We start from the raw sequence: 72,089 nt of genomic DNA on the forward strand, positions 1-72,089 counted from the left end.
GGTGATCTGAATGCAGTTGCCGGCTACGTCATACCTATGAGTAGATAACTTTGCATGCTCCTCAGAAGGAGCTGTAGTCCCTATAAGTGTAGCAAGGGCAGTTTTGGGAATGTCTCGTACGCTGATTTTCGTGAGTGGCCTGAGCAAAAGTAGGGAGCGGGGTCTACTCACCCTGTCCAGTCTTGTGATGGCCGTCTTGCGGGTTGGGTGACGCCGTTGCCACGGGGTCCAGGGGCCAGCGGCTTGGTCAACTTCATCTCCTTCCATGTCTTGCGCGTCCAGTTCAGCATCTTGATTGGGTTGGCCAGCTTGCGTATCGTGCGGAGTGTGAGCGACTGCTGTGTGGGCACTCTCGGCGAGCAATTCAAAGACGTTCCTGAGCTTTAGGGAGCCCGGTTGAACTCCGAGGGCATGCTGAGGCAGCCGACGCGCTCCAGTCGCTCGTGCCGCGTTCCCCGGCGGCGACCACGCCGCTGGAACCCGGCTCGGTGAGCGTTAGGCCTAACGGGGCGTGCCACGAAAAGCGTCTGTGAATATCCTCCTAGGGGGGTAAATCAGGTATCAGAAGGTACGCACAAGGTCCGACGATATTCACAAAGAACGTGGTCACCTCAAAAGTCCAATACACCCGGTAGAAACGGCGATAAGCACTTTAAAAGACGGAGTGCATGTGGCAGCCATCCAGACAAGCGCCTAGTAGCGCCCTGTTCTAGCTCCGCACAAGGGAGTAGCGAGCCCGTTGTTATTATTCGTGTTTGAACCTCCCGCGCAAATGTGACGCAGTTTGGATTAGCGGAGAATAGAACGGTGTCTGTGGAACGGGTCAGGGGGAGGGGGCTTCTTGGTGGCGACGCATGAGACGTGTGAGGGAAAGGCTGTGAGAGAGATGACGCCGTAGACGCACGTGTCGTATTCCACATCACCCTCCTCTAGACGCTCTCCTGTTTTCTTTATTTCGTCGCTGCTGCGTTCCCTCACTCGGTTATGCGGAAATAAATAGACGCCGCTCCCGCGAAGCTCAGGTAACGGCTGCCAAAGGGCGGCCCCCTAAAACTACCGAAACCCGCCGTCGCCGTTTGCGCCGAAATTCGACTTCGCCCAGTAGCTGCAAATCCCTCCCGGGTGAAGAGAAACTTGCCCAGTTGGAACGGCGGCATGATTGATTGATTGATTGAATAAACTTTTATTAACCTGCAGAACTAACGCTGACGTCGAGACGCTAGCGCTCGTCGATCGGGCCTAGATCATCCTCGAGGGGACGGCTGGGCCGTCCCTTTACGGTCCCCCATCGGGGTCCTCCGGCGCCTGCCCAATCATTGCCTCTCGGACCTGCTGGACGGCCCAGAGTTGGTCTTCTTGGTTGTATGATGCCAGCGCCGCTTCTAGACCCCGTTTACCGGTTTATGCGTGCACGCACAGGAAGGTTTCATGCCGCTGCCGATGAAATGCCGGTTGTGCGAGTGGGAGATTTAGATGTCGAAATTACATGGCTCAAAACGCTTAGTTGGCTGTCCTGCTTAATCGAGTGGTTCGGGTGTGTGTTGATGTATTGCGCAGACATCTTACACAGACAGTGAGATGCGTACGAGAGGGAAGGGAAACGGACAGCCACACGTTTGTACGCTAGAATAGAGCTCAAGGGCTTCCAGGTTTTAGAATCCGTCCCGGATATACACCAACTTGCTCGCTTGGAACGTCGGCGTGAGCCAATACCACCTTTTCAGAGGGCTTTAAGGGGACTTTTTCGACCGCGTGTGTAGCTTCTGAGCCCGCGCACATGACGGGTTGCCGGTTTATCCATGTGCAGGTTTGTAGTGAAGAATAGTGGGAGGGAGTAGAGGGGGGGGGGGGGCGTGGCCGTAATTATGGATGGCACGTCCGTTGTGCTGGTGCGAGGTTTAAACGCGGACGTTTAACGGCCCGATGGGACCGGTCCAGACTTCTAGTGGTAGAGCAGACTGGGTTTGTGTGTTACACAAACACTAAGATGCTTACGAAGCGGCAGGGACACAGGCAGCTTCATGTTTGTCTGCAAGAACAAAGCTTGGATCCTTCAGAGGTTCATTCAGCTAATTGGCTAGGAAATATGCTCCATCACAAATTACAAAAAACGTGTTTTGTTTCGGGCACTCAATGGATTGTCTCCAGCTCTGCAGGTCATCCTTCACAGGGTGGAAGGGCACTAATTTTATGTATGGTTTTACATCTATATAAGGGCTTACATTTATATAAGGTAGAGAACGGAGGTAGCCTGAAAGCAGTGAAGAGGCGTCTTGGCGTGGGGAAAAATCAGATGTATGCACTTAAAGACAAGCAAGGCAATGTCATCACCAATAGGGAAAAAATAGTCACAGTAGCCGAGGTGTTCTATAAGGAGATGTACAGTAGCCGGGATATCCAGGATAATGCCTAACGAAAAAGTAGTTCAGAGGGGATAGACATCCCAGCAGTAACGACCGAAGAAGTAAGGAAGGCCTTGAAAGAAATGAAAGCGGGCAAAGCACCTGGTGAGGATCAGATAACAGCAGACCTCTTGAAGGATGGCGGAGAAATTGTACTTGAAAAACTGGCAAACCTGTATACGCAATGCCTAATGACCGCAATAGTACCGGAATCTTGGAAGAACGAGAACATCATCCTAATCCATAAGAAATGCGACATGAAGGACTTGAAAAATTATAGGCCGATCAGCTTACTGTCAGCCGTCTACAAGGTACTTACCAAGCTAATCGCTAACAGAATTTCTGCAACCTTAGATTTCAGTCAACCTAAAGAACAAGCAGGGTTCCGTAAAGGCTATTCAACAATGGACCATATTCACACGATCAATCAGGTGATAGAGAAGTGCGCTGAGTATACTGAACCCCTATATATAGCCTTCATAGATTATGAGAAAGCATTTGACTCGGTCGAAATCTCAGCATTCATTCAGGCATTACGGAACCAGGGTGTAGATCAGCAGTATGTAAAAATACTAGAGGATATCTACAATGGGTCCACAGCTACCATCATCCTGCATAAGCAGAGCAGTAAGATACCTATAAGGAAGGGCTTCAGACAAGGAGACACCATTTCCCCGATGTTATTCGCAGCATGTTTAGAAAAAGTATTCAGAACATTGGATTGGGAACAGGTGGGTTAATGGAGAATACCTGAGTAACCTCAGATTTTCTGATGACGTTGCCTTGTTAAGTAACTCGGGGGAGGAATTGCAAAGCATGCTCTACCGCACTAGACAAAGTAGAACTGTGGGCCTGAAAATTAATATGCAGAAAACTAAAGTAATGATCAATAACCTCGGGACAGCACAGCGGTTTGAGATAGGTGGCGAGGCCGCGGAAGTAGTAAGCGAATATATCTGCTGAGGCCAAGTTGTGACCCCGGATCCCAACCATGAGGCAGAGATAATTCGAAGGATAAGAATGGGGTGGAGAGCATTCAGCAGGCATTCTGAGATAATGAATGGCAGCCTACCATTGTCCCTTAAGAAGAAAGTGTATGACAGCTGCATCTTACCGGTACTCACCTACGGGCAGAAACTTGGAGGCTCACTAAGAGTAGTAGTAGTAGAAAACTAAGTCAGATTATTTAGCTTTCAGAGGGTGGTGCCCTTAGTCCAGGGCCCTATTGGCTGCTGCGATCCGTCTTGCCCGGTCGACCAGTCCGCGCTGGTCGTCCAAGGCTGAGATGGAAAGAGCGGCTTCCCATCCGGAGTGGGAAGGGCGGGGTATAGGCAATTGGGTCGGGGGTTTGGGGCATTCCCATGTGGAGTGATACAGGTTCGGGTGTCCTCCGCAGGATGAGCATCTATCTGGGTACATGGTAGGGTAGAATGTGTGCCGGGGAGAGAGGCTAGGAAACGTGTTAGTTTGTAGCTGGCGCCGTGCAGCGGCTTCCTCACGGGTGAGTTGCGCGTGTGGCGGAGGAAGTGTCCTTGGGGAGAGTCTGTAGTGTTGTAGGATATGTGTGTATGTGAGTGGGATTTTTTCTGTCTTGTCTGGTTTTGGTTGGTCTTCCGCTGGCGCCCGGAGGGTGAGGCCTCGGGCTACCGCGTGAACGCGTTCATTGCCAGGGAAACACGCATGCCCAGGTGTCCAGATTAGACGGACTGGTGGAATGTGTCGGTTTCGCGGCAGCATTGGTCATTAAGTGTAACAGAGTGGATCCCTAGAGAAGGCAAGCGTTGCAGGGGGCGGCAAAAAGTTAGATGGGCAGGTGAGATCAAGAAGTTTGCGGGGATAAATTGGTCGCGTTAGCACAGGACCGGGGTAATTGGAGAATAATGGGAGAGGCCTTTGCCCTGCAGTGGGCGTAGATAGGCTAGTGGTGATGATGATGGGTTTCCGTATTAATTAATTAAAACATTCAGTAGGAAGTCAGCGCGACGTCTTCGCGCTGGATTGTTGTCGTGTGTATTTTGCCCGTTGTAATGACGACATACGCCCTTGTATTTGAGATTCAAGTGAGCGTTGAAGGTGCCCAGCTGGTTTGCAGTTTTTCTCATCACACTGCTACGGTGCTCCTATAGCGCAGCCATAGTTATCACACGTGAAATCAGATTTTTCAATTCGAAGGCAGAAGCTTTAGTTTTAATAAAAGCACGCGCGTTGTCAGGAAAATATCATCGGTGGTACAACAAAATTGGCGAATCCTACGTCTGTGTGGGAATCAACGCAAAACGAAGCTTTCAATGATCATTGTTTTGAACTGAGCAACGGAATTCATGTAGCACAGTTCGAAATGATTCCCAGGGCGTCGTGGCATGACTGGGTTGAGACCTTTTTGGTACACTTGTCGCTTCTGGTCGCTTCGTTCTCGCGACGTTCGTCTTCTTTCATTGCCGCCATGCACTGTTTCCTCGACTCACGCCTTTCAGCCAGCTTAACCAGGATAAATTTGTCTGCGCCATGTTTCACTGTTAGCAAAGACGTTCCTGTTTTGCGTGACCCTTCTTTTGTGTCTGGAGTTCCAGGAAGCTTTGGAACTTCTCTGAGCAGTTTTTCTGGCGCGTATTTCCGGGTTCTTTTTGCGCACTTTGCCAGCGTACTTTGCAGACGGCATCTAAAAGCACACGGTGGCTCCTACAGTGAGCTACCGCGCTGCCGTATCGCGGTGGCGGTGGCAGTCGGTATTCGCGGAGACAAGCGAGCCATCTGGCGTTTTGTTTAAAAACCTAGGATGCGGCTCCTCGGCAACGGAGTGGCCGGAGAGGGCGAGCCGACGCCCACCACGATAAGCATTCGGGCACGGAACAGCAGCATCCATTCAGAAAGCCGCGAGAGGCAAAGAAAAGACCGCGTTTTTCCCCCTGAAATTTTACCGCGCTGAAATTTCGGAGCTGGCGTAATAGATAAGGCAACCGTGCGTATCAGTATAATATGAATCCTGATAATTATTTTTGTGCCGCAAACTACACAGATGTATTTGGTGGTTTGCATGTCTGATTTCACCACGGCGCTCAGCCGTTTTACAATGTTTGAATGGAATGACAGACAGACGTAACGACAGACGGATGGACGGTCAGAGGGACATACCGACAGACGTACAGGAGGGCGGGCAGGCAGGCAGGGGAAAATTTTCATCTTACGGTTACTCGAAAGGGACAATGGTGTTTTTAAAAAAAGCTTCGTGTTGCCATTAACACATCGTGCAATGCCTCATTTTTGTGTTTACGTTTTTTTTTAGTTAGAAGCCCGTCTAGAAAACAGCTGAAAAGACACTTCTATGGTCTATTCAGCAGTCCATTGCAAACTGCTGAATCTGCTCCTTTTGCTCATGTGCTTCCACATTCGTAAGTCCCAAGCAAAGCCAAGGCATATTTGAGGTACAAAAGACTTGCAAAAGCGAGTGCACCAGAGTTCATTCAATTATTACACGTTGAGTGGGTTTTACGACAGCAAATAAAAAAACAGCGCGTTCAAAAGTGTCGAAGACATTCAATATAAAAGCAAACACTAAAACAAAACTGCCGGCTCAAGCTTCTCCAAGAATAACAAAAATAAAACGGTCCTTACAAAAGGTTCGCCGAAACCGAGAATGCAGAAAACTTGCATTGAATTGAGCAAACACCCAGTGTATTCATCACCGGTGGAACGAGAAGGGACGGGAAGGATGAAACAGGAAGAGGATAGGGCGTTGCAGGCAGAAGCGGCAAAAGACTATCGTCTTTCAACGGCATTTGCAGCGTATCTGCGGATACGCTGCCCATTTTTCTGATTTCAAGTTTAGTTTATTTATACAGTTGACTCTCGATAAACGGAACTTCGAGGGACCGAAAAAATTAGTTCCGTTTAACAGGGGTTCCGTTTACTGAGATAGATGTGCAAAGGTGCAAATTTATGTGCGTGCACACTCGTAAGGGCATTTCATGGAACTCTAAGCACTTGAAGGTGAATGTAGCAGGTAGTTTTTCAGAAAGCAAGAAAACTACAAGAGTCTTAGGCGGAGCATTCACAAAGTTGATTTAACAACAATGAGTCGCTGTGCACTACAAAATGCATCAATTATTTTTGTTTCAGTCCTTACAACTGCATTTTCATGGAGGCTAGAGGCCTGAACTTCGCCAGTGCTTACGAGCCACCGAATTTAGAAGACGGCAACGTCGTCATGAAGCGCGAATAGAACCACGATGGCATGAACGAGGCGGCAGGAGCTGAGCCCTGTAACCTCGGCGTCTTGAATCGAGACCGAACGGCTGGAACAAGAACTGCGGTGTTGCATTCGTTGCGCTAACACGGCTAACCACTTACGAGACGAGGCTTACGAGGCCAACGAGACTAAAAAAAAAACACGGAGGAAGAAAAAACAAAAACGAAACAGCCGGAACCGTAAAAAGCTGATTCTCATGCCGAGGGGTACCACAAGAAGTTCCGATTCTAGTTCCGTTTACACGGTGATGCAGAAATTTTAGTTCCGATTACCGGAATTTTTTTTACGTTATCTGAATACAAAACCAACCAACTTACTGGCTACTGTTCCGTTTAAGAGGAAATTCCGTTTAAGCGATTTCCGTTTATCGAAATTCCACTGTAGTTGAAGCTTTTCGTTTCTTTTGTTCTCTTATGGTCATTTTTTTTTCTATTTATGCGTTTCTTCTCCATTTCTGCCATCCCCCTCTTCCTCTGGGACATGAAATCCTACAGGCACCCTGGCCCATTCGTCAGCCCCGTATGAAGCTAGGTTAGCTTCGTTCGATTTCTGTTTCTTTTGTCCACTAAAAACATTTACTGAGCCCAGATGACCCCCTGTAGATCACTTGCCCCAGCTCGAAAGACCGGCAAATTTGGCTCACTGGTAACCCTGTGGCGCGGCAGATCACGGGGAGTGGGTTATCTGTCAGAATAAAAAAAGAATCAGATATGCCCTTAATACCCCTTGCGTGTTTTAAAGCGAAAGCATGTGCGGGGTGGATGATCGACGTCGCAGCGAATGGTTTCATTGATTGATTGAGATTTAACGCGCCGACGCTGCACAGGCGATGAGGTTCGCCGTAGTGGAGGGCTCCGGATTAATTTTTACCTTCTGGGGATCTTTACCGCGCGCCGAATACTCGAACACACGAGGCCTCCATCAGAAAAGCGGCCGCGCGGCCGGGAATCGCACCAGCGTCCTTGAGCTCAGCAGCACAACGTCTTAGCCTGAGCCACCGCGTCGGGTCGCAGCGAATGGTGATTTGTAAATCGGGAGTGAGGCTTTCGCGGCAGTCACCAACCCTTTAGTGAGAAAGTGAGCATGGATGTAGTTAGGCCTGTTTCACATTAAGCTTAAGTGGCATTAGCGTTGAGCGTAACGATGTGCCAAGCAACGTCAAACATATTGCACGTTAAGCATCTGGAACCAGTTGACCACGTGAGGTGCCAAATAGCAACGTTAGGACTAACGTCCGGTCGTCGTATACCAAATACATCAGGCCGTCACATACTTGCGTTCATGGCGACATGGTCATTTCACAGCCCATGGGGGCATTAGGCCAGCGCATACCCTCGTTTGCAGCCGATGCATTTTTTTTCTATAGATTTATGGAATGATATCGCACACCGCTAACCCATTTTTGCAGAACGGTACATATAGTGCTTTGAGAATAAAAAAAACGACCATGCGTACGAGACACGGCTGTGGGTTGGACGCTTGCAGATTGTCTAGATTATTTTTTATCCTTAACTTCCGCGCACCTCACTGATTAGGCGCAAGTTTTGTGGTTAAAATGGTAATTCAACCTTTCTACCAGCGATAAAAAATCCCGCCAAGATAAATGAGAGACTATTCGCTTTTAAATGGCGCACCTAGGGAAGAAAAAGTGAAGACGATCAGCTAAACCGTATAATACTCCTCAGCAGTTGAAGCAGAACCTAAGCTTGTAATAAGACTAGTAATGAATTTAGTGGGTGAAGACAGCGATAGAGAAAGTAAGCTAGTGAACCTGCAGTTGAAACCAAGCCATACGCTTAAAGACGCACAATATGCTATGCGATTTACTACAGCGAATGGCCATTCCGTGAATGCCTCCGATTTCGCATTAACACAATTTTATTTGTATTAAGTATCCCGTGATATCTTGATTTTAACGCGCCGACGCAACGCAGGCGATGAGGCGCGCCGTAGTGGAGGGCTCCGGATTAGCTTTGACCACCTGGGGATCTTTAACGTGCGCCGAAATCTCGTACACACGGGCGTTTTTACTTTTCGCCTCCATCAGAAAAGCGGCCGCCGCGGCCGGGAATCGAACCCGCGACCTCGTGCTCAGCAGCGCAACGCCTTAGCCACTGAGCCACCGCGGCGGGTCGTGATATCTTATATCACGTTATGCTGAACTGCCCTGTCACTGTGTAAGCCGTTTTAAATACCCCTTCTGTTATGCATTTGCGAAGTATTATCTTCCATTCGACGACCCTAGCACCTTAGGTCTTCTCCTTTTACCCATGTGAAATATACACACAGGGCCGACGTCCGAGGCAAGTGGTGGCATTACGACGGACGCTCGTGTCTCCTCTGGAATTTCACGTCTGGGTTCTGCCCGTCTCATGAGAGCGACGTGTTTCCGTCCCGTAGCCGCTGCGTGACGCAGTGCGCCAGCAGACCTCGCAAGCATCTGTGCCGAGCAGCCGTGCCGGACGTGTGCCACAGCGACCGCCTCCGGTTCCCGTACTTCGTGGTGGCTCAACCTGTGGTGCGTTGCCTCAAGGTTTCGTCGGCTAACTACCTGGGCCACCGCTGCCTCACCGGCCCCAACCGGTTCGATTCGCCGCAGGCCTGCGAGAAAGCCTGCATCACGGGCAAAGTGGAGGAGATTTAGCGGACACTTAAAGCGCATTCTTTCTCTGGTATCCAAAGTGGTGTGTCGCACACATTTCTTTGGAAACGAAATACAAGGACCTGGATGTGTCTGTGTTATGTTGGAGCTGCGGGGTCGCTCCAGATTTGTGCTCACGTTTGCCAATAAATAACGCGTCAAACTTGCCAGTTGTCGCCCCTGAAATGAGGTGGAAGCTGTTAAAATCAAAGACTGCGTGATCGGTGCCGTCCAATCCGGGGCTTAGTTGCTTAGGGATCAAAGCCGTTAAGCTTCCGCCCGAAGCCGTTAAGCTTCGGGCGGAAATTCCGACAAGCCTCGCTCACCAGCTCGTGGGCCCACTCACTACCGAGGGGTCATTCGTGCACGGGTATTAGGCGAACGGTCCCAGTAGTGCCAGTGCGCAGTCGCAGCGTTGCACAGGAACGTTTAATGTTATAAGACACCGAGTTCCGTCATGGTGGTCGAATGATATCCCGTAAAGCCTCTGCGCTGTCCGTAAATATACTGACGCTTCCGTACTTCACAGGATCAGCTGCCAGTAGGCGTACAGCTAGCTGGACTGCCTCTTCGATAGCGTGAAGCTCCAGTTCTGTGGCAATAGGTGGTGTCGTCACCTTGAAGGCGCGGGTTGTGTCTACGCCCGGTACATGTGAAACGGCCGCAAAGGACGCCGTCTTTAAATGGCGCCTCCCCAAAGCGTCCACGAAGACAGAAAGTGTTGTTGAGTCTTCTGTGTGCCAGGGAGTTGCGGTGACAGAAGGAGCATGACTCTGCGACGGGTAGATTCTTTGGGGACGTGAAGTGGGTGCTGGCCGTTGCTCAGTAATGACCTTATCCTCCCAGGGTGGAATGTGCGTATTTATGGCTGGCGTAGACGTGTCGAAATCGTCCCCGCCATGTCCAAGTAAGCGGTGGCCCAGGTTAGTGAGGTTGCGACGGTCTTTTGTGGCTTGTGCCCTCGATTGGATGGTGCTTTCGAGAGTGGAAAGACCCGCTTACTTGTAGAGCTCCTCTATCCGCGTATGTAGTGGACGCCCAGTTATAGCTTCCCGGTAAAGGAGTTCCAGCTGGATAGTCTGGTGTTTGGTGAGGGGGTAGCACATGCCGCCATATGTTGCTTTGGACACGAGTACAGCTTGCACTAATCGCCTCGCTATGTCCTGGGATGCCTCGACCTGGATGGCCACCTGGAGGTACACCTCGACTAGAACAATCAGGGGTGGCAATTGCACTGCAGCAGCTTCCGAAGACCTTTCACCTGCGGCGGCATCATCGTCCGACCCTTCGTACGTCTGCTACGTATGTGGACAGTCGCTGAAGCCAACCATCCGTCGCCTTGTATTGGGCTGCATAGGTCTGGTAGGGCCACGCGAGACGCATCAGCCTGCCTGGGTCCTTGATTACGAGGACTGGATATTTCAGAAGGGCCACATCAAACAGACTTTATCCGCACTGGGGTGCCTCGTTCTTCACTCCTCCATGTTGGGACACTCTTGAGGCCTCCTTCTCGCCTTCCTCCCTTCCCTATGCGGCCTTGAGCCATATCCCTCTCAATAAATGTTCGTTTGTTGCTGTTGTGGCTTAGCTTCCCTCTGTGCCGTCATTGGACAGAAGACGCTATAATCACACGTAGAACGCCTTGCTGCTAAAATATTGCATAAGCTGTAATAAGCACTAGAAAAAAGTTGCAGATGACATCTACGATTAGGTCTCACGAAGTGCGACGCGGCGTCGATGAGCTGCTTTGGAGCGGACTGCTACCTTTACCATGTATGCTTTCAAAGGATTGATGTTCAGTCAAGAAAGCCAGACTAGCGGCAACGGTTGTTATTCACCATGGCACAGGAAGAACAAATGCCATCTGTGCTTGTGTAGCTGAAAATGCCGGGTGATAGGTTGCGGCTCGTGGTGTTGCTCAAGAAGGCGACAGGGCCAGTGTTTTACAAAGTCTTATTCTCTAGTCTCGTGGCCGGTCTCATCTTTTTTATTTTTTCTAAGAGGCAGGGAGACAGGAGACATTTATTGTGTAAGATATAGTGCGGGTTGGGGAAAGGGGGTAAACAGATAGAAGGGAGCTCAAGGGTAGAACACGGAGTGCAGTGCCCCAAATGCTGCGGCTATTTTCCTTGCTCTCAGTAAGCTCAAGCTGATCTGGTAAGGAAGTGGTCAGGGCTGCCTCACATGTTTCGACAGAAGTTCAATATGTAATGTTTTAGAACTTTGTTATTCTAAGAGAATATCTTTAAATATGGGCAGGTTGCGTGACTACAGTTGGAGATTTCTCTGTATTATGGTATTATTGGGCGTTACTTATAAATCATCCTCGTCCATCTAGGTTTGTCGATATATGAGTTTGTATTCTTTACAGAGGTTCTGATTATTAGGCGCTGAGATCTCCATTTGGCACGGGGAAGGATGGCGTTCGTAGGCGTTGGATTAGAAGATGTCTTCTATTTTTTGGGAAGCGAAGTGGATCACTCGATGTTGCATCACAGTTGAGTTCGCGTGCTTTTTGGTTTGCAGCGGCACAACCTTCCAGACCGCCATGTGGGGCGGTCTGAAAGGTTGGTTCACATAACCGCCTTGTGGGGCGGTGTTGTGAGCTGTCATCATTGTAGATAAAAAAAATCCTTCTCTAGTGTGTAAGTATTCTGCCTGCAGGCAAGATTGTAATGGCTGTTTCAGAGTGAGTTCTCATGTTTAAGCTGATATTTGAACCTTCCAGTAGGCGGATCGCGGACCCTATGGCCATCATGACAAATCGGAGGTTGAGGGCTGCCTTATATGCTGCCCTGGTGATGGTGTTTATTTTAACATATTCCGCGTGGGTAAATTACTGGAACGGCAGCCTGTGCAATGCCCGTCTCGTGATGTGTGCCTGCACAAGTCTTGTCGTATTCTTTTCCTCTTTCGAGGTCTTCCTTGGTTACGTGTATTACAATGTGGGCCAAATCGGCAAAGATTTTCTATTCTGTGCTGATTGTGAAATCGCCTCTGCCGCTTCTCTGTAGGCCAATGACGATTCTGAACCGTTTTTAGGGTGATTTTTATATTGCCTGCGGGGCGCCATCCAACAGTTTTCGCCAGAGCTTGCCGCGGTGACAGGGCTGCATAAAGTGTGAAAAGTAATTAAAATGCTGTTACCGGTGTTTTTTTCTTATTAGCAGACGTTTTAGTTAGCTTCCGGTCTTATTCTAAGCTTTACTTGGTTTTTGAGAGCCTGACGGTAATCTTTTGCCCCCGTTTTTAGTACAGTGACACCAGATTGGCGCCGGCATCGGTTCCGGTGGCAGGGACGGTTTGAGGGCACGACGCAAGTTGCAGGAGCGGCTGGGCACCGCATACAAGGTAAATGTCACTGGTAGCGAATCTTCCATAGAAGTCCATACGTTCAGGAAATGGCGGATCTTAAGCTGCTCACGGGGCTTAGCGCCATCTTTGTGAGGAGGGAACAAGTCCGGTGGAACGAAAAATAAACCAGATGTGACGGAAGCTTCCGTCAAAAAGTGACGTCATCTTGGTGGCACTATCGCGAAAAGGTGATTTCAAAATAGCTTTACAGGCCTATGATCGCTAAGGGCTCATGTCATTGCCATCCGACGCAAGTTGCTGAGCCCTTGGCGAGTGTGCTTCAAGTCAACGCCAGCTTATCTAGTAAGTACAGACTCGTGACTAGAGAAACGTACTCAAGCATACTGTCGTATGATTCGCCTCGGTGTTGCTGAAAGCATCTTGCATTTCCTCTGAAACTTTATTCTGTATTCATGTAATCCACTGCTGTATTAAAGCAAGCAGTTGGGTGTTTACCCTTATTGCAGTGGGTGGCAAACCGGGACCAGGCACGTACCCCCCCGCACCAAATTTTCTTCTGCAATGGGACACAGAGCACAAAATGACGATCGGCCACACTCGTCTGCTGCCCGCCCCCTTCTTCATATAAAAAAAATGGGCACAGAGCAGTAATTTTTTGCTGAGGTACTTTGTGGCCTATTCTATATGTGTTAGTTGACTACGTTCTGAAAGCATTTAGGATTTAGAAACATCCCCCTCGTGAGGGGCACGATCAAATTCAGAGCATTTCCGGGGGCGCACGACGTTAAGTAGTTTGCGTTACGTTAATGTTGTTGCACTTGTTGCTGTTGGTTGTCGTATTGTAAATGAGGAGACGTAATTACGTGGTCACGTGACATCATTTATTACAGGTGGGTATGATTATTATTCTTCTCTTCTCTTCTCTCTCTTTTCTCCTCTGGCTGTTGTTGCGTCGTCGACGTCTAGATGCCTCTGGTTGAGTTAGTCCCCCCATTCGAGGGAGTCGATGGGAGACGTCATTGTTGAAGTTGTTCTTGTTCTTGCTGCTGCTGTATCAGCAGCTTCTTGACGTAGTTTGAATGAGTCAAGGATATAAGGCGCGTTCGTAGCCTTCCATTCTGTGTCGGCTTTGTGGCGCAGTGGGTAGAGCACCATGTACCTTGCGTTCCGCCCGCAGGGTCGTGGGATCGAAACCAGGCGCCGGTAAGTATTATTTTTTTATATAGTGTAGGGGGAGGGGTGAGTCAAGGATATAAGGCGCGTTCATAGCCCTCCATCCTGTGTCGGTTTTGTGGCGCAGTGGGTAGAGCACCATGTACCTTGCGTTCCGCCCGCAGGGTCGTGGGATCGAAACCAGGCGCCGGTAAGTATTATTTTTTTTATATAGTGTAGGGGGAGGGGTGCGGACTACGATGGACAACTAGAACGGGTGACATCGTGAGTTAAAGAAATGCTCTGCATTTAAAACGTGCCCCCGTCTTCCCGATACACATTTCTGCCTAGGCCACTGTTTATTTGATTGCGTCTCACATGCTTAGGTTGGGTGCGTGCGTGCCTTAAGTATAGATCAAGGTTATATAATAGTACTTGCGCAGTTTTTGTGCTTCAGTTCTAAGAGAAGATATAACGCATAGTCATGCCATTATCATGACATTTCAATTTCATTCCAAAATAAACGTGAATCAACTTTATTACACTGTGCAAAAATGAGCACGTATGGAAATAAGTACAAAATATTTGTTGGCCCTACATGATTATGATTTTCTTTACGCGCATAAATTGACTTTACCCGTAGCACACAGCATTATGAGAAATGAAATTATTAACAACAGAACTACTTGCAAACAAGAGAAAAGAGAAAACCCGGCCACACAAATGCCGATTCACGAGTGTGCGGGGAGCACACCACTCTGAACCGAAGCTGTCCCGGCGTCTTATCAAGTACACATGGGTTTATACAGTACTTTACGCAGGATTCAGGCCTGCAATTCCATGGTTGCATCGTTTAAGCCAGTGTCGCAACAGATAAATAAAAATGGGAAAAAAAGGCCGCGTATCTGCTCCTTTCGTCGCAAATGTCGACAAAGGTAATAAAAAGAGAAAAAAAAAATGGCCGCGTATATGCTCATTCTGTTGAAAATGTTGACAAAGACGATATGTCGACATTTTCCAAGTGAATGGCTCTCTTTCCGCTCACCTCTCCCTTTTCCGTCGCGCTCCTCCCAAGGTAAACACGCTAAAGATTAATTCAAGCCAATTTAAATCTACCGCGTTCCACTGCTCCAGGCCGGGTGCTTCGATGGCAGCGCTACCGTAAGGCGGAGACGCGCGTCAATTGAGGCGCCCTTCTTGAACGTTTATAGAACCACGTTGCCCTACTCCACGTGTGTTCCAAGCTGAACGTGGAACCTATCTAGTGGAACCTTCTGTAAATGTTGCCGCTTTATTTCTTAAATTCCGCCAGAAGCTATAGTGGCGCGGGCGAGAGTAGGAGACAGAGTGAATTTTTTTCTGCAGCGGATGTAGTATTTCATTTCGCAAAAATCAAGCATCTATTATTTTTTTAATCAAGAAAACCTTATTGCGCAGGTTTTGTTTCACTTTGGCCGGGTGGCTGAACCGAGTCATAGACAGAAATACAGACAGACAGACCAAAATTTGTGGGTTCGAGTAAGTCAAGCAAGACGTCTTTAAAAATGGATCAATGCAAAAGAAACCGACGTAAGTAAGTAAAAACACATAGCAGCAAAGATGTGGCAGCAGCGCAGCACAGAGCAGCAGAACACAGTACTGCGATGGAAAGATTGCTTGCGCCTGGAAGCGCGGGGAGAAACGATCACTACAAGCGTTGTAATGCAATAGAGAAGGCACGGAGATAGACAATAAAGGTGAATCGTTCGAATCCGAGTGGCACACAATACTTGCACGATTGGAGTACGCTGAGAAGATTTAGAGTATTTGACACCACTTGCCCCCAGCCAAAACTGAGGTGAAATCAAGCGATAACTTTTTTCAAAGCACCACGATGTCCCCTTACACAATTCCCCGTGCACGTATTACCAGTACTATAGTTTTGCCTTACCTTCTGGAAATGACAGGAAAACTGTGCAGTGAAACGCAAGGCGTACGGGAGTTGCTGTTGCAACCTTGTACAGAACATCGTTTCCGTGGGTACCGAGGAAAGCGCTCCGCGCCAACCGCTGGCAGCATAGCCCAGTAGGACAGCGTGCCCCGTCAGGCACGGCACTGGACGGGTTCACCCGCGATACAGCGCACCTCAGAAATCCACGCACAGCAAAAATTAAGTTCACACCAAGTCAATAAGGAAAATGAATGCAAATGCGCAACGCCAAAGCACGTCAGGAGCTTTTCGCAGCAGACGACCTATACGCGCGCCTTTCCGAACACTAGAAGACTGCATTTTAAGTGCAATGCACTTCTTAAGCGACGCTGAACCTGCGTCCACCGGCGATGTCCGCGCACGTGGACATGGGCGCGCGCAGCCTGGCCGCTGACATGGCACATACCCACGTGGGGGATTGGTCAGGAATCTTCTCGTCTACCTTGGCAACGGGGGGAGATGGGCGCGCGTTGCCTGGCCGCTGACATGGCACATACCCACGTGGGGGATTGGCCAAGAATCGGGCGTGAGAAGGGCTAATGCACCTGCTTAAAGGAGTACTGACACGAAATTTCAAAGCTGAGATCCGCTCTAGCAATCAAGTACAACGAAACACAAATAGGTGTCTGTGAATAAATGCATCTTTCTTTCTTTGTAGTTGTGTGTGTGTGTGTGATCTCTCTTTCGCGAACATTACCGAACCGCGCAAATTCAACTCGTGCACTCGCACTTTCACATTCTTCCCCTCGGGGAAATGCGGGGAATTTTCATTCCTTTAAATCCGGCACGAAAGCTCGTTCCTCGTTCCTTTCCCATTTTGAAACGAGTTCCTATCAGAAGTTCCTTTATTGCGAAAGGAACGCGTTCCAATTCCACTTAGAACATTTGAACGTGTCTTTAAATTGAGGTTACATTTCAGTTTTTAAATTAAAGTATCGTGTCGGATAATCCTAAGGCGAAATAAACTGAGAAGTTTAAATTTAAAACACGGCCCGGGGGTTTTAAATTTAAATTTAAAACCCCCGCGCCATGACTCGAGTGTCTACGACATGTCTACTACACTCTCGACATGTCGTAGACACTCGAGTCGCGGCCCGGGGGTTAAAAAGAAGGTCCCCTTCACCCCGAGTAGTCCGAGTGGCGCTGACTACCACCCCCTAGTGCAGGAAACAAAAATACCTAAACATAAATACCCGAGAAAGTGGTGGTGAAACAGCCCCGCCGGTAGCGTAGTGGTTATCGCACCAGACCGGTATTTCGGAGGTAGTGTGTTCGGATCCCACCCGGCGGGCATTTTTTCACCACTTTCTTTCTGACTCCAAAAATTCTTTACCTGTTTCTATGACGAACCACAACCTCCCTTTTGGTTTCCGAGGTTTTCTTGACTGCCAGCCCTTATATATACACACACACACACACACACACACACACACACACACACACACACATATATATATATATATATATATATATATATATATATATATATATACAGAAAGATAGGGCAGCAGTCTACAACGCCAAAGGAGGCATAGGGGTGTGGTTAGGCTCTTTTTTCTTTTTCACTACGGTTAATGAAGTAAACATTTTTTTTAATATACAGAAGAAATAAAGAAAGAAAAACACGCGCCCAGAGTGGGGACCGAACCCACGCCTTTCGATTACATGTCGAATGCCTTACCAATTCGGCTATCTGGGCAACTGTGTTCTCCTTCACTTTCTGGGCTATTTATATTTACTAGAAGTGTATCTGACGCTTGAGGGTGGTAGCCAGCGCCACTCTGACTACACGGGGAGAAGGGGACCTTCTTTTCAACCCCCGGGGCGTGACTCGAACGTCTACAGCCTGTCATGAGCGGGTAACTGGCGGGAAGCCCTCTTATGCTACCTAGGCATCAAGGCTGCCAGAACCGAGACCCTCGCTAGGCTTTCGCAGAATAATATAGTAAGGAAATGAGGGGCTCGTTGAGGAAAATACAGAAAGATAGGGCAGCAGTCTACAACGCCAAAGGAGGCATAGGGGTGTGGTTAGGCTCTTTTTTCTTTTTCACTACGGTTAATGAAGTAAACATTTTTTTTAATATACAGAAGAAATAAAGAAAGAAAAACACGCGCCCAGAGTGGGGACCGAACCCACGCCTTTCGATTACATGTCGAATGCCTTACCAATTCGGCTATCTGGGCAACTGTGTTCTCCTTCACTTTCTGGGCTATTTATATTTACTAGAAGTGTACCTGACGCTTGAGGGTGGTAGCCAGCGCCACTCTGACTACACGGGGAGAAGGGGACCTTCTTTTCAACCCCCGGGGCGTGACTCGAACGTCTACAGCCTGTCATGAGCGGGTAACTGGCGGGAAGCCCTCTTATGCTACCTAGGCATCAAGGCTGCCAGAACCGAGACCCTCGCTAGGCTTTCGCAGAATAATATAGTAAGGAAATGAGGGGCTCGTTGAGGAAAATACAGAAAGATAGGGCAGCAGTCTACAACGCCAAAGGAGGCATAGGGGTGTGGTTAGGCTCTTTTTTCTTTTTCACTACGGTTAATGAAGTAAACATTTTTTTTAATATACAGAAGAAATAAAGAAAGAAAAACACGCGCCCAGAGTGGGGACCGAACCCACGCCTTTCGATTACATGTCGAATGCCTTACCAATTCGGCTATCTGGGCAACTGTGTTCTCCTTCACTTTCTGGGCTATTTATATTTACTAGAAGTGTATCTGACGCTTGAGGGTGGTAGCCAGCGCCACTCTGACTAAGTGGCGCTGGCTACCACCCTCAAGCGTCAGATACACTTCTAGTAAATATAAATAGCCCAGAAAGTGAAGGAGAACACAGTTGCCCAGATAGCCGAATTGGTAAGGCATTCGACATGTAATCGAAAGGCGTGGGTTCGGTCCCCACTCTGGGCGCGTGTGTTTCTTTCTTTATTTCTTCTGTATATTAAAAAAAATGTTTACTTCATTAACCGTAGTGAAAAAGAAAAAAGAGCCTAACCACACCCCTATGCCTCCTTTGGCGTTGTAGACTGCTGCCCTATCTTTCTGTATTTTCCTCAACGAGCCCCTCATTTCCTTACTATATTATTCTGCGAAAGCCTAGCGAGGGTCTCGGTTCTGGCAGCCTTGATGCCTAGGTAGCATAAGAGGGCTTCCCGCCAGTTACCCGCTCATGACAGGCTGTAGACGTTCGAGTCACGCCCCGGGGGTTGAAAAGAAGGTCCCCTTCTCCCCGTGTAGTCAGAGTGGCGCTGGCTACCACCCTCAAGCGTCAGATACACTTCTAGTAAATATAAATAGCCCAGAAAGTGAAGGAGAACACAGTTGCCCAGATAGCCGAATTGGTAAGGCATTCGACATGTAATCGAAAGGCGTGGGTTCGGTCCCCACTCTGGGCGCGTGTTTTTCTTTCTTTATTTCTTCTGTATATTAAAAAAAATGTTTACTTCATTAACCGTAGTGAAAAAGAAAAAAGAGCCTAACCACACCCCTATGCCTCCTTTGGCGTTGTAGACTGCTGCCCTATCTTTCTGTATTTTCCTCAACGAGCCCCTCATTTCCTTACTATATTATTCTGCGAAAGCCTAGCGAGGGTCTCGGTTCTGGCAGCCTTGATGCCTAGGTAGCATAAGAGGGCTTCCCGCCAGTTACCCGCTCATGACAGGCTGTAGACGTTCGAGTCACGCCCCGGGGGTTGAAAAGAAGGTCCCCTTCTCCCCGTGTAGTCAGAGTGGCGCTGGCTACCACCCTCAAGCGTCAGATACACTTCTAGTAAATATAAATAGCCCAGAAAGTGAAGGAGAACACAGTTGCCCAGATAGCCGAATTGGTAAGGCATTCGACATGTAATCGAAAGGCGTGGGTTCGGTCCCCACTCTGGGCGCGTGTTTTTCTTTCTTTATTTCTTCTGTATATTAAAAAAAATGTTTACTTCATTAACCGTAGTGAAAAAGAAAAAAGAGCCTAACCACACCCCTATGCCTCCTTTGGCGTTGTAGACTGCTGCCCTATCTTTCTGTATTTTCCTCAACGAGCCCCTCATTTCCTTACTATATTATTCTGCGAAAGCCTAGCGAGGGTCTCGGTTCTGGCAGCCTTGATGCCTAGGTAGCATAAGAGGGCTTCCCGCCAGTTACCCGCTCATGACAGGCTGTAGACGTTCGAGTCACGCCCCGGGGGTTGAAAAGAAGGTCCCCTTCTCCCCGTGTAGTCAGAGTGGCGCTGGCTACCACCCTCAAGCGTCAGATACACTTCTAGTAAATATAAATAGCCCAGAAAGTGAAGGAGAACACAGTTGCCCAGATAGCCGAATTGGTAAGGCATTCGACATGTAATCGAAAGGCGTGGGTTCGGTCCCCACTCTGGGCGCGTGTTTTTCTTTCTTTATTTCTTCTGTATATTAAAAAAAATGTTTACTTCATTAACCGTAGTGAAAAAGAAAAAAGAGCCTAACCACACCCCTATGCCTCCTTTGGCGTTGTAGACTGCTGCCCTATCTTTCTGTATTTTCCTCAACGAGCCCCTCATTTCCTTACTATATATATATATATATATATATATATATAGTCCGAGTGGCGCTGGCTACCACCCCCTAGTGCAGGACACAAAAAAATACCTTAACATAACTACCCGAGAAAGGGCTGGGGAAACAGCCCCGCCGGTAACGTAGTGGTTATCCTACCAGATCGGTATTCTGGAGGTCGTGGGTTCGGATTCCACCCGGCGGGCATTTTTCACCACTTTCATTCTGACTCAAAAAATTCTTCATCTGTTTCTATGACCCACCACAACCTCCCCTTTGCTTTCCGAGGTTTTTTTGACTGCCAAACCTTATTTTCTGTCTTATTTCACCGAGCCCCTCATTTCTCCCTATATATATATATCTATATATATATAATCCAGGGAGTAGTAGAACTTTGAAGATGGTAGAGAACACAAGAGAAGAAAAACTTCGAACAAGGTAAAAGCACGATTGTAGCCTACGTTTCAGCAAAGAGAACTTGCTTTCCTCAGGGCCCTGAGGAAAGCAAGTTCTCTTTGCTGAAACGTAGGCCACAATCGTGCTTTTACCTTGTTGGAAGTTTTTCTTCTCTTATATATATATATATATATATATATATATATATATACATGAATGAAGTACGATGGGGCCGGTAAAAATGTACAGTGAAAGAGAAGACTAAAGGGTAACGCTTGCCCCAAGCCGAAACGTTAATAAATTTTCGTTCGTTACCCTTTAGTCTTCTCTTTCAATGTATATATATATATATATATATATATATATATATATATATATATATATATATATATATATATATATATATATATATATATATATATATATATATATATATATTATAGCATGAGAAGTATTTTGCGAGGGCAGCAATTCATGCGGCACGTCGTGCAGTTGTTGCTAAAAACAAAGAAACGAAAATATAGCGGGAGGCGTTAAAGAAAGAAAGCGTCATCATTTCTTGTCTGTCTAAACCGAAGGTGAGGCTTGGCTAGATGCACACGCTTTGTCGCTAACACAGCGCTTCTCGCAGACCCTTCGCTCGATCGCCATGACAACCGTGCTTCGCGTTCTAACCGTCTGATTGTTGCCACGTTTGCTTGCTTAAGTGGCGGAATTGGGTGCCCGTCGCTGCCTTTGCTGTTCACCAGTATGGTCTTTCACCGTTATTCATATAAAATAAACGTTTATTCCTCCTCCTCCTCCAGCCACTTACTTGCCCCTCCACGCGCGGAACTTTGCGCTGGGTCGCCGAGAGACAGGCGCGCCAGGCTTCGAAGAGACGCCTCTTGATGCCCACCAGGTTTTGTCACGAAAATACGATGCGTATTTCTTATACCCATAAAATTATAACTCTGCTCACTGGAGGCAGCAGCACTTGGAGACAGTTAAGCATTGGAACAGGATAACCTGCTTCGGCGATTCAGGCGCCCTGTACGGCAATGCAGTATCTGCAGGTAAGTACGTAGCTTTCATACAGACACAAGCACAGCCAATTGAAATAGTTGTGTAGAATTTATTACAAAGTATTTTTATTATGCCCGAGATGTTTTCAAGAGGAAGGTATGACATGTATCGTCCCGTTAGAACCTTTGTACGGAGAATAGGGTTACATGAATGCACGCTCACGGCAGCAGATGCCCAGGCATGCGGCAGGGCAAGTCACGGCGCGCGAAACCCGTACGGAATACGAGGCCCGCGTAATATGTCACCTGAGAAAAAAAATTACACCATCTTCCCGCGGGGAACCCTGATGAGGATGCAAAGCATCGTGGCGGTTCCGTGTGGTTCCATTGTGTTGCCGTTATGTTGAGTGATCTGGTTTTTACTAGCGCCAGAGGGAATTCCGCGTCCGGGTCCACAACGGTGGCAAAGGCACGCAAGTGCTGTTGTGTTCCGGTGAGTAGGCGGTGGTTCTCGAGGCGCCGAAACTCGTCCATCATGTTCTTGTCGATGTTGTCTCTGTGGTAGAATCGGTAGTCTCCGTCAGCTTTGGTGAGGTAAAGGTTGTTGACATTGGTGCACCGGCTGAGAGCAATGTACACGACTTCCTCTTCGCATCTTTGTTGTTGTTGTTGTTGTTGTTCCTTCACAAAATGGCGCATACCCAATCAGGGGATCGGCCAAACATCAGTTGCTAATTCGAATGAGATTGCTGCCTAGGTGGATGATTCAAGGAAAGTTAGAAAATTTTGGAAGCTTTTTTCTTCTTGTTGTTGAGGAATCGAGATGGGAAATTAGTCAAAATTGAAACAAAATAAATAGAGAAAGAAAGAAAGAAAGACGAAGAAGAAGAAGAAGAAGAAGAAGAAGAAGAAGAAGGAGGAGGAGGAGGAGGAGGAGGAGGAGGAGGAGGAGGAGGAGGAGGAGGAGAAGGAGAATAATAATTATTATAAAAAAAACGGCAATGGAAACGTTTGGAGGGCTCTTTGTCTTGTCGTTCTTCTTCTTCTTCGGCGGTTCCCCTACGGGAAGATGACGACGGTGGTTGAACGCGAACCTATCTCGTGATGGATTCTTTGGTTGGCCAATCCCTAGGGGCATCCTGCCACAATCAGCATCAGAGGCGCTGCGGACGGGGCCGGTTGAGCTGCAAGGCGCGTGGCGCTTCCCGCCACAGCTTTCCCACGGGAAATTCAGCATACCCCTCTAAAGTTTTCAGTTCGTCGTTTCCGTTGACGTTCAGCTTCGCGTGCCTTCGTTGTATCAGTAGCTTCTTGACGTAGTTTGAATGAGTCAAGGACATAAGGCGCGTTCGTAGCACTTGCTCCTGCCCCGAATTTGTAGCGTAGTGGGAAGAGCACCGCGTACCTCCCGTTGCGGCCAGAGAGTCGTGGGATCGAAACCGGGCGCCGCTAACTATTTCTTTTTTTTTTATAGTGTAGTATCGCGGAGCTGTGGGTGTAAGAGGAGAGTTGCGTATGCGCAGCGCAGTGAGCGTGTGGACGGCGCCGCCATCAACGACGCAGGACCAGGCGAGCCTAAGAAATGCTCCGCATTTAAAAAAATCTCCTTAGTTTTCCCAAAGGTTACCCTGACCGCGCCATACTCAGCGACAACTTGAACGATTGGTTCACCAGCTACAACAGCAAGAAAGTTTGAGGGTAACTGTTGACACCATTCAATCTTCCCTTCCAACCGCTCGAAAATCTGACACGGAGCACAAAAAGCTTTAGGAGATTGAAAAGCAGAAGCTGCCGGGAACCACACAGAGATCGCTTTAGGCAATTTAAAAGATGCCAAACCACCTCATTTACAATAATAATGCTCAGAGGTGACGTCATACTGAATTTTTCAGTAAAAAAATCAAGGCACTTTGCAAAAATCTCTATGTTGCTGGAGGTCGAACCCATGCTAATTGCTTCAGAAGCCGCCACCCTACGCCTAGGCCAGTGAGATCCAGCAGTCGTTTTTGTTTTACAGTAGCTCAAGAGAATAGAAATCTCCCAAGCGACCCAGTAGCTGGCACTGTATGCGTACTGGACGGCAAGCCATTATCATTATCATCGGCACCACCATCATAATCACCCTCACGTGCCGCACTTCCATACGTATCTGGGAACGCAATTTCGCCGTTGCTGCGAATCCACTGTGCGATAAAAGCGAGCAACACTTAACACTTGCGGGTAACGGTGGGTTGTCGGCATGATTACGTGTCTACGAAATCCTCATTATATCGGGTCTTTAACAGCTCCCTTTTATTGCTTTATTTATTGATTGACTGAGTAAACATCATTGCACCAAGCAAGTGCTATAAAAATACTAACATAGTTCACTCCTTGACAACGAACATAGTGTCTCATGGTGAGCGCACCTTTCCTTGTCAATCCTCCCGAGTGGCTGTGAGCCACCACCTCCAACATACCATTCGAACTCATGAACATCTAGTGAAAAATGGTGCTTGGCCGGCTGTGATTTTCGCCACCCTGTGTACAACAGGAGCTTTCATTGCGGATTATTCAGTTTGGAATATAGAGGTTCAGTGCAGCACGGGTTATTTCGTTCACTTTCTGTCTCGAACGGTGCTTTCTTATCGGCAAAAGTTCGTGATCGGTTAGGCCTACTAAAACGCGCCTTCGGGTGCAGTTGGTGTAAACCCTCTCCATTACTTTATTCCTGAGATTTCTTTTTTCCGAAGCACGTTCATATTTGGGGATATCTTAAAACAATTAGTAGTTATTGTGTCTTGCGGTTAGCGGCGTGCCCTTTCTTGCTCTGTGTCCGAAGTAATCAGTTTTTTAGGCTTTGGTATGGACATTAGGCCCGTGGCATGAAGGAGAAAAAGGCACCGGATCGACCTTCGGTAGGTGGCACTGTGTATTGACACAAAAGTCATCGTCTTCATCCACTGACACGCCTGTCGGGCATGCTGTGCTTGTGAACCATTCTCGCGCGCTCGAATGTCACGCGCGTTGCCGGAACATCCCCTCGTTCGACGGTTCTCGGATAAAAATGAGCACCGCGACGCGGCCCCTGCACACCAAGGTCGGCTCCAGCCCAGGCCTCTGGGACCGACTGCCCACCGCAGGAACCGGCAGGTGAGTTAATGACGGGGTGCTCACCACGGCTTTCTGTCTGTGATTCGTAGCTAAGTGGCCCGCTGCAGTCAGCAAGATTGGGGGGTTCCAAGTGAGGGATCGCACCCACATCATCTGGGCATGCCCCCAGGACCCTTTCCCCGAAATCCCTTCTGAGGAGAGGTGGGAGGCCTCGCTTCGCAGCCCCGACCCGGACCTACAGGTACGCCTGGTCAAGAGGGCGGAAGAGGTCGCCGAAAGGCATCGGCCTACGGTCACCACGAGCTCTTCCACCTAACTCAAGGAGAAGACGACCTGGTGGGGTGGACGTTCAGCCCTTACCCGTCGCCAACATAAGGACTTCAATTCTCATTGGTCGCTTCCTCAGCCGATAAAGTGTTTTCTCCCCCTCTCTCTCTCCCACAGTGACGGGAGTTGAGGACGGCTCCACTATGCGTATCCGGTGGCTTTTCTAGTGGGTTTGAAGAGGAACGCGGTGCTGATTTGGCGCGTTGTTTTGCTGCTGCGTGTACGCTGACCGCGCACAGATTGATTTGTTATTTTGGGGCTTAGAACCGTTTTAGGATAATGCAGACTCTCTGCAATCAATAAATTAGCGCCGCCAAAGGTGTGATCACGTATGTGGTTGTTTTGTCGTCGTGCACGGCAAAACTTCTACGACGCACGCTGGTTTCTGTCGCGGCCGATCTCGCATCCTGAACTGCGAACGACCATGCGGGGTCTGTATCGTTTGTGGCGCGTTAACGCTTATGTATATAGTGCTTCTCGTGTGCCAAAGTTCCGCGCTCGCGATTCACGAAGGGGGAAATGAGTGGCGTGGTTGTGTGATTCTGTCTACTTGCTTCTAGAAAAAACCACGAAGTAGGCTTCATAATAATGGACTCGCGGTGACTAGGGCAACGTTATAAACCAGCTCCCTTGTTGCCGCGAAGGACCAATGCACGTGCTGCGCATTGCGTGTGCTGGGCTTCTGTGCTTTTTCTGAACTTCCAAGAACACGACGCTTGCTTTCATGGATCCCTGATTTTGTGTCTCATTTCTCGGGTGCCGTAGACGCCAAGGCGCGGTTTTCCCGCACAGGTTTTGAGCGGCGTCGGCATAATGCTCTTTCCCTGAAGCTTTCGCCGTACTTTTCTCCACGGCTTTCGTGCTCGCTCTACCTCGTCTGCCTTCGGTGTACTCTTCGTTCGCTGGGTTACATCGAGGGACGACGGCTCCACAAAACCACAGGAGCAGAAGCTTAAAATGGCCAGCAGATAAAATACATGTTTGTTTTATTCGAAGGATTTAGTGTTTTATAGCACCCTCTGTGCTTGTCCGGCAGCAAACGATGCTGTAGTCACTGAGAAACTAAACATTTTAAGCCAGAATGTCAATCCCCACGCCAAATCGTGTGTTTTCGTGACGTCGAAAATGATGTATGTGCCTTAGAGTTGTTCCTTAAAACTAAAGGTAGCCGGCTGACCAAGGCTACTACCGCTCGATAGACGACGGTTTAGTTTATATTGTTGCAGGGTCACTTTCATAATGGCGCTGCAATACCCCTGAAGTGCCAGTGTTGGCACTTTGCTTGTGGCTGTGCTTCTATGAACCTTCCGTATTTTTATTACGGTTCATACTAATCGTTTCTTAACGCGTATGCTATGACTCGACTAACGCGACCATGTAATTGCCCGTGCCACTTCTCCCAGTTGGTCAGGGTTTTGACAGGCAAGTCCAACGCCTCCGACGGCTGCGTTTGGCAGTGTCAGTCGACAAATTGCCGCACTAACTGCTTCGGAATATACGTTTTCGTTCGTTACTTTAATTTTTCACCCCATCATTCTTAGTGCTAGAAGAAAGTATGCGCCCTAAATTTAAGCGCGAATAGCTCGTTCGGCAACCTTATAAGCCGACATGGGCGGTTATACGCTTGCCGACATTCTGAGCCGACATGGGCGGTTATATGTGCAATATGCTGCTGTGAACTTCGCACAATGGCTAACGGAACAGCCGAAGATGCCAGAGGAGACCCCAAAACGTGTAATAGAATTAAACAGTTACGTCAGGCAGACAGTTGAAGATTGAGTTAGTCTTTGTGGAGTGACAGTTTGAGAGAGAGAGAGAGAGAGAGAGAGAGAGAGAGAGAGAGAGAGAGAGAGAGAGAGAGAGAGAGAGAGAGAGAGAGAGAATAAACGTTTATTCGAGCAAATGGTCACTCGGTGGGTGCATTGGACACAGTTGAGGTAGTACCTTTGGGCCTTGGCTGCAGCTGCGCCGCGGGTGACCACAGGCTTTCCCTCTGCTCGCAGTACATCTTTCAGATGGGGTGTGCGGGCAAATGCACACGAGGTAGGTGGTATTGGGCGAGCAAAGAGGTGACAGTTTAGGGGGTACTGTGTAGGGTAGAAAGAGGGGGATAGTTGTGTTGTAATAGGTCTTAGCAAATGACGCAAGATGAATGTTTCCTCCTTGGTTAGTCGAGGGTGGGGTTGAGGCCGGGTAAAGCCAAGGTTGCGATAGGGGTGGAGGATGACGTTTGGTGTGGTCGAACACCGGGAGGTAGGAAAGACTGGCATCTACCTAAAATGCAGACTTAGTTTTTCAAATGAAATCTTTCCCTTGTAGCAGTATGGTTGCAGTTCCGGTGGTGTCAAATGTTCTCCTCTTCGTATACATCTGGTGATCGAACGTACGATAGATGGCGAAATTCTGGTAAACTCAACGACAAAGTACTCGTCTGTATGATCCAATCATATGTTTTGCCCACGTGGCCGCTTAGGATCTTGAAGGCATCACAGAAACAGGCAGCAATAGTTGCCAGTAGCCGTAGTGAAACCTGTGTGCGCAAATGGGTCAGAAAAGCGCCTGTATGCTTCCATGTTATTATGTAACCGGCAGCCCATCTGAACTTACTTTCTCCAATGATTTTCTTTGTGAGGCGCCTTGCCTCACAATGCGGGAAAAAATAGTCGTTGGCAGCGTTATTTATACCCGTCTTCCCTGTGGGACTGGCGTATGGACAAGCTGAATACGTCTCCACCTTTTACGTAGGCCAAGGGTGTCTGAAATGTCGGGGCGCGTGCTACCGGACGCCACCACAGCCGGCCGGCCTTTCCCCCCCGGAAGGAACCTTGGCTGCCGGCTGTCACACGGAGACCAAAGCAGTTTCGAAACTTGGCTGAAGCACCTCAATGGCACCGAAGGAGGTGTCAGAGGCAGGCCAGACGAAACTGTCGGCTCATTTAAAAGGTGACCAACCGTTCTTGGCGTTCTGTTTGTTTTAGGCTAAGTGCCAGTGTTACCGCTGCAGAATAACCATTTATGCACGTGTGAATGGCAACTAGTTGGATGGCAGGTTACCGGTTATGCTACGTCAACGTGATGCACGCGTCTCTGCCAAGTTCTTTTAAAGCCATTGGGGTTCCATGACACAAAATACCAGCCCGCAATACCTTGGCCTGGCGGAGGTGTGATGGGCATAGTGAGTGTCGTTTTCCTAGTTTCTGATTGCCACTAAGATGTAGAAGGGTATCCTCCTAGGACACCTGAGGGGGCATGTTCTCTTTGTCGAAAATTTGAAGGTTTGTTGAAGTGTGCGGCATTAAGCGCGTTAAAGCTTGATTCTTCGCAAAGTAGTGTTTGCGCTTTCATTTTAGATAGCTGTTATATGCTGCTGTGTTATCGTTGGGGACCGCATAAGCTGGAGGTGAATACATCTCTATCTCTCGGCGTAGGTCAAGGGACTGTTCCACGTTGGGACGCAGGCTATGGGACCCTGGTCGCTCCCGCACCCACGCAGCCCGCCGGCCGTTCCCGCCCAGAACCTTGGTAGCCGCCAGCAAACCGGAGGCTCAAGCCCACCTCGGAGAAGCACGGGAGCGAGGGGCCGGGTGAGTGTCATTTTCCGCGCCTCTGAAAGGCAGGTGCAGGACAAGATCCTCCTGCGACCACTCTGAGAACAGATTCTCTTGGTGCACCCTGTCTTTTGTCCCAGTAAGCAATGCGTGTGGAGGTCTGACCGTGGCCAACATATTTTATCAGACCGGCTTCACTCAGTTGCCTAGTTCCACTGTGCCATACCTAGCTCGACACAACGCGCACGTTGAAGGGCGCTCAATGGCTACCGGCTGCCGGGAATATATCCAACACATCCGGTCGCCAGAACTTCATTGCAGGTTTGGCCTTTGGCTCTTTGAACTGCTAATTCGGCATTTTTGCTCACTTAACTTTAGTAGCTACTTTGAGCACACTTCCACACCGGTGGTATTCTCCGCGCGGTAAAGAGTAACATAAACACAGTTTTTTGTCAAGTGGGTGTGACGGTTAGAGATTTGTATGGATATCGGACGTCGTCAGGAAAAAGCTCGTTGGTATAGGAGTCTAAATAGAAAAAAAATACCAAAAATTACATGCGAAGAGTATCTGAATGATTTCCTGTAATAGCCCCTTAGACTTGAGACCCAGCACTGACGGAATAGTTTGAGTCAACCTAGGTGAGCCGTAACGTTGGAGTCATGAGGGCATAACATAAACGCAGTATTAACAAAAACTTAGTCCGGTACAAGTAAAATAACATTACATCCAACTTAAGTTTTTATTGCGGGAGGAGAAACTCTGTGGTACAAGCTGAAACAACGCGTCACATTACCCCCCAATTCGCGAAACAAACACCGGAAAAAAATGTTCTTCAATCACTCACAGCGTGAAGGTCGCCCCCTCCAACCCTAAAATACTGGTACTTGTTTCCTAATTGTCCATGTCTGTTTTCGGAATACAGTTGTGCAAGTCCAGTAAACATTAAAATATGATGCATGAGACAGGTCTTTGTTTCGGTTCCGGGAGCAGATATGCTCGATTGATTGCGGGTTTTAATGCGCCGATGCTTCACAGGGGATCGGGAGCGCCGCTGTGGAGTGCTCTGAGTTAACTTTGACCACCTGGGGATCTTTAACATTCGCCGAAATGTTAAGCGCACGGGCGTTTTTTCTTTTCGCCTCCATCGGGAAAGCGGCAGCCGCGGACGGGAATCGAACCCGCGTACTCGAGATGAGCAGCACAAGAAGCAAATATGCTATTTGATAGGTTGCAGTACCTGCGGGCAGTGACATAAGAAATTTACCTCAGGGTCCAGTCTCTGGTGTGTCCAGGTGGTGCATCATGGTCACATTATAGGTGGCAACGCTTTTTCAATGTGCATATTTTTGGTCTAAATAGCTGTTTCGTTCAGATCCAACATGCAATGTCGTGACGTTTGCAACTGTTGACGCTTAGCTCGCACTCGTCATGCAGGCCGCGTGCATGCGGTTGCCTGCATTTCGAAATAATTCGACGACGCTTACCTCACTGGACATCTTTAGGGTATACCGGGACTGTACATGTTGTAGGGCTCAGTTTATTTGCACCAAGAAAAGGTACCGCATTTCTTTCTAAATAGTCTCAACTTTCATTTCTCTTTCATAATGCCATCCCTTTTTTTCGTTATGTAAAAGAACGTGTCATGATGTGAAGCGACCAGTAATAGGTTAGCCGCCACACGGCATGCAATGGCCCAAGGCAAGGCCACCCGACGCTATACGTTACTAGCACTACAGAGAGGTGTACTATGAGGTACAAAGTGTACCTCATACACCTCGCTGTAGTGCTAGTGACGTACAGCATCGGGTGGCCTTGCCTTGGGCCATTGCATGCCGTGTGGCGGCTAACCTATTACTGGTCGCTTCACATCATGACACGTTCTTTACACTTTGTAAAGTCCAATACTCGCTTTTTTGTCACCTCGGCACTACCTCAATTAATCTTATACTCCCACCTCTGGAGGTCGTATATGCGGGAGCATTGAAAAAGGGGAGTCAGCGGTCGCGTTCACCGCTATGAACATTCTGGCTGCATTAGAGCACAAATTTTTTGGGGTATATAATTCAGATGTACTTACCATTCACTTTACTTTTTCCGCTTTTTTTTCTTTTTTCTCTGCGTTGCTTTTGGTTGCCTGTTGCGTTGCTTAGCTTATACTGATTACTCACCCCAAGAACTTGTATATGTGATTACCGTTCACTCGTATAATGTGTTGTTTGTTTGCCGGATCTAATTTATTGCTTGTTGTTATTTATCGAGGGTACCGTTACACTTTTTAACTTTAGAACCGTCGTTTACATATTATTAATACTGTACTGCTTTTTTAAAATCACGAATAAACTGAATCTGAAACTGGAACTTAAATAAAGGTTGCTGGTTGTCTTAGGAATGGCGTCGTTTTCTTTCTGTTGAAGAGCTGAACTGTAGCCGCAGACGCCTCGATTTTACATATGCGTACTATGCGCTTTTTTTTTTCGAGAAGCGATTAATAGGCCGCCGCGAATCCAGTTTTAGCAAGAAGACCTTGAGAGATTAGAGAGATTACAGATCGTAGAGCGTCTGAAATTAAGAGGCGGCGATTTACATGGAATAGCTGCTGCCGTCAGTCTTATATTCGTGTTCTTGGCGCTGTAATCATGTCATTCAGGCTAACCTGTTCTGACATTTTATTCTAACATTCAACGTAAGGGTGTTCAACTTGCTTACTCATATGCTGCTCTGAGCAAGGGTATTCAATTTGCTGGAACTTTTCGAAAATGATTGCTAGCTTTGGGCTAAGTAAACACAGAAATTTGGGGCGCGTGTCGCTTGTTCCCCTGAATCACTGCAAGAGAAGCAAGGCTATCAATCTAGGTACGAGAAAAAAAATACTATTGAGGCATACAAAAATTCTCCGGTGATGTGATAATGCGTTGAGGATCCATTCTCGCTGCGTTTTTCCCAGGTATACGAGCTATAAGAAGTTCATGCGCGAACCCTTAGTCTTGCAGTGAACGTAGGTGGACGGCTGCTGCTAATTGTGATGATGATGGTGATGATGATTATGATGATGAGGATACTGACGATGACGCTTTAAGTTTAAGCGTGCGGGGGAACACAAACGCATCGTGTAGTCCCTGCGGATACGGGTTGCAGAGCTGTCTTTGACTGGAGCAATCGCGTGACGTTAGTTGCGGAAGGCGCGTACCCGTGAGGATTGCACGCGCTGAGGCCTTTCTGCCACGCCGATGGCGCGGCATAGTTGACTATTTAACTACCGCTTGCGGCCGGTAATTAATGTTTATTATGACATAGGCAGCGGTTCCCACTACTGTCTTTCGGGTTCATGTAGCCGCAGCGGCATGGTTCCGCAATGATACAGTGGACGCGTGCAGAAGCTCGGGATGTCAGAGATCAAGGTGCCTTCAAACAGTTCTTTAACAGCAAGCAGACATCCTCGCTGTTACACTACTTGTAAGACCACATCAGCTACGCTTTAACGCTGTTTTTGTATTGTACGAGGGCTCTGCACTGAGTACTCTGCTCGACTAAGTGAAAAACAGTGCAGGAAATCTATTGGTGAAAATCGCTCTTTTTATTGAACGTGAGTGAGGTCCTTCGTGCAAGCGTTTTACAATTTTACAAATTCGAAACTTTAAAATGGAACCATATTTTGAACCTCTATGACTGTTGAAAAAAATGTATGCACTTATAATTTATGTATAACGAATCTCGCGAAGATAAATAATGTTGGTTAACAAAGAATGGGTCTAGTGGAATGATGCGAGACCGCTAACACTGAAAACTTCACGGGTTGTTCAGGTACGCATTATCCCAAAAGAAAGTATTCATGGCACGGATTCGATTCCTGGCTGCTGCGGCCGCTTTTCTGATGGAGGCGAAAAGCAAAAACGCCCGTGTGCACGAGATTTCGGAGCACGTTAAAGTACCCAGGTGGATAAAATTAATCTGGAGCCCTCAGTTACGGCGCGCCTCATCACCTGCGTAGTGTCGGCGCATTAAACCATACAATCAATCAAATATTCATGGCAGGTGCATTCGGCGTTTACCTGCGTTTACTGAAGGCAGTGGCCAATGCAGATGGAGTGCCATCAGCAGCAAAACAATCAACGTGAGCGGAACTGCCTTCGCATGCTTCGTTGACTTTGCCTGGCTGCCAAATGGAGCTCGAAGAGGCTTCCAAGTACGCGCTCATCCTTTTGCAGGACCCTACAGCGAGCTTTGAGCTCCATCGCTTCACAATCCTTCAGCAATAGCTTTAAAATCTATATACAGGGTGATCAAAGTCGACAGTTTTTTTTAAAACTAGGATCTTAGATTTACGCGAAGACCATCCTACAGTGAGGTAATGCACCCAGGGGGACACATAATTAGGAGGTAGTTATTGATGTAGGTGGCTTAATTAACTAAAATTGGTTAATTAACTTTTTAGTGGCTACAGTAACCAGGCATGTTTGTATTGGAAAGTTAGACGCAATCATGTTTGTATGCAGTTTAAATTGGCAGAATTCTGCTAGCGCATCCGTACTCCGAGATATTTAACTGTGAAGTTTAATTGCCGCTCGCACGATTACGCATGCTAGAAGTCAAGACCGGCGCATAGCTCCTCCCTTTTGCTCTGTGTTTCGATAGTGGTTCCGAGTACGGCAGATCGCGATAACGCCAGCCAAGAATGAATGGGCGCCAGTAATCATTTTTGCCTATGCCTCCACCCCTTTGTCTAACTAAACACCGTACACAGCAGGCACGTCACAGAAGGGAGGAGCTTTGCGCCGGTGAAGACTGTCTTGCATGCGTAATCATGCGAACAGCAATTAAACTTAGCCGTTTCATATCTCAGACTGCGGATGCGCTAGCAGAATTCTGCGAACTTAAACTGCATAGAAACATGATTGCGTCTAACTTTCCAATACAAACATGCCTGGTTACTGTAGCCACTAAAAAGTTAATTAACCAATTTTAGTTAACTAGGCCTCCGAAACCTATAATTACCTCCTAATTATGTGTCCTCCTGGGTGCATTACCTCACTGTAGGATGGTCTTCGCGTAAATGTAAGCGCCTAGTTTAAAAAAAAAAAAACTGTCGACTTTGATCACCCTGTATATTGTTTGCTTTTAGCGCCTATAAAGCGACAAATAGTCATTGACACTTGATTGATTTTGTGTTTACTCGTCTACGATTGATACTTCATCTGGGTATGTTCACGACTAATTTCTTCCGATGCGACGTGCGCCAAATAATTTCTTGCCGAATTCCAACGTGCATTCAATTACAATCACTATAAGCAGAACAGAGCTGCACGAAACACTCCGTGGTGATGGGAGCTTCTACGTATGCCACGTACGTATGGCACGTACCTATGCCAGTTTGCACTAAATGCCTGTGAATACTTGGAATATCAGAGACCTCTCACTATGTGTGCATTTTTGTTGTACCCCATCCGTTTGACGCATCATACTGCATGGTGTAAAGAGTACATGAGCTGGGGTGCGTCACTAGTTTTGTTTAACCAGCTGACACGGCGAAGAAATGTTTGCAGTACTGGATACCTTTCATCTGTTCGGGATACATTGTGGTTGAGTAAATATTACCCAGTGCCAAACAGTCTTTGCAGCCGCCTGGTGATAGTCCAAAACATGGCTGGTGGTGTTAGTGTTGCATCATCTCTTACCTCGTCCTACGCAGACGTCCACTCACTAGAGTCATCGCACGACTGGAGCTACATTAATTGGCTGCCGAAAGCTAACGTCGCTGAGACATTCCTTGAATGGTGGTCGGAAAGAGCTAACCATTGTTAACTGATATACGGACATGTTTTGACAATGCCGTTTAGGTAAGCACACGGAAAGCTCACCTCCGCGCCCACTAATATAAAATCGCTGAATTTTATGTACGCACGAAGCAATTCTCGACACTTCGGTTCTCTTGCGCTACTAAGCCTTCGGTACTGGGATATTTCTTAAGATTTCCACCTGCAGAAAGTCATACCACCATGCAGCCCTTTCTTTGATTTCAAACCAATAGCATTTACCCAAAATAATTGGAAATAAGCACAGTCCAGAAATTTTAATCTCATGCAATGTGTTGCCGATGTGTTGCAAATACGAGTGAGACAGCGCTTATAAATTTCCTAACTCACCAAATCTAAGCAAGGTTAATCACAAGGCGGGAAATGTCTTAAGGGGCTGAGTGTCTGAAATGTCTGAATGTCTAGTGCTTGTATGAAGTTACATCGCCTCCTTTTTTCCTGTCCCTGAGGTTGCGCTATTGTGAGCTGAATTTTCTGTGTGGCTGTCAACAGGTGTCTTTGCACAAATGGGAGTTGCGTTTAGGCATGTGAAACAAGAAAATTGCGCGATATGCTAAGTAGGGTTTTGTTGTCCGGTTATACAGTTTTGTTATCCGAAGGTGGTGACAAAACATCGTGCACGGTGCATTGTAAGTCTTTGGAACTTTGCGTGTACAGGAAAGTAAATTCTGTAGTGTACATATTGATTTTTAAAGTGTGTGGTCTCTCTACCTCACAATATGCATAACCCTAGCTTTGTACAAGGCACTCATGCACACTGCGAGGAACCACCGTGGGTTCGAGCTAGTTGAGCACGCTCACAATACTGAAGCGCCGTCGCGCCAACTCAACACCGCGTCTATTGGGCAGGTGGAGTAGGGGCGACAAGGGAATATGCCCAGGGTACGGAGGGAAGACGTTCAATTTACACCAACATCCCAGTTACATAATTTACAGTACAGGTACGCACTTCCCTTTAGGTGAAAGGGGCGATGGGGCGCCACGCGCAAGTATGCGCGCGTCGTCGGTGCAGAGCCAGTGGGCTCTTCAGGTCAGGGCAAAATCCGGGGCGCGGCGCCACCGTTGTGCGCGCTCATAGCCGTGCTGGCCAGATCGGCTCGCAGCAGCGAGGAAGACGCGGCCCATTCGCTCACAGGCGCGTACCGCACGGCGTGTTCGTCGAGTGGTAGGTACGGCCTTACTATATGCAGGCGTAGGTACAACAGGAGCAGCCTAAGGCACGAGCGGGCAGCCGGGAGGGCTGGTGGGCTTTCGCCGGCGCAACAGAGTTGCAGCCGGCTGGTAAAGACAGCGTCACATACCTTCGGCCAACGCCTTCGGCGTCTTCGAAGCGTCTCCCCGAACAGACCCCCGCGCAGGGCGCGCGTTCGCGTCCCGGCGAGAAGGGGAGTTCGGGAATCGTTCAAACGGGCCAATGAGGTGAGGTTAGCTCCACTACCAGGGCGGAGCACCTGCTGCGCGACAGTGTTTTATCGCCGCAACGGTCGCTGCAGCCTTCACCTCAGGCAGGAGTTTGAGAAGACGGCTCGGCTTTGCACAGTGGCGCCGAGAGGAGCCGGCATTTCGGGGAGGGAGGGGAAAAGCGCCGCGCAACGGCACAAACCTAGCGATCGCGCAATGGCTCGGGTGCCAGTATCCCCACAAGTGGCCCTTTTAAAGTCGCGAGTTCAAGCGTCCTGTCGCTACATAAGCGTTCTTGTTTTCCTTGTTTACATGTGAAGTCTTCCCACCATTCAACAGAGCTTTGACGTAACTTTCTTGCCTCTATAACGTAGCCTCTATGACGCAGCTGGCGCCGAAGACTACGGCGTCGCTATTCGCGGGGGCCATCATATGCTGCTCAGCGCTTCCGTCTCAGGCGGAAGCCGCAAGTGGTTTCCGCGGCTCGGTTGGTGTCTACGAGAGGGACACTACCGCACGGCGTGTATTTGTAGGGACCGAATGTCGATCGTTTCCATCTGTCACACGAGCTTAGCTGAGTTTTTTATATAGCGCGTCGTTGACAAGATATAAATAACGCTGACAAGCACGGAGCGTCTTCTGGACGCAGAAACGCTATGCACGCGACCGCGGCAACCATCTGCCTTCACGGTGGACATGGACTTCGCACGAATCGGCTCATACCGCAGCAGCTGAAACTCGTCGCAGCCTGCCAGGTTCGGACTATTTCAAGAAATCATTTTACAAATGCGTGAAAGGGAACGATAGCGTGGCGAAAAATTGTGCTGAGCATCGTCGTCAAAGCGGCTTCATTAAGTTGGGACGGAATAACTGCGCCAATGGTGTCTTTTTTGCGGATCCGGCCTTGGAGAGACCGATTCGCCGCGACAGCACCGATGCAAGAAACGCAAGCGGGCCGCTAGTCGTCGGTGGAAATCTTAGTTATTGTCCTGAGCTCTGCTATTCATTTTGGAGCTCTGCTATCTTGCCTTCAAACGCTACTTTCCCGTATGCTAGAACTAAAGTGCCATCGCTATTACGGCCGACACGAAAAACACTGCCACGTAGCCAGTAGTAGGCGGAGCATGCGGGCCGGCTAATAAAAATAAAAACCCGAAGAAATCGCTGAGCGGAGCCTATGGATGTGCGTTCCTCGGAGCGCAAACGCCCTGACAAGTGTCTCTAGGTTTTTTTGCTCGAGCTTATCAGCTCGTAACATCCACAGCGCTTTTAGACACGAGGAAAGGGTGAATGTTCCATGCCCTATACCCTTCGCAACCCTATTTAGGGCCCGTTTAAGGGGAATTGGGGATTGTCACCACCGATGGGTTTAAACCTCCACTCTTATTTCTTTCGAACCCCACAACTTGCAATGCACCGATCTAGGTGCATTGCAGCGGTGTAATGACAATGTCGGTATCAGTGCTCATGCAGCGTGCGTCTTCGAGCACATATGTGATTAGGAGCGACCTGGGTCTGCTCGAATTGCTCGTGCAGTTGATCTCCAACCTTTCATCTCGGCAGACTCATTGTCGGTGTGCTTGCTCGTGCAGGCAAGGCTCAACCAGCCAGTTGACAAGGGGCCGACGAGCAGCGCCCCCGCCCTCGCCATGTCCGCGGCCAACGCGGAGCAGCACGTCGCCCCGTCGTCAACGCGGCTTCATCTGGCACGCGCTGACGGTTGGTGCGGCTTTCTTAAGCGGCTTGTTACTTGAAGAAGTAGAACTCGGCTGCAATTGCCGTTTATTCGTTATTGTTACACTTTAACCGAGCACCCTCTTACTATTAATATTGGAACAGGAGGGCACGGTACAATTCGACGGCTACGTCATCGAAGGCGCGACGTCTCTGTGGTGCGCGGCTGGTGCGGGGCACGTGGACATCGGGCTCATCTTCGTCCGTAATGGCGTCGACGTGAACCACCCGGCCCGCACGGTGTCCACGACGCTGCGAGCGGCCTCCTTCGACGGGCGGCTGGACATCGTCCGCTCCCTGGTGGAGCACAACGCTGACATCCACCTGCCCAACAAGTACAACAATACGTGTCTCACGATCGCCGCCTACAAGGGCCACCTGGACGTGGGGCGGTACCTGCCATCCCGAGGTGCCGACCCCAATGTGCAGTCACTGTGCGGCGCGACGCCTCTGCAGTTCGCCGCTGAGCACGGCCACCTGGACATCGTGCGTCAGCTGCTAGGCGTCGGCGCCCGCGTGCTGACCAACGGCATCGGCATGACGCCGCTGCTGGCGGCCGCCGAGCGCATTAAGGCCGAGGTGATGGAGTCCTTGGTCAAGCAGTCGCGGTGTACGCGGCGCGAGAAGATCGACCTGCTCGAGCTTCTGGGCGCGTCGTTCGCCAACAAGGACCGCTGCAGCCTGGAGCGCGCCTTCCACTTCCTCGAGCTGCCCATGCGTGGCCACGAGCGCGAGCCGCGGCACCCCAAGGAGCGGGGTCCCGTGGTGGCCGCGTACGACTCGCGCGTCGAGTGCGCCTCGCTCGACGAACTCTACCGGATCGGTCGGTCTCGTTCCACATCGGAACGCTGGCCAGCAGGGCGAACATCAATTAATATTAACTTCACAGGGCACGCCGACGAATAAACGTCATTTAAGGCGCTTACGAAATCATTTCTTTCTCTGTGCCTCGTACATCGGCCAAACTTGTGGTTGTTTGAAAGTAGTCGTAGTGAGCCTATCAATATTAGGAAATAACTGAAACTTCCAGGCTATTATTCTGCGCACTGGGCTTAAGCTCAAGAAATTAGGAGTGCTGGCGCTGGCATTATCTACGGATCAGGAGATGAATGAGATAGCTTTCAACACGCTCTGCGAGGCCAATGGTGAACGTTTTCGAAAGCACTCCTAAGATAGTACTAACAGGTAGCGGAGTAGCTATATGCTTGGAATCTAAGATTGTTCGTGAGGACGCTGGAATGTCGGTACCTCATTCCATCTCTGTCACTCCATGATTGCACTTCGAACTGAAATGCCATATATACCAAGACCAACAATTTGGATTAACTAATAGCAGGTTTGTGCCTCGACGTAGGGGTTGTTTCTCAAGTCTTCCCGGATACTTGTCTAAGCATGTAACGCGCTCTAAATTTAATAACTGTAATTCAAAACCGTATCAACTTGCCTCTCGGCAATCCTCACTCCTTAATACCATATTCGCAAATCTGGCTTCCACAGTCCATACCACCATTGCACAGGTGCTAAAAACAGATGACGCAAAACGTTGTCCTTAAAAATATTTATATTTATGCTATATAGATTATAATATGTCCATTTTCATGCTAGTTTTGCGTTTCCTTTTTTTTTTGCCTTTTTGTATTTGTTGCTGTTTTCGAACAGCGAAGCTGTTTACCAAATCGTAATTTTTCGTGTCCGCAGTTACAAATACCAAAAAAGTCCCCCGCACCTCCCCGAAGGGAATCGTGCAGAAATGCGAACGCATTGGGTGCACCGATGAGTGTGTTGCGAGTAATGGCGTAATTAATGACGAGAGTGTGAACGTAATCATTTATTCATCAGCACCTGTTTGTGTTATCGTTGTACCTGATGGCCACAATCACTGCCTTGTGATCGCTAAAGTGCACGGTCAAAGGGTCTGTGAGAAGCATACGCGCGTCACAGTTTCGCGTAAAGACCAGATCAATGCAACTCCCGTGAATGGTAGTGGGGCACGTGTCGAAGCCGGCAGAGAGACAATGCATAGAGTGCCTGGTCTGCATGTACTCGACCAGCCACTCGCCACTCTTCTTGCGCACGTCAACGTTGAAGTCGCCAACCAAGACTATGGGGTCAGAGGGTTTGGAGCGCACGCGCACACTTTCCATAGCCGCGTCCAGCTGCGCGCAACGGCGTCTCGAGCGAGGTTGGGCGCGAGGTACACGGTCACCACAAAGACTCCGTCTCCGGTGTAGGCAAGGGTGTACAAGTCCTTGTACGGAGACGTGTCTCGAACGGGAGACGTGGCAACGGCGTGCGATATCAAGTTCCCATACACGTTAGACACGAGACTAACACCGCAGTACTCGCCGTCCTTGCCGCTTCGAGCAAACTAGTACAGCTCGCTTCAAGCGCATGCGTTCGGCATTGAGCGCGGAGAGATAACACCTGCGGGCGCACGCCGACGGAGCACGACAACCCCCGACTAAGAAATGCATTCGCATTTACGACGACGACGACGACGAAGGCAGAACTACGAGGCGCGCGCTCACGTGCGCTCAGAGCCAAGAAAATGCCTAGCGTCCGTGTGTGCGTGGCTCGCGACGACCGCCCAGCGTCACCTGCGCAGGTTTGTCAAGGCAAGCAAACCCAATTGCGGCGACATCCGGTAGTTAAAAAAACCAAGAAAATGCCGAGCACTCGTGCGTGCATGCCTTGCAGCGACCGCCCAGCGTCCGTGGCGCACATTTATCAGGACAAGCGTATACCCACTTAAAGATATTGTCCAAGGTTGGGCAAAAAAAAAAAAAATAACCAGCGTTCGCCGTAATCGTGGCAACACTGGCTCGGAACGAGAAAGACACGGCGTACGCCCCATGCAAGGTGATTGTCCAATGATTATCACTTCAAAAGAAAAAAAATGAAATGAAGGTGGCTCATCCTTATAGAAACAATGAGAGAGTAAAGGTCGTTGCCGCAATGAAGAAGGAGCAAATCAGCTGAAATCTTGGATTTAAACTTTCGTGATGGACGTGATAGTTGCGTACAGACTCGCTAGCTTCAAGTCTTACGCGTTGTGTGAGCTTTCTTCAGTTTTTTGCTGGATACCAATCTGTCATCTTCTGACCCCCCCCTCCTACACCTGAAGTGTTCCGGTGTGCGCGCCAAGGCGCGACAAATTAGCCCTGCTGGTGGCCTTTCCTTCTTCATTTTATATCAATAAATACCTACCTACCTACGTCAGCAGCTATTGCTATAGGTCGATAAGTTTTCGGTGATGGTCTATGATTTGCGTCGCTAGTTTTCGGTTTTTCTCCGCAATGGCCTGGCAGGTGGAGTAAGGCCGTGTGCAGCTGGCGGTTATCTTTGTACGGGAAAGGCATATGCGGCGCTCTTCCAGATCTTACACCAAACCGATTCGATTTTCAATAGTCTTTTATTGCTTGGAATCTGCCCAAATTGGGTTTTTTCTCTATGGTGAAAAAACAAATGGCTTCTACTTCTAAACACCGGCCGATCGAAATTTACTGCGAATTTCCTGTAGCGTAGCCTCTTGAAGATTTTGGCGAAGCTTCAAGGCAGGGAAGAGGCAGCTTTCTTCCTGCGACGTGAAGCCACGCTACCTTGAATGCAGTCGTAACGATTGCATTCAAAATGCTGCCTTTATTTCCCAAACGCTTGTAATCCTGCCGTTCACCGACTCACGAGAGCACAAGCATCCAATGCGGCCGTTAGAGAACGTCTAGTTGTTGTTGGTCGCCTTACCTTGCTACAACCGATGCATCAAAACGCAGATCGTCTGCAATCGTGCAGCACAGCGCATGGCGGTGCAGACGGCACAAAAAAGAAAAAAAAAAACGGATCCGCCGCATCCGCCCAGTCGAGGAGATGACACTGCTCGCCACTGAATAAACTTTATTGAAGTAAAGATGGAGGAAAGGGGAAGGGGAGAAAAGGATGAAAATAGGTGGAACCCTTTGTCCAGGGCTCCAGTGGCTTCTGCTCCCGTCTTCGCCCGACTGATTAGGTCCTTTTGGATCTGTAAGTCGGGGCTGGCGAGGGCGGCCTCCCATGATTCACGGGAAGTCAGTGGCGGGTTCTTTTGGTGTTCGGCCCCTGCCCAGAGGTGTGGGCAGGCCCACGTGGCATGGAAGAGGGTAGCAGTCTCTCCGCATAGCCTGCAGTCTTCTGTGTAGTCAGGGTGCCGTTGTTGGAAAATCTTTGCCCAGCGAGATTTATGTATGAAGGTGTTTGTTTGAATCTGCTTCACTTGCTGTTAGTTGGCGATGCGGGATTGGATATGTAGCCCGCTCTTTTCTGGTATTTTGTAGGTATTCCCCATACGTAGTGGTGCTTGGGTATCGTAAGGCGTCAGTCACAGGGGGGTGGTGAGTGAAGTCGCACGCTCGCCTGTTCGCCGCCTCGTTACCCGGCAGTCCCTCGTGTCCGGGGGTCCACGTAATGTTGTGAACTTTCTCGAGGGATTCCGGAAGTACCTTTCTAAGTGCAAGTGGTATTCTTCCGGCCGCTAGCATTCGCACAGCCGCTTGCGAATCGGTGATGATGTTGAGGCCGCGGCCATTTCGTTCTCCCCAGCGAATCGCGAGGAGTGCTCCGGTCTCCGCGTGCTTATTGGTGGTGTTTCGCATGGTGATGCAGTCTATGATGTCCCCTTCACGGGTGGTCACCACTAATGCCGCCGTTTCTTCGTCATACTTCGCTGCATCGACGTACACCGTATTATCGTGATCGAATTTTTTTTTGCAGGAAATTGACCCTGGCCTTTCTTCTTTCTAAGTGGATACTAGGATGCATGTTTTTTGGAAGGGGCAGCGCTTTGATGTGGGATCGTTGTGCAGGGTTTAGGTCTGTTTCCTGCTCTTGGCGTCTGCGATCGGGTGGATCGCCTACTTGCCATAGGATCGCCCTCCCCGTGCGGGACTTTTCTAGTCGTATTCGTTGTGCTTGAAGGGTGGCGTGTTTTATCTCTTCTATGGTGTTCGCGAGCCCAAGGTGAGTGAGCTTCTCATTGGAGGTGAATTGGGGTAGGTTGAGGGCAGCTTTGAACGCTGTGCGTATTATGGCGTTGATGTGCTCTTCGTCCGACTTTGTGAGATTTTGAAATGGTAGACTGTAGCCGATACAAGGGATAATCATTGCTTGTACTATTCGGACGGTCTCTTCTTCCCTCATTCCATTCCGGTTGTTTGTTAGCCGCTTGATTATGCGTGCCAGTTGGGAAAATTTAGCGCGCAGTTGCGTTATGGTGGTGTCCGCTCGAGCATTTCCTTGCAGGTGCATCCCGAGTATTCTTATTTGCCTCCTCTCTGGTATGGGCGCTGTTCCTATATATAGTTGTACTGGGGTGTTTTTGGACATTTCTGTGGTGCAGTGGATTCGTAGGAATTCCGACTTTTCTGGAGCGCATTTTAGGCCGTTCTCCAAAGCAAGCTTAGATATCCAATTCACTGCATTTTGAAGATTTCGCGCCTTTTCTTGTAGGCAGCCTCGGTTTGCCCAGAGTGTAATGTCGTCTGCGTAGATCACGTGTCCGACATTTTGGAGTCCCTGTAGTTGTTTGGCGATTTTAATCATGGTGACGTTGAATAAGAGGGGGGATATGATAGATCCTTGTGGGGTACCGATGTTTCCCTGCTGGAACGGATCTGTTCGTAGTTCCCCCAGGCCGATCGTCGCTGTCCTGTTTTCAAGGAAGGCCGCGACGTAATTGGAGGAATACTGCACGCCATCTAGCGAGCTCGAAGTAAAGCATTCGTAAACGTTTAAAAATGGCCAATAGATGACGAAAAAACCAGTTGGGGAAGAGGAGGGGGCAGCTACTAAGCATCACTATCAGTGGGCGCTTACATCAAGGCGTTTCCTCTGTGGCTAACGTATATGTAGCAACATTACAGAGGCCGCACGCTGGCGGGCACAAATTGGGAAGAAACATAGCACAACACAGCAACATACACTTCATTTAAGGCATTGCCAACGCACAATACACGCAATAGACAACAGCGCAAGCATAATACACGTATGCATACACATTGCACAACACATAGTACACTTTTCAAGTGTCCGCGCGATCACAAGGCACAACTACTCATTAAACAGCCACAAAGTATTTATAACACTGATTATAGAGCGTGCAAGTAGGAACAATGAGCTTGTTGTTTGTTTAGAATAGCCCACAGCAATGCGTGAACCTCAGCTGTGTTTTGTTGTTTCGTCAAGTATAACTCGTGCAATTACAACCTTTTATTTGTTTCAGGTTTTGTAAGAAGTAGTAGAATAGCGCAAAGAAGAAAAAACGTGTAACGAAGCAGTACGGCGAGCATGTTTGAGTAATGAAACTCATCGCCTTGCCTTCGCTCTTTTAGCGAAGAGCGCACCGATGGTCTGGCAACCATTCGAAGACGCCAGCCGAAATGCTACCGCAGGGGTCCTTTTGTTGTTGGTCACTGATGCATCAATATGCTGCTGTCCGTGTTCATTGATGAAGAAAGGGGCAGTTCAGTATAATCGCTGCCCTCTTTTACCCTTGGGAGTGAGTGGAAAGCGTCCAAAACAGCGGTGGTAACGTTGAACTGGGCACAGGAGAGTCGCACCCAGCAAGCATGCAGCGGCAACCACACAATGAGCGCGAAACACGCGGCTGGAGAACCGTGGGTTTGCGTGGCGAGCACAAAGTGATAAAAAAAAAAACAGCGCGAGCACAAGGAATCACCACATTGCAGGGGCGATGTTGCACAGAATAATTGCGTACGCTCGATCGGGGAAAGCCGTTGTGATCCGAAGAACGGTTTCGTTATCGGCGTCGGCGCCGACAGCAGATCGCAGACGACAGGGGAGAATGTATGCTCCCCGTGTCCGTGTTTCGTAGAGGCCGTACAGAGGGCGCTACGTGTAATGAGCTGAAGGGAGAAGCTCGCCGGGCTGGGGGAGAAAACCAGCATTTACTCCCTTTTTCTACCCTTTTTTCTTAGAGTACAGCATAGAAGTCAGCAACGATGCATGCTACCTTCCTGTCTAGACTACCAAGTGACGCCAGCGCTACCTTTTTTGTATGCTAATAATATCACAAATTAACTTGTTGTTTTATTGAAATATTTATTTTAATTTACAGTTAAATTTCGCCTCTGCATCTTCGTGGCGAACGATGAGGACGTAATAATGAGGTTCGTTTGATGCTCGAGCCGAGAGCACGATCTCGACTCGCTCCGATGACCGACGACCGACGCTTGGAGCAGGTGAGGGATGAGGACTGCCTTTCTTGCTAGATATTAGATTTATTTACACTATTTACATTACTCCAAGTTTACATCAGGTCAGAGTGACGGTTACATTGTCACTCTGCCAGCAGCAGCCTGTTCGGCCGAGATCTATACTGAACTAGATCGCTCTCGACCGACCCCGGACCGAACCCAAGACTCCGGTTTTGATCCCGAAAACCACGTCTCCAAAGGGGGCGTACAAGAAAGAGCGAAAACCCCTTTCAAAATAATTAGTATGAGTTATTGATTGGCTACAACAACCAGCAAATCCTACACGCGTCCGCACCTGTGGTCACGTGACACAACACTCTCTCTCATGCACTCATAGTACGTTTCCCACGCACTTTGTTGCAACCGACCAGCAAGTGCAACCTAAAGTCACTGACCGCGCGGAGTGGACACACCATTTCGTTGAACGGGGCGGCATCTGCTCAAAAGCCAAGCCTAAGGCTTAGAGCGGTCTTCGCGCGGCTAACCTCTTCGTGCGTCCTCGCCTTGGCGCCTCGTCTGCGCGCGCGCCGGGACAATTAGGGAGTCGTTGCTAATCCCCTCCCAGACTAAGGGACGCCGCTGCCCGCCGTCCGTCCCACGGGAAGAGGCGCTCCAAGCCCAGGCGACCATCTTCGAGGCGAACGACCCATCAACGAACTATGCCGACGCCGGCTTCGCAAATCCTCAAAAACCGAACGACCGCATACCAACAGAGATACTCGGGCTAAGCACCCACGTCTTTTGCCACACAAACGGAAAGGTACAGAACATTCACTCGGCGGCCCCCAACTTCACGTCCCCGCGATTGCATGAGAGGAACGCCGCCTGTCAGATACCAGCGGAGGCGACGCCGATACATGAGCAACCGGCGGCTTTCATTAATTGAATGAGGAGCCCGAACTTAACATTTACTAGTTGTGAGAATGCTTTTGTTTAGTTTTTAAATCATTTAACGTTTGTAACAAAAATAATATTTACGAAACCTGCAGCTTGCGTTATCAACATGTCTCCTACGAGGCTGCCGTCTGCGTTGGTGATGCGTTTGGGACCCCGGCGCAGTTCCAATTTTATTCCTTTAGACGTCTATTTAGACTACTTCGTAAGCTGTCTACCAAGCCATCCGAGAATTGGAACGCAGCCTAAGGCACTGCCAAAGTGATTCTCCGGGGCAACGAATCGGCATCGCGCGCATTTTTCTCGCTCCTTCGCGTCTATTAAAGGGAAAAGAAATGAATGCTTCAGGTGACGGTGGGATTCTTACAATACCTCGTGTCGTATGAGATGATTGATGATTATTATTGTATAAAACTTCACTGTAAGCAGAAAGCGGGATGAAAAGGAGTTGATGACTTCCTAAAATTTGAGCTCGTAAAGGCCGAGTAGGAGACGAAGGCTGGATCGACTATAATATTTTCTAAGCAGTGCCTATTCTGTGGACCAGTGGATGAAGATGGTCAAGAACACAGGATAATGTGCATCAGTATTGTGTGGACCAGACCACAGGGCAATCTTCAGCTTCATTCTGTGAACAGTACCACTGTACAGTTGATCCTTAATGGTCTAAAGCAGCCTAAAACTACTAAAGCGCTAAGTTGGGCGAGTTGCTTACTGTATACTAAGGAATTCATTGTACTAGCGAACATTAAGACAGGGACACAGCTAAAGAGAAGACGAAACACACGCTAGAACTTCAACTCAGTTTATGCCACATAAACAGGAAAACACCAATAAATACATGAAAAAGGAATGGGTTATCGTAAAAAAAACGTAATGAAACACTATCACTCATATCACAGGCCACATTACAGCGCCGGTCCATATCGCATGGCGGACATTTAACAGACCCGTGCAAACAGCCTTCATCCTTCGCCCGCGCTCAAACACCTTCCCCTCTCCAAAAAATTAATTTCCTTTGCGGATAGTGCCAAAGACGGTGCGCTGACGCATACACCCCCCTCTCTTCCTATCAAAAAGGCTTCCACAATTTCTCGGTCGGTTTGGGAGGATGACCTGTACATTGTGCGCGTCCCGCAGAAATCTGGTGTGCACCCCTTACACCTACGGCAATGATCAGCCAGGTGGCCAGCCCCCATCTGCGCATTGACAGCCGCCTGGTGCTCTCTCAGCCTCACATTGAGGCACCTGCCTGTTTGGCCAATGTAGCACTTTTTGCACGACAGGGGGATCCTGTAGACCACCCCTGTCGCGCAATTCACAAACCTGCTTGTATGCCGCACGGCACAGCTGGGCTTGGAGCCGGGGTTATTAACCCTACGCACCATTTTTGACAGCCTCTCAGGGGCCGAAAAAACCACCTGTACACCACATTTCTCACCAACCTTTTTCAGGCGGTGGGACACTTGGTGTACCTAAAGCAAGGATACCACAGGAACTTTCTGTCTATGGCATTCAGAACCGGGCACGTGGTTCTGAATGCCGGGCACGTGGTTATGGCGAAGCCGGAACGGGCCTGGTTGAGAAAAACCTGGGCGCCACGGGATAAGCCCGGAGGCAGAGAATGCGGCTTCTGGGGTACTGATGACTGGAGATGAAGGCGCCGGTCATGTCGGCGCCGCTGGCGCTCCTCGTCAGGATCGAAGTGGGCTCCGCTGGCAATGGTCTCCCCGGGCTGACGGCGGTACGAGGAAGATGCCTCGCTCGCCAGCCTGTGAGCGCTTTCATTACCGGGATGCCCTCCATGGCCAGGGATCCACCGTACTCTTACGGGCGTGTGTCTTACGGGTTCAGTCTTTTTGTTACCCGGACGTTTCTGTTAATGGATGTTTCTGCGCAAAGAGGGGTTCACGCGCGAGCATAAATTGATTTGTTTCCGTAGAACGTTCGGTACTTTTTAAACCCAAGGGACATTCAATGTAATAATTGACAACTTGAGCACAGACTTACTGGCTCGAAAATCTGCGTACATAGTTTTTGGCAGAAATTACAAAGTATAGCGCTTGACAAAGACGTTCATAGCGATCACAACCTTTTCAGTCAATTTAGTTGGTTTTGGAAGTGCATCAGTGCGATCTCGACGAATTTTTTTCACTACCTAGAGAATTGCAGTTTCCAAGACAGAAGTGCGGGTGGTAGGCTCAAAATGTTACAGCAAGAAAAATGTGTTTATCCTACAGTTTCTATTGCTCTAAGGGAGTCTATTTTCGTAACAAACTGTGAGACTGAACACTGCTTTTTGAAAACTGCTTTTAATTAAAAACTGCTTACGCTATACCATCTGAAAGAAGAATTGATGTCTTTAGCCATCATGTCGATCGTAAGACAACTGCTGAAAGATATTTGTTTTGCCAAAGAAATATGTGAATTTGCGGGTGCAAAAAGGTATAACGGGCCGTATTAAATTTTCTACTTGTTCATGTTTTATCTTAGTGCTAGATTGTCTCATTTTTCTACCACTGTACAGTGTGAAGGAAGTCATTCTTTGTTCCCATTTTGTCACAAGTGATTGAGCCAGACGTGACTGCTTTTGTTAAATGTATTGAATGCAAAGGTTTATTTAGAAGCGAAGTCAATGTAGATGATTTGAATGGCTATTTCGATGTTCAAAGACTGCGACTACACATGTGTTTTCTTGAATTTTATGTCTTCTAACAAGGCTTAAAGTGTTTCTTTCGAAGAAAGTGCTCTCATGTTCTTTGGCCTGTCATGCGTGCCAATGCGGCATTCCGGTATTGTGAATTGGTGATAGACTGGCAAATAAACCATACTGACGTGCACATCAAGTAATAACCGTTAAATAATATAACGAAGAAAAATAAAAAATCAGTTTCCGGAAAGCATTAAAATTAAGTATATTTTTTCACTGATCCCTCATGAAAATGGACGTTGAGTTTTAATAGACTTCCTATTGTGTTTCTATAGAGTCAATAAAAAGTCAATTAAAACTCATCGTTTATAGACTGTGCTCGTTAAAAAGTCAACAAACTTTGTATTGCAAAACCTCAACCAACATTTTATTGCCTTCAAGACATTGAGTTTTAATACACTTCATATTGCGTTTTTATAGAGTGAACCAAATCTCCCATCTTAAAAACTGTGACCAATATAAAATCAATGAACTTTTTATTGCAAGAATGCAACATGAATTTTATTGCCTTCACTATATTGAGTTTTAACAAACTTTGTATTGCCTTTCTATAAAGTCGTTTGAACTCCGAATGTGTGGACTGTGGTCATTAGACAGGCAATAAACTTTTTATAACGAACACGCAGCAAGAATCTTATTGCCTTCGTTATCATGAGTTTCAATAGACTCTGTATTGCGTTTCTATAGCCCACCCACGGAGGTCTGGTAGCTTATCGGTGCATATATGTGGGGTGCTATAGCGTCGCCTGCCCCGCCTCATCAACCGAGATCGCGCGATGGACGTCCCATCACTTTGTCTTGGGAGCACTTGGGAGCGGTGGTGCGTGGGATGGCGGACATCACCGCCGGAGAGTTCGAGCCCCTGCAAAGCTCCTGTGTTAAAACTTGCCAGAAAACCTAACTCACAGGCAACAGGATATTACCACTATACTCAATAAGAATTTTATAGAAAGGTAATAGAGATAAATTAATATAAACTCATCAGACCTAGTATTAATTAATATAATTAATTAATATAATTAATAATATAATATATTATAATATATTATAATATATTATAATATAATATAATTAATTAATATAAACTCATCTGTTCAGACCTAGCTCATATGCAACCGGTTGTGATGACTGGGCGCAATAAGAATTTTATAGAAATTTGATTGAGATAAATTTAATTGAAACCTTTCAGAAACGGTATTCAAAGCTGACTCAAACGCAACAGGTTGATACGACCATACTCAATAATAATTTTGAAAAAGCTAATCCAGGCAAATTTAATAAAAACTCATCAAAAGTTCTATTCAAACTTCATTTACACGCAACACGATGTTACGACTATACTCAATAGGAATTGTAAAAAACATTAATTGCCACAAATTTAATAAAAATCCGTCAGAAACTGTATTCAAACCTCATTTCCACGCAACAGGCTCTTGCGACTGTACTCAATAAGAATTGCACAGAAAACCTATTGAATATATTTTATAAAAACCCCATAAGAAACTCATAAGAAACTACATTCAGAACCGATAAGGCCTACTGACTTGGCTCTATAGACTTTTAATTGAAACGCGGTGGCCAATTTGTAATGGAAACTCAATAGAAATATTCTATAGAATGTTTACAAAATGTTTATAGGATTCTTTTGAGCAATATCTATAACAAGTTTATAAAATCTTGGTAAAGATTTTTATGAGGGATCAGTGGTATTCAGAGATTTCAACGTCTTAATCCAGTCATAATTATGGTCATCATCGTTATTAGAGCCCCCACGATTACTTCAATGGGCCCCAAAGAGGTTGGTAGCCCCGGGCCCCTAAATTTCCTAATCCGGCACTGGGCACAGTCCGTGAAAATGTGCACACGGTGGTACGCGCGGTGATTGCATACCTGCAGAACGGAACGTGCTAGGCGTCGGGTGCCCTTTTGACGCCGTGCTGTTATGTAGGTGCTCTTCTGTCGCGTGCCCTTTCGTCGTGTGCTGTTTTGACAGCGCCCCTGTTGAATAGCGGGCAGCTCAAGGTTGGTGCTGTGCGGAATGGAGTCGACGATGTAGGGTGTGACGCTGCGTTCATTACTGTCTTCTACTACAGCTGCAAGTGCCACAGCGGCCGTGTGAGGTTGCCAGGAGGCGTCTCCTGCACATAATGCGTCGCATCTGTGGCACTTTTGGCGGTGCTTCGCAAGATATCGCTCGACGCCTAGTACAGGCAGTGCTGGTATCTAGAGCGGTCTACGGCCAAAGTAAAATGCTTACTGCGCGATAGTCTTATACTACCGTCTTATATACTCACAGCCAAATGTAAATGTCTAAGCCCGGTTTAGATGTTCATACTTGTCAACTTTGTTGAACAAGAACAAGACATTACGCAAATATAAGACAGGAAATTAGTACACAAGGGATATTTGCAGTGTTCCTATATTAAAAATTCATTGATGCTTGGTTTTTTGATAGGAAATGATATTCTACATCTACTGAACAAAATCGCCGCCTGCTGTGCCGGGCCACCTCCTGGCGGCATATGAGAAATCACGCGGCAACAACAAAGAAAGGTTCTACTAGCTAGGTTCCACGTTCTGCTTGTAACTCAGGTGGAGCACGGCCACGCGGTTCTATAAACCTTGAAGTCGGCCGCCTCGATTCACGCGCGTCTTCGCCGTACTGCAGCGCTGACATAGAGGAACACCGCCCGTAGCAGTGGAACGCAGTAAATTCAAATCGCCTTGAGCATACCTTTATTGTGTTTACCTTGGGATGAGCGTGACGGAACAGGAAAAGCATAACAGGTGAGCGGGAAAGCAAAGGGCATTTCCTTGGCAAATGTCTACAAAGACTATCGTCTTTTGTCGGCATTTGCAACGAAAGGAGCAGATACGCGGCCAATTTTTTTACGAGAACACGTTTACAGTGCGGTTATGGATTTATACATTGTTCTAAAAACGGTTGCTGAAAGAAATAAAACGCCGTGTTTTGATTAAAAAAATTAGCCCCATCTTCCCGAAGGGAACGCTGAGTAGATGCGGAGCATCTCGGGGTTCCGTTGTGTTTCCGTTGTGTTCGTAGAACTTCATCGGAAGAACGGAGTGAAGTGGAGTCAACCGCAGCAAGCGCTGAACTGAACGCGCGCAGCGCGCTACCCGATTTACATTCAAGGTTGAAGGAGAGGAGACGGCAGGAGGAGAGATGCGCAAGCGCCGAGCATGCGCCGCGAAAGCAGAAGCGAGAACGCGGGAGAAGCGAAAGCGAAGTGCACGCAGCTGGTACGAGAGAAGAAGTTGAAAGTTGAAAGTTGAAAGTTGAAAGTTGAAAGTTTATTGCGACAACATGTACAAGACTGGCTATACAGTTGTCGAGGGGGACGGTCAAAAAGGCTACAGGAAAAAAAAAAAAAGTGGTGGGAGTATCGCGCAGCTGTGGGAGAGAGGGAAGGAGGAGAGTTGCGCATGCGCAGTGTGAGTGCGGATGCCGACGCGGGACATGCCCAGACTATAAGATGCTCCGCATCTACAAGCAGACGCTCAGTCGAGGACATTTGTGGGGTACGTTTGCCATTTGTCGCCAACTGCAGCGGGACACAAATTCCTTTAAAAACTACATGTAAAATTTCTGCGCTTGTCTCTTTTATGGTTAATGAAAGCTTCCTGCTCATAAAAAAGAAAGGAACCGTTTACGTTTGGAGAAGTTATTTCAGCCGGAATTAGTGGCATTCATCTAGCTGGGTTTGTATTAGCCGCTAGTACTGCTGGTCTACGCCAGGGAGCTACAACCTCCTTGGTCTACGCCGCACGAGCCGGCGTTCGCACTAAAAGTGTGGCGGTTCCAAGCAGTTCGCAGCCTTCGTCAGCTTCGAAAACACATTGGTCTGCCCAATGAGCAGCGCCGCAACTCCTAATTAGCTGGTAATTTCGCCGCAAGGTGGCAGCACACGCAGCCTTTGTGTTTTCGTGCACGCCGTGCCGGCAATGAACCCACCAAATTAGACGCTTTGGTTAGAGAACATTTACACTACGCGCGTGCCACATTCAGTGCAACACGAAACGTATTTTTGAACGCTTCTTCCAACACTCCGCTTAGGCAAAGGCCTTCATGCCAGGCCACGGCGAAAACAAAACTGGCTGCACGATCCAATCCCTAGTAACTTCCGCAAGCCATCGAGTGCCAATCCGAATCCAAAACTGCCCATCGCGGCGGACGATCGTAGCGCCAGATTCCTCTTTAGTGATTATTGTATGAAACTCTATGAACGACGGGAGCTCACTGGATCTCAGTTGGCCTTACCAGATAGCGCTCCTTTCACAGGACCCGGAGCGCCTCTTAAGCACCTTTGCACTCTAAACACACAGCAACAGCTTTGTAATGAATTTTTTTTGCTATTGAAGCACTTAGGCAGATGAATTTCGATACTTCATCCGGATACCTTCGTTATCTATATATTCTCCTGTGAGATGTCCGAAAGCATTGCCCAATATTTTGCAGAATGCAGCGACGCCAAAAAACGTTTTGGTAGCCCCAGCCTTCATGTCTTAGTACAACGAATGTTTTGGTTCTTAGGTGCACCGACACCTTACGTTATGTAGGCATTTTCGTTGTACAGAAATATATCTTCATTTTGCAGGTTTAGAAGTATACATAGTATGAATACCATGTTAGGTAGATGTAATATGCTTTTTTGTTAAACCGACCAGTTCAGTATAAAGATGTTAGGAGTAGAGAAACTCTACTCTACTATTATTTTTGTATTAGGTAGTATACGGTAGTCTCCTGGCATGGTTTTGGGATCAGTGGGTACGAATAAAGCTTATTACACGTTCAATTAATAGCCATTCGACATGTGCGTGCAAGTTGTATATTCTTCAATGTGCACCCAGGGGAAAAATTTAAAGGAGATTATTTCAGCGATCAAAGTCGATTTCTCGGTGTCCTCGTGGCTAATTTCCAGAGAAGCATATGGTGTTGATGTTCCGAAGCCAGGTGCTTTACTTACGAGTAGAAATCAAGGGATGAGCCTCACGACAGCAGATTAATGAACTTGAAACGCCAAAGTCGAAGCTTGTAAACTTTAGTCCAAGAGTAGACCTAACGTGTTTTTGAATGCAAAATGGGATTCGACAGCCAGCAGCCGGTGAGGACCAAAGTTACTTTCAAATACAAGAACTGAATAAAAGCTTAAAATAACCAAGACCCGAGAGTGGAAGTACAAATTCCGCATTAGGTCTCCTGCAAGTTGAGCCTTTGGGCGCAAAACTTACATTGGTCAGCTCGAATGGTCTTTGCAATCGAGATTCAACCTTTAAAATTTGCGCTGGATCTATTGACGCTGCGCTTCCTCTTTCAGCGACGGCTCTACCAGTAAGAGCACAAGCACCTGATGAGAAGCAACCGCCCACCGCCACGTCTGCAGCCAACGTGGAGAAGTCGGTCGTATCCCTTCACAGCTCAAGTCTTCGGCAATTTCCATCGAAGTCAGTTCTGCGACTGCTTCTGGCCTGATGAATATGAGCGGCCTAGTTACCCGCTCGCGATTTGAGGCTGCAGAACTAAACTGCCTTTACTATGTTTAAATGATATCTTATCGAGGGTCCTCGGACAGTTTTTTTGTAACTGCTACTTTGTATTTATGTGCCTGCAGCACAATAAATGGGGTTTCTCGCCCTGAAAAATTCCTTTGTATAATGGTGCATCATACATGGGAGATACTGATCAGCGTCTGATTAAAATGTCGCAGGACACCTCAACACTCCTGGGTTGTGAATTCGAAATCTTGAATGCCCAGTTGAATACCTGACAGGCCAAGCTTTCTCCTTGCCTTTTAGGAGTAATTAGTAAAGTTACAGCTCGGGACACTTAGCTTTGCCATCTGCTGAATGTTTTCAAATAGCTTTGATCTGTATTTTACGCGTTACGCAACGGTCCTTCTTGCCACCATGTAATGATGGTGAATTTACCTGCTTAATTATTCGCTCTCCATCTACGATGCTCTGGCGCTTACGACCACCCCTCGCTACTGCCGTGTTCAGGCGCGCCCCATACAACAGTCCCTGGTATGGAACACCTCCTGGTATGAACGTCTCATGATATGCAACTGTCGCGTTGTGCTGTTCAGAGGAGTTGCGCTGCTGAGCACGAGGTCGCGGGTTCGATTCCCGGCCGCGGCGGTCGCTTTTCTGATGGAGGCGAAAAGCAAAAACGCCCGTGTGTACGAGATTTCGGCGCACGATAAAGATCCCGAGGTGGTCAAAATTAATCCGGAGCCCTCCACTACGGCGCGCCTCATCGCCTGCGTTGCGTCGGCGCGTTAAACCCTACAATCAATCAATCAATCAATCAATCAATCAATCAATCAATCAATCAATCAATCAATCAATCAATCAATCAATCAATCAATCAATCAATCAATCAACCAATCAACCAATCAATCAATCAATCAATCAATCAATCAATCAATCAATCAATCAATCAGCTGTTCAGAGGAAGAATCAGGTAAATTTATGCGGCGAGTGACACTTATTGCAGCATGTTTTTGGGTGTGTAGACGCTTCAAGGTAGTATCGCAGCCCGATTTCGCGCACATCGTTTTTTTGCCTCGCTTGCGCATTATCGTGCTTCCGATAAAAATCTGCGGAGTTCTGGACGCCACAGCAACGCTACTGAAGAAGCCGTTTTGTAGTGAAGGCTCTATTACAGATCGCAGAGACCCAGGAAATTCCTGAAACTAAATCTCAGCCGACGAGGAGTGAGCGCCTCATACGCTTGCGCGGAGTGAAAGCGTCTAATTGCTCGTTCGTTCCAAGGTGGGTCCGTAGACGGGGGTAGGTGAGTAAAAGTAAGGACGGCTGCCATTATAAATGTGGACGTTCACTGCGCTGTCTCGCAGCGAAAACCGAGCTATCGTTCGACAAAATTCGGCTTCAATGCGCACTTTGCGCGCTCCCTGCGCAGTTCACTGCGCAGAAGGCGCTGAGCTGCTCCTGTGTACTGCAGTACAATACGAGATGTTGTAGTTGCTGCAACAAAAGCGGCTGGCTGACAGCTGTTTTGCCAAATAAAGCTGTCACTCGAGAAACTTGGTTTTTCAAGTTGAGGGTGACCTACCGTTCTTAAAAAAGATCACGTGCGTCACGAAGACATGTGAACCGGCTTACGAGCTTCCACACGAACAGCAGGTGCCACCGTACTCCCTCCTCCCGAATTTCGTAGAGCAAAATATTTGGGCTGCTTCGTGCCGAACGCGATGACCATGCAAATAACGAAACATGCAGTGAAGTTCCTGTATGCTCACGCGGGAACAATGTAGCACCTGCATCACATACCAAACTTACTAACAAGGAAAATGTTACATACAGGGGCGCCATTCCAGAACGTCTGAGGTAGCTCGAGTTTCTAGCTACTAGAGTTAACAAAGTAGGGATACTAGAGCATCCGCTAAACCGCGAGGGGGCCCGCTGCGGTGGGCGGTGGTTTAGTGGCTAAGGCGTTGCGCTGCTGAGCACGTGGTCGCGGGTTCAATTCCCGGCCGCGGCAGCCACTTTTCTGATGGAGGCGAAAAGCAAAAACGCCCCTGTGTACGAGATTTCGGCGCACGTTGAAGATCCCCAGTTGGTCAAAATTAATCCGGAGCCCTCCACTACGGCGCGTCTCACGTCTGCGTTGTGTCGGCGCGGTAAACCTTACAATAAACCAATAAACCTCGAACGACACCGAAGCAATCAAGAGGAGCATGCTTGGAAATATCAGCGTGCCCAGCTGAGGCCACCCATGTTAAAAAAATGACACCATCTTCCCACGTGGGAACCCTGAGGGGATGCAAAGCCGTGGAGTAGTAGCGTGTTAATTGGTTGTTAGAGTAAAGACACGTGTACTAGCGTATTAAATGTCTTCTTTATTTATCGAGTAGTGGGGAACGTTTTGCGGCTTCTCGTTCTCGAAGCGAGGAATCCGCTGTTCGACGCTGGCTTTTCGAAGCGATGAACGCAGGCGCTCAATAAAGGGAGATACATCTGGTGCCCAACTACTTCCGGTTAATTTTTAATAATATACTATCATGCATTTTTAGCCAAGCGTTGCATCTTTATAACAAGGCCTCCATTTTCGCATAAGCGTTCACTTAAACAATTGTCCGTATTCTGTTGTCAAAGTTTGAAAAAAAGTCGATTAATTCAAACGTTTTGATTGGTGCTTCTCGATTTCGATGCCGAGTCAAAAACCGTCTTTGTGCATCTATATTCAAGACGTTTGAATATTTTCACATCCATAGGCAGTTATTTGCATCGTGGCATAACAGCCTTGTGTAGAGAACATGACCCATCAAAAATTGAATGTTTTTTTTTTTTTTTAATTTCGTCCTTTACATTGATGGGATGCAAAGTAGTTACGCACAGGGAAGAAAATATGCACCGAGATATCAGTGTTTCAGGGCGCAAGAACAGGACTCGCAAAAACCATCCTGTTCTTTAACCATTTTTTTCTCCTGCAGGCACGTTAAAAGAGGAAGGAATCATTGCCAAACGCCGCGGTATTGACGCGAGAAATGCAATTTTTATTTTCTTTGTTAGGGAGACCTGTGAACATGCGAGATCCCGAGAAAAACAGAGGTGCAGCTTCTCGTTGGAGTTGAAACTATTGCTCCAATCGGCGCGACGGTGTTCACTGAATTAAGCAAGATGGCTTCGCTTAGTAGCAGAAGGTCTCTGGTAGCAGTGACAGGAGGAGGCTCGTGGACGTGGCCATAAAAAGAACGGAGCGCCACTGCGCGAAACGTGAGCACAAAGTGGGTGTCAGGGTGTGAAAGGGAGTATGCAGTGCAGGGGGCTTGCATTTGGGGTATTCTGTCTCTTACCTCTGTCACATGCTCACCCACCGCGGTGGCTCAGTGGCTCGTGTTGTGCTGCTGAGGACGAGGATGCGGGCTCGATTCCCGTCAGCGGTGGCCGCTTTTCTGATGGAGGCGAAAAGCAAAAATGTCCGTGTGTACGAGATTTCGGAGCACGTTAAGGATCCCCAGGTCGTCCAAATTAATCCGGGGCCCTCCACTACGGCGCGCCTCATTGCCTGCGTTGCGTCGGCGCGTTAAAGCCTACAATCAGATCAATCTGCTATTCTGGAAGGCGTCTCAGAACCGGGCTCCGTCGCCTCCGTCATGTGTGGTAGCGGTGTCGTCGAGCGGCCAGTAAAAATTGCTGCCTTGATGTTGACGACAAGAAGCCGGAGGCAAACTTCACTGCTTTTACTGGAAATGGTTGAAAGTTGGGCGAGTTGGTAATGTTGCAACTCAAAAAAGAAACTGCGCGCAAATTAACGGGGACAAGAACACATGAGTACAACACAAGCGCAGGCTTATGTACAAGAAAGTAGCTGCAAAGGCTTTGAAAGTTGGGCGAGTAGGTAATGATGCATTTCGAAAAATGGACAACACAAATAATAACGGCACACTACGCTTGTGTTGTCCTCATGTGTTTCTGCCCCTGTTAATTAGCGCGCAGTTTGTTTTAGGAGCGGAGTACCTTAGGACCGCACAATGTCCGTCCGCGTCCGTGGACATAGCATTTACAATCGCAAAAAATCACACAGGCACCAGCTGGATTCGAATGTTGTATACTAGACAAAGTTAGTGTCAGTCGTTTTACCCATTGTGCTACGACCGTGAGATAGTACCCGAGAGTCAAACGGCTTACTTCCTCGCCTGTAATGGTGTGGAGTACCTTAGGACCTCCCAATGTCCGTCCGCGACCATCCGTGCGCGAACTCCCATCAAGCGAAAATCAAGCGAGATTCGATTTGAGCGGTGAGTTGCAGTTTCATTTATGGAGCAATCAAGGTGCAACTCACGGCTCAAATCGAATGACGGTCGGGGCGCAAATCGGATGTTACTCGGGGCGCAACTTGGATGTCATTTCGAGTCCCCGTACTCCGCACCCTCACCATCATCCACGGAGTGGAAATGCTGCCATTTTTTAGATGCTTTTACTGCATGGCGAGAAGTGAACTGCGACGATACAGAAACAATACCCTTACGAGGGAGGTCACAGCGGGACTCGAGCAGAGCAGCGCTCCTAATAGCCGCCAGATACGGTCTACTATCGGCCACAGAAACCGCTGGATTTATACACACAAGCCGTAACGGCTCCGCCGCTTTCCTATTGTATATGCACACGCTCCGAAAACAGTACACACACACACACAAATGCTCTTTCCAGATTTTGTAAGGGCCAGCAGCAGTGGCGCACGTTGAGCCTGAGAGAGGGGGAGAGAAGACCTCGGCGACCAGGGTCCGTTCCGCCGGGGCATGTCTCAACACGAAGAACGGTGTGTTTCGGAATATGGAAGTGCCACGGCTCGAATCGTCGCTAGCTGGGCTGTATCAACACGTTTTCGAGGGAGGCGGGCTTTCCGCAAGGCACATGTGCACTACACGACCTTGCAGCACGCGGGAACAGGGTAGCGGTGCGCTGAATCGCCACAGCCGAAGTTTTAAATGCAGAGCATTTCAGTAACTCACGATGTCACCCGCGTTGTCCCGTCGTAGTCCGCACCGTCGTTGTCCGCACCCCTCCCCCTACACTATATAAAAGAAAATACTATCCGGCGCCAGGTTTCGATCCCTCGACCCTGCGGGCGGAACGCAATGTACATGGTGCTCTACCCACTGCGCCACAAAGCCGACACAGAATGGGACGCTACCAACGCGCCCTATATCGTTGACTCATTCAAATTACTGCTGACGAGCGCTCTCTCGTCAGCAGTTGCCACAAGCGCAACTACATTAACGTAACGCAAACTACTTAACATCGTGCGCCCCCGGAAATGCTCTGCATTTGATCGCGCCCCTCGCGAGGGGGATGTTTCACTGCGTCGCCATGCGAACAGTTTGCCACGCTTTAGTTTCAGTTCTTTCTTTGCTGGGGTGGCGACGAGCGGCGCCACCTCCTCGCACTTCGCCGCGGGAGGATCCGCGGCGGGGGCGAGAGATGGCGCTGGCGTCTCCGCGGCCGCGTCTGCGCCCTCCGCGGGCACCGGCGCCGGCGCGGGGTCATCGCCCTTCTTTAAAAGTTTAGTTCGCACGCCACGCAGGTTTTCTTTGGTAACCTCCTTAGGGGTCGGCTTCTGTAATGCCACGTGCGCACACTATTTGAATTAGCACTGGGGACACGTTTCATTCATGCTCACATTATTTAGCGCGAAGAAAATTTTGAGCACATTTGCCGCAAGGCACGAGAACGTAAGCGATGCTTACGTTTTTTTTATTAAAAAAATTCGCGGGAACGCTGCATTGATTCCACACATCACACGCAAATGGCACCACCCGACGGGCGATCCTCCGCTCTACTGCCCATATTGCAACACAGCTACAATAGCAAATCTGACCCACCTTATTAGATGCGACGCTGAGAGGAGCATCTCTTGCCGGCGGCCCTGTCCTTCCTGCATCGTCGTTGTCCGCGTCCGCACAGCTGCGCCTCTCCTCCGCTCACCCCCTCTCCTCTCGCCGTGATAGCGCGCCCTCTCCCCCAACATCTGTGGCGCGCACAGTGCGGCGCGCTCTCTCACTCCGCCGGTGGGCGGCGCTGCGCGCGGCGCAAGCGCGCTGTGCGCATGTGCAGCGCCCTCTCTATCCGCGGTCTCCTCTCCTTCGGGCGCGCTGCGCCGCGCTCTGGCCGGTCTCCAGTCGACGGTCGTCCGCGCTACAATTGCTCTCTCTCTCTCTCTCTCTCTCTCTCTCTCTCTCTCTCTCTCTCTCTCTCTCTCTCTCTCTCTCTCGCATTACCCGACGATTGCTCACGCAATTCGAGCAATCGACCCAACGGAAACGCACAATGGAACCCCCTTCAGCGTCGCATCACACCAGGGTTCCCGCGAGGGGAGGTGGGAGTAATTTTTTTTTGGCACTGCTCTGCACACCAATCCTTCCGCCCCATCCTGTTGAATGCCCTACCCAATACAAGCGAGATACTCGCCACGACACTCAGCGGCCCCGATTCCCTGGCTGCCATTGGGCGCTTCGCTCTCGAGTCAACATCATCACCATCATCAGCCTATCTACGCCCACTGCATGGCAGAGGCCTTTCCCATTATTCTCCAATTACCTCGGTCCTGTGCCACCCGCCACGGTGACTCAGTGGCTAAGGCGTTGCGCTGCTGAGCACAAGGTCGCGGGTTCGATTCCCGGCCGCGGCGGCCGCTTTTCTGATGGAGGCGAAAAGCAAAAACGCCCGTGTGTACGAGATTTCGGCGCACGTTAAAGATCCCCAGGTGTCTTGAAGTGCAGAGGTGCGCTGCCTGACACGAAACGTAGGACAGGGTTAATACCACAAAAACAGACAAGGTGAGGCGCAAAAAGATCCCCAGGTGGTCAAAATTAATCCGGAGCCCTCCACTACGGCGCGCCTCATCGCCTGCGTTGCGTCGGCGCGTTAAACCCACAATCAATCAATCAATCAATCAATCAATCAATCAATCAATCAATCAATCAATCAATCAATCAATCGGTCCTGTGCCAAGTGTGACCAGTTTATCCCCGCAAACCTCTTAATCTCATCTGCCCATCTAACTTTCTGCCGCCCCCTGCAACGCTTGCCTTCTCTAGTGATCCACTCTGTTACCCTTAACGACCAGCGGTTATCTTGCCTTCGCATTACATGCCCTGCCCACGTCCATTTCTTCTTCTTAATCTCTACTAATATGTCCTTAACACGTGTTTGTTCCCTGTCCCACTCCGCTCTCTTCTTGTCCCTTAATGTTACACCTATCATTTTACGTTCCATTGCCCTCTGAGTCGTTTTCAATTTAAGTTGAACCCTCTTAGTGAGCCTCCAAGTTTCTGCCCCGTAGGTGAGTACCGGTAAGATGCAGCTGTCATACACTTTCTTCTTCAGCGACAATGGTAGGCTGCTATTCATTATCTGAGAATGCCTGCCATATGCACCCCACCCCATTCTGATCCTTCTAATTATCTCTGCCTCATGGTTGCGATCTGGGGTCACAACTTGGCCTAAGTAGATATATTCGCTTACCACTTCCACTGCCTCGCCACCTATCTCAAACCGCTGTGCTGTCCCGAGGTTATTAATCATTACTTTAGTTTTCTGCATATTAATTTTCAGGCCCACGGTTCTACTCTGTTCGCCCAGTGCGGAAAGCATGCTTTGCAATTCGTCCCCCGAGTTACTTAGCAAGGCAATGTCATCAGCAAATCTGAGGTTACTGAGGTATTCTCCATTAACCCTTACTCCCACCTGTTCCCAATCCAACGTTCTGAATACTTCTTGTAAATATGTTGTGAATAACATTGGAGAGATTGTGTCTCCTTGTCTGACACCCTTCCTTATAGGTATTTTACTGCTCTCCTTATGGAGGATGATGGTAGCTGTGGACCCATTGTAGATATCCTCTAGTATTCTTACATAATGCTCATCTACCCCCTGGTACCGTAATGCCTGAATGACTGCTAGGGTTTTGACCGAGTCAAATGTTTTCTCATAATCTATGAAGGCTATATATAGGGGTTCAGTATACTCAGCGCACTTCTCTATCACCTGATTGATCGTGTGAATATGGTCCATTGTTAAATAACCTTTACGGAACCATGCTTGTTCTTTAGGTTGACTGAAATCTAAGGTTAGCAGAAATTCTGTTAGCGATTACCTTGGTAAGTACCTTGTAGACGACTGACAGTAAGCTGATCGGCCTGTAATTTTTCAAGTGCTTCATGTCGCCTTTCTTATGGATTAGGATGATGTTCGCGTTCTTCCAAGATTCCGGTACTATTGCGGTCATTACGCATTGCGTATACAGGTTTGCCAGTTTTTCAAGTACAATTTCTCCGCCATCCTTCAAGAGGTCTGCTGTTATCTGATCCTCACCAGGTGCTTTGCGCCTTTCATTTCTGTCAAGGCCTTCCTTACTTCTTCGGTCGTTACTGGTGGGATGTCTATCTCCTTTGAGCTACTGTCTAGTTCGGAATTATCCTGGATGTCCCGCCTGCTGTACAGATCCCTGTAGAACTCCTCTGCCACTGTGGCTATTTTATCCCTATTTGTGATGACATTGCCTTGCTTATCTTTAAGTGCATACATCTGATTTTTCCCCACGCCAAGACGCCTCTTCACAGCTTACAGGCTACCTCCGTTATTTACAGCGTATTCTATCCTCTCCATATTATACTTCCGTATGTTAGCTGTCTTACGCTTATTGATTAACTTCGAAAGCTCCGCTAGTTCTATTCTGTCAGCTGCGGTAGAGATTGTTATGGTTTGCCGTTTCCTAATTAGATCTTTCGTCTCCTGTGAAAGTTTGCCAGTATACTGTCTAGCCATAGTGCCCCCGACTTCTACTGCACACTCCGTGATAATACGTGTAAGGTTGTCGCTGGCTTCCTGTGTCGTAAGCTCGGCTTCCTCGTTAAGAGCTGAATATCGGTTCTGCAGCGCTATCCTGAATTCTTCTACTTTACGTCTTACTGTTAGCTCATTGATCGGCTTCTTTCGTACTATCTTGTTGCGGTCCCTCCTCAAATCTAGCCTAATTCGAAATCTTACCATACGGTGGTCACTACACCTTACCCTTCCGAGTACTTCCACATCCTGCACGACGCCAGGGTTATCGCATAACATGAAGTCTATTTCAATTTTATGCTCCCCATTCGGGCTCCTCCAGGTCCACTTCCGACTCTCCCGTTTACAGAAGAAGGTATTCATTATGCGTAGGTTATTCCGTTCTGCAAACTCAACTAGTAGGTCCCCCCCTGATATTTCTACAGCCCAGACCATAGTTCCCATCTGCCTTGTCTCCAGCCTGACTCTTGCCTGATTCTTGCATTGAAGTCCCCCATACTACGGTATACTGTGTTTTTACTTTAGCCATTGCCGATTCCACATCTTCATAGAAGCGTTCCACTACTTGGTCGTCGTGGCTGGATGTGGGTGCGTAGCCCTGCACCACCTTGAGCTTGTACCTCTTATTGAGCCTAATTACAAGACCTGCTGCCCTTTCGTTAGTGCTATGGTATTCTTCTATGTTGCCAGCTATGCCTTTATTGACTAGAAATCGCACTCCCAGTTTTCTTCTGCCCTCTAGGCCCCGGTAACATAAGACGTGTTCATTTTTCAGCACCGTAGAGGCTTCGCCTGCTCTCCTAACCTCGCTAAGCCCTATTACATCCCATTTAATGCCCTGTAATTCCTCGAACAACACCTCGAGACTCGCTTCGCTAGATAAGGTTCGTGCGTTAAACGTTGCCAGGTTCAGATTCCATTGGCGGCCTGTCCGAATCCAGGGATTCTTAGCACCCTCTGCTGCGTCACAGGTCTGACCGCCGCCGTGGACAGTTGCTTCGCAGCCGCTGGAGACTGAGGGCCGTGGGTTAATTGGCGTATTCATGGAAGGTTGTGGCCGTTACTACACCAGGGTGGCCAATCCTGCTCTGGTGAGGGAGTGAATTACCGGCAATGGTCGCCTGGGTCAGGCCGCACCCCAAGCACTCGAGTGTGGCCTCGCAAAAGTAGTTTAGCCGGGGTCTACCACCCCTATCTGTGCATTCAGGAACTGACTATTCCTCTCCGGGATCTTCAAGTATATATCACCTCGTGACCACCTCTCCTTTCCTCTTTTCTCCCTCTCCCCCTTCGGTCCCCTGGGCCCTCCCTGTGTTAATAAAGATTTTCACTCACTCGCTCTCCGTCGAGGGTTCAGAGATCCCGTTAGGTAAGGGTTAGCAACCCTTTTCCGGAGGGATGGTCTTGAAGAGATGTGCTCTGCAGACGCTCGACTACAGGCTTGGACCGTAAGACACCATGCCATTCACTTGAGTGGCTCGGCTGAAGGCATTGTGCTGTAGCTTCACCAGGCCATTCACTGGACGAAGAGTCATCCCCCAGGAACGCCTGACCAAGCAACAGAACCAAAAAACACAACCGCTTCGCCGACAAGTGCGAAGACAATCCCCCCTGAAGTTTTACCAGGCTTTTCGTTGCAACAAAAATACACAATTAACTAACTATACGAGTTACATTTTAGACCAGCAGTACTTTAGCCAAGCGTACAAATTTAAAAGAGTGACTTTTCGTGTCAATGGAAATTTCCCACCCAAAAACAAATGCAATCTTAAATGGCAAAACCTGGTTCAGGAAGAACCCCACAATTAAGAAATTCAGGCGTCCACAGGCCACTTCTCGCGTTCAGAGCTGCGACTTCAGCTCTCAGCATTGCCTTGAGCTTTCCCATTTTCGAATCGCACCTTAGGTGTGCCCATTCTCTGAAGGCGACTGCGACCAGTTATGGGGACATTGGTCATCTCCCGCGACATAACTCGAGCGCGCGGAGACAATAGAAAAAATTTCCACCACTCGAGCAGCTTACAGCTGGACTCGAGCAGAGAAGCCCTCCTAACAGCACCCAGATGCAGTCTACTATCGGCCACAAAAAGCACTGGATTTAACGCACAAGCCGCAACTTCCCAGTGCTTTTGCACATGGCGCGAAAACAGTACACACACAGACACAAATCCTCTTTCCATATTTCGGGAGGGCCGGCAGTAGTGGCGCACGTTGATCCTCAGAGAGGGGGAGAAGAGAGAGAGAGAGAGAGAGAGAGAGAGAGAGAGAGGGGGAGAGGGAGAGAGAGGGAGAGAGGGAGAAATGACTTTTATTTACATAAAGGGTTAGGGCGCGGTGGGCACGACCCGGAGGGTCGCGACGACTTCGGCCGCTCGAGTCACAAGCTCCTTCTGGGGCGGGAGGTCCGAGCGGCCCAATGCCTCCATCCACTGGCCAGGAGAATTTATTGGAAGGAATGGGTTCTCTGCACAAGCCCAAATTTGGTGTTTGACCGTGGTTTTAGATGCGACTGCATCTCATTCACTCGCCTTGTCCCTCCATACGGCGTTGTTGTCCATCCACACCCCTCCCCCATTCTCCTCGCCGCGCGAGCTGCGCTCTCCGCCGCTCACCCCCTCTCCTCACCGATAGCGAACGCTCTCTCGCGAGGGGCATTGGATTGGATTCGATTGGGTTGGCTTGGATTGGATTGGATTTGGATTGGATTGGATTGGATTAGATTAAAGTGTATTGTGTTGGATTGTGTTGCGTCATAGCCGCGGCAGGGGGTTCATGGCACGTTTCACGCGATGGGAGAATCAACCTAACGGAAACAACAACGGAACCCCCTATGCGTCGCACCTACACAGGGGTTCCCGCGAGGGGAGGTGGGAGAAATTTTTTTTACCGCAGCGGGTGCAGAATGAGGATGGGCACAGGGAGGGGTGGACATGATGAAGGACGGATCTGCAGGGTAGAGATTCCGCTTGGAGTTGATGCCAGAAGCGTTCCTCCTCCAGAGTGAGGGATGAGTGAGCGGGTGCAAGCCTGCGGCGGGAGAGGTGGTCATGCTTTGTGACCTCTCGGAATGTGAGAAGACTGTCCCTGGTCCATCTGGCTCCATGGAGGAAACAGTCCACATCGTACGCCCGGGTGACAAGTGCTCGGGCTGTCGTGTGGGCCGTCTCTATCCCTCCAATGCCCGTGTGAGCCGGCAACCATTGGAGTTCGACTGTGTCGGATGGCGAATTTAGGCCGAGAATTCTGTGTGCGGGGGTGGAAATGAGCCCTTTGTCAAAGTTTTGAACGGTTGTTTACGAATCCGAAAATACAATTTCACGGGTGGGCCTTTGGGTAATGCCAGTGCGATTGCCGCCTCTTCAACGCCATGCGGGTGACGGGTGTGAATGGTGAGGGTTGCAAGAGGAGGAGATGACGTGGAGGGAATTACAGCAATGGTGGATGCATCTGTATGCCGATATTCTGCGGCATCGACATAGGGCGTCGCTCGGGAAGGGAGGAATTTATCTAGTGTCGTGGCTCGATGAATCCGCCTTTCAATATGAAATTTTGGGTGCATGTTTTTGGGATTCGGTCGAAGGATGATATGATTTCTGATTGATGATTTAATGCAGCACACAGACTCAGGGCTTTGAGGTGAGCCGATCCCGAATTTCTGCAAGAGGAGTCTGCCCGCGCAGCAGCGCCGTAGGCGGTTGACTTGGCGAGTGCAGTGGCCTTCGAAGAGATCTCCGCGAGCGGCGTCCGCTTCGCCTGGGCATGTCTCAACACAAAGAACGGTTTGTTTCGCGTTTTGTAACTGCCGCGGCGTCATTCATCGCTCGCAGGGCCTGTGTCAACACGTTGTCGAGAAAGGCGTGCGTTCCGCAGGGCACAGGTGCACTACACGAAAGTTGCAGCACGCGCGAACAGGGCAGCGGCGGGCTCAATCGTAACACTTCCAAATGCTGAATGGGGACGCGTGATACCGGGATCCACTGCTGTCCATGTGAGGCGACGATGCCTGGCAGGGGGAGTTTGAGGGCGAGCCGGAGGGGACGAGCAAGCGGGAGGAAATCTACGCCGACGGAGAGGAAGTGCCCGAGAGGGTCAAGTGTAGGTTGATCCGTACCTGGGTTGCTACTCCAGAAGGCACAAGTTTGAGCGAAACTCGGGCAAGGTGAAGCGGTGGTAGTAATAATAAGCTCATGACGATATTTCGGGGCAGGATTAAAAGCCTTTAAAAACGCGATTCATGCTATTTGGTGATTATTGAGGTGACGTAATCTGTCCAGGGCAGCGCGCTCCAAGGATGCGCAACTAGGGCGTGGCACATCTTTCAGTGCTTTCTCTCACTCCACTGCTGCACCGGCTGCTGTGGGCTAGCAAGTCCAACTACTTTATTTTATTGTACATTTAATTTATTTCACTACAAAGTTCATTTTATTTCTTATTCCAGGCGTTCAAATGATGTTTTTGTTTGATATTTTTCGTTCTAAGAAGTAGCTTCTCCGTCGGTGGCCGACAGTGCAATCACGTGACTATGGCCGACAGGCAAAAAAAAAAAGCGGGTGATAGAAGAGCGTGCCACAGTCAAAACGGTTGCTGGTCGTGTTACGTTATCGAAACCCTCCGATGTTCGACACAAAATTCCCTCGGCGCGGTCCAGTCTGCCTACGTGCTTTTAAGGCGAAAGACTTGCGATACGTATTGGCAGTCTCTTTTCTAAGACATTGCACTTGGCCTTTTTCTTCGCTTCGTTTCTTTGTCTTTTTGCACGGAATAATTGAAACTGCTTCTTTACTGCTATTACGTATTTACGTCAGTTTCTTCTATTTCATTTATTCGTCTTAGTGTGCAAGCAGACTCGAACACGCCACAGCCTCCCTAATATCGGGATTCTGCCAGGGTGCTGTGCACCTGTCTTACTCCCGTGACGTCACGTTCAGACTTCAGTGTGCACGCACTATTCTAGAACTGTTACTTTTAAATTCGCAGTGTTATGAATTTCGCGTACCGGGCACGTTAGTTCCTCAAAACTCCCAATTGCGGGCCAATCCCCCAAGTGGCCATGTGTTACAAAGGAAGGAATAGCGACAAGGACAAAATCTTTTCAAATTTGTTTGCTTTATTTTATTTTGCTCTTCACCGCCTTCGTTCGAAGAAACTCCCCACAGTGTTTTTTTTTTTTTTTTTTTCATGGAGCTCAACCCCTTCATAACCCGCCCTTCTTTCGCACCCTTTCCACTCCGGCTTACCCTCCCTCTGGCGTCACGCGGGTACTTTAATTCTTAGCTCTCGCCTTTACTCGCTTTCCATGCTCTGCGTCCTGTCGTACAGCGGTGACGCAGAACAAAACGCGTTGAAATGTGTAAAGATCACCACTGACGATAGGCACGCGCGGTTGATTGTACTATAGCGAGGATAATGAACAGACGCAACAGGCCATCAAGCTATCGGGGTATGCGCCATACCAGCATCAACCATGTGGAAGCGAAAGGTAGGATTATGTGCAATCCATACGCGCGGATATGCATCAAGGACGTGTCAGGGGTAGAAGATGAACCCCATGAGGTACATGCGTAACAATAAATCAGGCTATTCCATATACTGACAGGTGTTCTTCTCTTTCTATCAATTTTCGGAACATTTTCCCCAAAAATGCTAAACTGTTACCAGCCCGACTGCTCAATCGTCTTCTCGAAGATTATTTGGCCTCTATGCAGCCAGGTGCTATAATTTATACAGATGCCTCTCAACTAGAAGAAAAATCCGGTATCGGAATATTTTCCCTTTCCCTTAACTGGAGGTTTTCGGTTCGTCTGGTTGATTTTTGTAGGCGGGCCGGCAGTCCGGTGACGAACAACGTTTATTGCGGTTGCAACGAAGTAGATATAGAAAACGAAGGGTGACGTAACAGGTCACGTGATTAACACAAAAGGGACAGTGACGTCAGAGCGACTCAGCCGTGCTACATCTCCCCTTTCTTAGGGAGCCAACAAATTACAATTGTCTTTCAGGTTGGGGGTAGCGGCAGGGCTCCCGGCGTGCCCTTGTGCTTCTGCGTAGCTCTTGAGCGGGCTGGGCGTCGTCTTGCTGCTCGGACCCAGCAGGAGGACTCTCTTCGCGATGTGGTGTAGGGTCTTCTCGCAGATGCTCGCGAGTGCGTCGAAGTTCCTGACCCTCTTCCGTTTTCACCACCAGGGATCGCGGCGTCTCAGCAGGCCGCAGAAAGACCGCAGGTGTCCAGGTCTTTTCGTGGGTGTCGTATGTAGTCACTCGTTGCCCAGGCGACAGAGGTGGCAGGTTCCTGGAGCCGCGGTTGTAGTAGATCCTCTGGCGTTGGCGGATCTCCTGTAGGCGGTTCTGGACGGCTCGGTTGGGCACGACCTCCGGCACCAGGTGGCTTGTGGGTACGGGCAGCAGGGTCCTCGTCTGCCTTCCCATCAGTCTCTGCACTGGGGACTTTAAAACAGCATCTCGAGGTGTATTACGCCATTCAAGCAGAGCCATGTGGAAGTAGGGCGTTCTAAGCGAGCACTTTTTTAGTAGCTTTTTTGCTTCTTGCACTCCCCTCTCCGTCATACCATTTGAGCGTGGATGATACGGGCTTGACGTTACGTGGCTAACACCGAGTCCATGTAAAAATTCTTTGAATTCGGTACTGTTGAATGGCGGCCCGTTATCGCTACACAGTTTAAGCGGTAATCCATGAACTGCAAAAATCTCGGCGCACCAGGACTTGAGCAGGTTTGCAGTGGTATGGCGAAATTCCTTGATTTCAAAAAAGAAGGAATAGAAGTCAACTATTATAGCAAACTGTCGGCCCTCGTAAAAGAATAGGTCCATTCCTACAGCCTCCCAGGGTAAGGTTGGAACCTCATGGCTCAAAAGCGGCATCTTTGCGTTTCGCGGCTGATGCTTTTGGCATATTTTGCAGTTTCGACAGAACTGTTCAATGTCGCTCGCCATGCAGGGCCAGAACATGACGCTTCGCGCCCGCGCCTTCATCTTATCGGCCCCAGGATGTGCTACGTGCAGAAGAGCCAAAATTTCTGTTTTCATCGAGCTTGGTACGATTACCTTGTTGCTGCGAAACAGAAGACCGTCTTGCGCGTGTATCTCCTCCTGATAAGACCAGTAGGTGCGGACGGCTTCTGGAACCTCGTGCTTGTTGTCAGGCCAACGGGTCACCGCATATTCCCGCAGCTTGACGAGAACGGGATCGTTGTTTGTTGCTGCAAGAATGCTTTTTAGACGGGGTTCCGAGGCAGAAAGAAATTCTAGCACATTGACTTGAAACTGCTCCGTTTCCTCACGCATGCTCACTTCGCTCGGAAAACGCGATAAAGCATCCGCAAGAAACAGTTCTTTGCCTGGCTTGTATACCAGTTTGATCGGGTAGCGCTGCAAGGTCAGCCTCATGCGCTGCAAGCGGAGGGGGCACTGATGCAGCGGCTTGTTAAGTATTGGTACCAAGGGCCTGTGGTCAGTCTCTACAATCACTTCGGCCTGCCCAAACACGTAGTCATGAAACTTAGTGCAACCATGCACTTTTCTTTCTCGATTTGCATTTCTTTCTCGATTTGCGCATAGCTTTGCTGCGCATCTGTGAGCGACCGGGACGAAAAAGCGACAGGGTGGCCGTCTTGCATTAGAACTGCGCCTACTCCTAATTGGCTTGCGTCGACTGAGAGTGTGAAAGGCTGCTTAGGGTTAAAGAAAGCCAAAACAGGTGCTTGAGTCAAGGATTGGCGTAATGCGTCGAAACTTTTTTGTTGCGCCTCCGTCCAAACCCATGCAATATCTTTACGCAACAGTGTTCGTAAAGGTGCGGTTGCAACAGACATATTGGGAATGAAGCGCTGGACGAAATTCATCGTACCGAGAAATACTTGCAGTTCTTTCTTGTTCTTCGGTTCAGACATTGAAAGTATGTCTTGTACCCTCTCCGGGTCCAGGCGTAGGCCTTCTGTAGTGAGGATGTGTCCCAAGTACCGGACCTCCGGCTGCAGAAACGTACACTTCTTGGGGTTAAGCCGAAGGTTATGCTGTTGACATCGGGACAACACAAGTTGCAAGTTACGGTCATGTTCGTCTTTAGTTTTTCCCCATACTAGCACGTCATCCATAACAACCGCCACACAGGGCAAACCTTCCAAAACGCGGTGCATTGCTGCCTGGAAAATTTCGGGGGCAGAGGCTATTCCAAACGGCATTCGTACGAACCGATAGCGTCCATACGGCGTACTCATCGTGCAAAGTTTGGAGCTTGACTCGCTAAGCCGAATTTGCCAAAACCCCGAAGCTGCATCGAGCGTGGAAAAGAATTTTGCTCCGGCAAGCCTGGGAGCGACATCGTCTAAAGTCGGCATGGGATAGTTCTCCCGGAGTATGGCTTGGTTGAGCGATGTTGGATCCAGGCAGACTCGAACTTTGTCTCCTTTAACAACGGTAACCATGTGACTGGACCATTCGGTGGGCTCAGTTACCTTTGTTATGACGCCTTGGTCCTCCATCCGCTGCAGTTCTGCTCTAGTCCTGTTCTCCAGGGCCACGGGGACTCTTCGGGCTGGTACGACGACACCCACTGCGCCGGGCTTGAGCTTTATTTCATACTCGTAGTCCTTGAGCTCTCCCAGTCCAGTGAAGATCTCTGCAAAAGGTTGTGCTGGCGGGTAAAGTTGATCGACCTGGATGTGCTGAACCCGGACGATAAATCCAAGGCGTTCGGCCGCTGAACCGCTCAAAGTTACTGGCACACTTTGCTCTACGATGTAAAATGTTTCGGGGACCACCCTATCATTTGCTGAAAGGCGAAGGCGCACTTTTGCTTGGGATGTTGATTTGTGGCCGAAAAAGGAAGTTAGCGCAACCTGGCAAGTCTGCTGTGGTAGATCCGGCAACTTTTCGACGTCCCTCCTTGAAATGACGGAGCAATTTGCCCCCGTGTCTAATTTGCACGTCGTTGGTTGTCCTTCAATGTTTACCGTCGCGCTCCAGTAATCTGTGCTGCTGACCGTGTTCACTGTTAACGTTTGAAGAAAAAAAGCGTCGGCGTCTGCACAGAGTTGCCGTAGTTCTTTCTTCTTGCTGGGAAAGCTTCGTGAAGGCGGCGCCGATTTGCATGCTCGAGCGAAGTGGTTGAACCCTCCGCACTTATTGCAGGTTCTGCCGGTGGCGGGGCACCTTTCGCCGCGGTGTGTGCGATAGCCGCAGCTGCCGCAGGCATCGCCTTTCTTTGCCACTGCGTTAACGTTAACTACCGTACCGTGCGCAGTCTCAGCGGCTTCGCTGATTTCGCGAAACTGCTCTTTCCCTTGCTCTTGCGTGCGGCAGATATCGATAGTCTTTTGGTACGAAGGGTTCTCAGC

The 72,089-nt window shown here is 48.8% G+C and overlaps 1 protein-coding gene across 1 annotated transcript; it reads left to right on the forward strand.

Moving 5' to 3' along the window:
- The first annotated feature begins 24,692 nt into the window (after positions 1 to 24,692).
- Positions 24,693 to 53,899, forward strand: LOC144146308 (protein fem-1 homolog B-like). The gene is made up of 5 exons (XM_077678293.1): positions 24,693 to 24,778; positions 28,495 to 28,650; positions 37,419 to 37,545; positions 37,666 to 38,383; positions 53,745 to 53,899. Exons 1-5 carry the CDS (start codon positions 24,693 to 24,695, stop codon positions 53,897 to 53,899), a joined length of 1,242 nt encoding a protein of 413 aa, XP_077534419.1.
- The last annotated feature ends 18,190 nt before the right edge of the window (positions 53,900 to 72,089 follow it).

Source organism: Haemaphysalis longicornis, unplaced genomic scaffold (assembly GCF_048455015.1).
Source record: "Haemaphysalis longicornis isolate Haplotype H1 unplaced genomic scaffold, Haemaphysalis longicornis Haplotype H1 scaffold_1, whole genome shotgun sequence".
NCBI classification, from domain to species: domain Eukaryota; kingdom Metazoa; phylum Arthropoda; class Arachnida; order Ixodida; family Ixodidae; genus Haemaphysalis; species Haemaphysalis longicornis.

What these genes read in the sequence shown, in the direction of transcription:
- LOC144146308 (XM_077678293.1), top strand. Translation starts at nt 24,693, where the DNA reads ATGAGCACCGCGACGCGGCCCCTGCACACCAAGGTCGGCTCCAGCCCA. An exon ending in GCACGGGAGCGAGGGGCCGG is followed by an intron (nt 28,651 to 37,418) that starts GTGAGTGTCATT and finishes TTGCTCGTGCAG; the next exon opens with GCAAGGCTCAACCAGCCAGT. An exon ending in TCATCTGGCACGCGCTGACG is followed by an intron (nt 37,546 to 37,665) that starts GTTGGTGCGGCT and finishes ATATTGGAACAG; the next exon opens with GAGGGCACGGTACAATTCGA.